General features: G+C 42.3%; 3 protein-coding genes across 3 annotated transcripts; 2 read left to right on the forward strand and 1 right to left on the reverse strand.

Moving 5' to 3' along the window:
* Positions 1–942: 942 nt before the first annotated feature.
* krt8 (keratin 8) lies at positions 943–6416 on the forward strand. Its single transcript, XM_079172322.1, has 8 exons — positions 943–1471; positions 3145–3353; positions 4014–4074; positions 4183–4278; positions 4444–4608; positions 4835–4960; positions 5088–5352; positions 5493–6416. The coding sequence occupies exons 1-8, from the start codon at positions 1046–1048 to the stop codon at positions 5804–5806; spliced, it is 1662 nt and encodes a 553-aa protein (XP_079028448.1). The 5' UTR covers positions 943–1045; the 3' UTR covers positions 5807–6416.
* A 25594-nt stretch (positions 6417–32010) lies between these two features.
* LOC306705534 (keratin, type II cytoskeletal 8-like) lies at positions 32011–37062 on the forward strand. The gene is made up of 9 exons (XM_079172310.1): positions 32011–32596; positions 34249–34457; positions 34568–34628; positions 34731–34826; positions 35003–35167; positions 35276–35401; positions 35514–35734; positions 35864–35916; positions 36056–37062. The coding sequence occupies exons 1-9, from the start codon at positions 32126–32128 to the stop codon at positions 36316–36318; spliced, it is 1665 nt and encodes a 554-aa protein (XP_079028436.1). The 5' UTR covers positions 32011–32125; the 3' UTR covers positions 36319–37062.
* A 754-nt stretch (positions 37063–37816) lies between these two features.
* LOC306710699 (mitogen-activated protein kinase 14A) lies at positions 37817–49081 on the reverse strand. The gene is made up of 12 exons (XM_079179350.1): positions 48858–49081; positions 47566–47695; positions 46222–46280; positions 45835–45946; positions 43783–43812; positions 42480–42527; positions 42124–42238; positions 41930–42001; positions 40568–40647; positions 40383–40461; positions 38980–39153; positions 37817–38845 (listed from the first exon to the last, which is right to left on the reverse strand). Exons 1-12 carry the CDS (start codon positions 48989–48991, stop codon positions 38784–38786), a joined length of 1095 nt encoding a protein of 364 aa, XP_079035476.1. The 5' UTR covers positions 48992–49081; the 3' UTR covers positions 37817–38783.
* Positions 49082–72089: the final 23008 nt, after the last annotated feature.

The raw sequence follows: 72089 nt of genomic DNA on the forward strand, positions 1-72089 counted from the left end.
TAGAGAGAATGCACGTTTTAAGACACTCCCACATTGGCTCCACTCATCAGAACCGGAGGTTGTCGCCTGGTAGGACCACTGACCAAGCAACAATATTTGACGAGTTGGAAGTGAGAACAGGCTGCAATTTGTTTTTACAAATTTTGTTAACAACAATTTGTGGCGTAACACTGTGTTAATTGCTACATAGTTTTTCAGTAAACAGCTGAGGGATGGAAAGGCAATGAATTTCTTAGCTCGCAGGCTAACTCTAACAATGTTCATACATACTAGTATATATATAATAGTCACGTCAGAAAAATATAATTGGAATGTGAGTCAGCATACTGCAGCCAAAATGTAGCAATTATAATACAAAATGAAATGTAAGATTAAATAGAATATGGTACAGTAGTAGTAGTGAACAGAAGAACAGTTATAGGAAAACCTGTAAAGTGAAAAATAATAAATTTGGAAATAGTTACATGATCTAGTGACTGAAACTAATAGAAGGATGGTGAAGGGAAAGAAAATGGTAGCAGAACAGATCATTGGTGATTGTTAAGGGATAATCAGAAGTATGTACCTTCCCACATACACACACAACATTTTTTTATACAGCTGCAGAATATAAATTATTTATATTTTCAAGAGACCTGTTGAATCAGCTGTTTTTGAGCAGTTTTTCCTGGACACACACACAAGCACAGAAGATCAAAGAAATACAACCACTCGATAATCCTCTCAGAAGACCAGGTTTTCTCTAAAAACAAAGAGAAGCCTGTATAGAGACCAGGTAATGGTTTTGAGTGACTGGACAATGTGTCATAGAAGTGTAATGTTACAGCCCTGCCTCCCTCTCTCACCCAGACTCGCAGGCCAATGGCAGCTCACCACAGTCCCCACCCACAGCCACAGGCTTTAAAACTCCTCGGTCGGTTTCTTCTCCTTTCTATCCACTCTGGTCTCTTTCACTCTGCCTGCCTGCCCTGCCTGTATTGCCAACCGAGCCATTTCGGTCTGACCTTCCCAGACTCATCCAGAAGAAATTCCTCCAGATTTCAGAATGACCAGTTACCAGAGCAGCTACAAAGTGAGGAGTTCCAGTGCCCCGCGGAACTTCAGCAGCAGCTCCTATTCCGGATCGGGTGGCATCAGCAGCCGCAGGAGCTACAATGTCAAGAGTTCCTATGGAGGAGGCAACAGGAGCTTCGGGGGCATCACCAGCTCCTCCGCCTATGGCCTGAACTCAAGCATGGGCGGCGGTGGCATGGGCGGCAGTGGCATGGGCTTCGGCGGTGGTGCAGCAAGCATGAGTATGGGTTACGGCGGCGGCATGGGTGCTCAGGCCCCTATCACCGCCGTGACAGTGAACAGGAGCCTTTTGGCCCCCCTGAACCTTGAGATTGACCCCAACATCCAAGTCGTTCGCACCCAGGAGAAGGAGCAGATCAAGACCCTCAACAACCGCTTCGCTTCCTTCATTGACAAGGTAAGATCTTGTAATCGAGGGCTGAAAGATGTTTGCGTTCTCTTCAGGACAGAAACTTATTTTAAGTGCGTGGAAAGCTCAGTCACGGTGTAGTCAGAAAAGTGGAATGTTTCTCTCCGGCTGCTGAGAAACTGTTATGCAATATTTGATATAGAGGTCAATATGTTTGCCACATGTCTTACAATGCTGATTTCCCCCACTATTTGCCAGCGCTAGATAAAGTTCGCTCTCGCCACCTCCCACAAAGGCAGAACAAAATTGTGGAAAATGTGCCGTCGCTCAAAGTTAAGGATAGGCTCTCTATCGTTTGGCTCAGGCTGCCCTTTTATAGTGATGAAAAACAGACTTGCAAAAAAGGAAAGACTGGGAAAGACAAATACAAAGAAGGAGAGAGAGAAAGCTAAGGGTGTGTCAGGGCAGAGCTCAGGGCTTGTGATACGAGTTACCTTGGGAATGATCCCTCCCTCCGCTGGGGTGTGGCTCTTTGTGCTTCCCTGATGGCCCCCACCCCTCCCAAACACACACACACTACACGCACACACACACACACACACACACACACACACACACACACACACACACACACACACACACACAGTCACTACTGAGTGCCATTGTTACCTTTAAAGACAAAACTTTCTTTCACAGTGATACATTTTAGTGTCCATTGGGAGTTTGTTGACTTTTAATCATTCAAATCAGCATGTTATACTCAGGGTGGTGTGTGAGTGTGCGTGTGTCCTCTGAGGCCTCGGCAGTGGGTTAATAATTAAAAAGGTTTCATGTTCTGGTCAACGTCAGCTGACTGGCTACGTATCAGCTCTCCCTCTCCCGTCGCAATGATTACAACAAGGAAGATAATGCGCGTTTTGCATGCTTCGACACAAAGCAGATAAACCTCCGCCCTTCTATCACCTGTTATCTTGCCGTGTTTACGCCGGTTCAAATTAAGAAGTTCTTGGTTGGATCCCACCTGTATCGTGCAATGTGTCAGATCAGGGTTCACAACCTTGCTTTTTTACTCTTTACAAATATGCAAACTTAATTTTCCCCCTCCTCCTCCTCTCATTACATCTCCCACACTTTCCCCCTCCATCTCCTCTCCACTCTCTGCTTCGATCATCACCTTAATAACACGGTTAAATATTTACCTTCCTGCATCTGCCTGCGGATACGACTTCGCTACCCCCCCTTCTCTCTCTGTATTGGCAGCGAACCTCGCTGTCTAAAAACAGGAAGACATGCGGGAGAACGGTTAACTGGCCCTGTTCCTCCATCAGCTGCTTTTTCCAAACCTCCCCCCACCTCCTGTCAGGATGCACGTAGGTCAGGCCTTCCTTTGAAAAAGCCCGTTCCAGTCTGAAGCCAACAGCAGCTTACAGCGCTACAAAGTTAGATAAGAACAACAATGACTGGAGACGGGGATTGGTAGGCATGGCGAGGTTGATCTGATGCTTGAGTATTTGGGTGGCGATGTTGTTTAGACACGGCAGAGCAGTTACATCATACCTTTTCATAATACTTCATAACTGATGACAAGGACTCCGTCTTTACACTCATTAACACCATAAACAAGCCTGTAAGAGACTGATTCTTTGTGAAGGCTTCTTGGATTGGTTGCTCACTCATAACTCATAATAAATACCCCCCTCCATTTTTTTTCCACGCATCAGGTCCGCTTCCTGGAGCAGCAGAACAAGATGCTGGAGACCAAGTGGAACCTGCTGCAGGGACAGACCACCACCCGCTCCAACATCGATGCCATGTTCGAGGCCTACATCTCCAACCTGCGCAGGCAACTCGACGGCCTGGGCAACGACAAGATGAAGCTGGAGGCCGACCTCCACAACATGCAGGGCCTGGTGGAGGACTTCAAGAACAAGTAAGTGTGCAGGGCTGCAATGATAGGCTTAAAAAACAAAGTGTTCGATGCAGAGTCTGACTCGTTCTGCCCCATAAAGAAGCACACTGTTTATGTAGGATTCACCTTTTTCATTTTGGTTGCACTGGACGATTTTCAAAATGAGGAGAATCTTCATTCATAAATAAAATACAGGTGGACTTGTTTTTTTGTGCTTTGAGACTAGCCTCGCAGCACACTTAGCTCGCCTGTTTTCGGACTACTCCCTACATCTGTCCATCATCTTGCATCATACACAAACTGTAGGGAATTACAGCACCGAGGAGGCATGTTCCAAACACCCATTGCAATACATTACATGTGACGGAAGGTAAAAATCATTTTACAGAGTTGACAGAGCTTTCCCTGCACATGTCTCTAACACAAACAGCTACGATAGTGCCATACATATTGGCCAGTTGTCCAGAGACAAATGAAGCGTATCAGCTGAATTCAGGGGACGTCAGTAACACCTCTTAGGCTTGGCCCTGAGGCAAATGTCCCAAAGGAGTTCAAGAGTTAGGGATGGACTACTGGCGCCTCCTAGTGTTGCATTGGTGTGTAAACTAAACAGGCGCATGAGATGAGTGTCTATGTGAACATTCAAAGTCTCACCATGAACTGTATTGTTTTCCCTCTCAGGTATGAAGATGAGATCAACAAGCGCACAGAGTGTGAGAATGACTTTGTCCTCATCAAGAAGGTAAGCATCAGCATTTACTCAACTTGCCTTTAAGTTGGCAAAATATAACCTCTCTCCTGAAGAGTTCTTTGTGATGTCCTATTCGAATACAACTTTTATCGGTTCCAGGATGTCGATGAGGCCTACATGAATAAGGTTGAGCTGGAGGCCAAGCTGGAGAGTCTGACAGATGAGATCAACTTCCTCAGGTCGATCTATGAGGAGGTACGACATACAAATTATCTCAGTGGTGTTGTTTGTTTACCTGATTTTCTCAGAATCTGTTTCGCATCTTTACTCGCCTCCCGTGCGGGCCCTTGAAGTGCACTTGCCGGATAGGTTTCCTGGATGAGGTGGGGTTTTCCAATCTCTCTCCTTGTATTTCTTCAGGAGCTGCATGAGCTCCAGGGACAGATTAAGGACACTTCAGTCATCGTGGAGATGGACAACAGCCGCAACCTGGACATGGACTCCATTGTGGCAGAAGTCAAGGCTCAGTATGAGGACATCGCCAACCGCAGCCGCGCCGAGGCGGAGACATGGTACAAAAGCAAGGTGATTGGGAGCTCCTTTTGAATTATTATTATGTCCGTGTTTCTGTCATTTCTTTATCTAGAGAGATACATACGGCGTGTGTTGCAAACCCTACTGGCCATGTGTATCGGTTCAATTTATACTGAAAGGAAGCTCAGTAGCATTCATCAGTTCATGAGTCAGAACATGCAGTGTTCTGATCGATAGGGTTTCCAGTTTGTAATGTCTGGTATTGTTTTTTGTTTAGTATGAGGAGATGCAGACATCCGCCAGCAGATACGGAGATGACCTCAGGTCCACCAAGACAGAGATCTCAGACCTCAATCGCATGATCCAGAGACTGACATCAGAGATTGATGCCATCAAGGGACAGGTATGGAAAAAAAGTATTTTGGCGCGATGGTACATGAGCCATCATATATAGTTTGTTATTGTCATTTAACAATCAGAAGAGTGGACAAATCCTTATTTTCTTTGACGGGGCATTTTTCTTCTCCCAGCGCGCCAACCTGGAGGCCCAAATCGCAGAGGCCGAGGAGCGCGGTGAGATGGCAGTGAAGGACGCCAAGGCCCGCATCAGGGACCTGGAAGACGCCCTGCAAAGAGCCAAGCAGGACATGGCCCGCCAGATCAGAGAGTACCAGGACCTGATGAATGTCAAGCTGGCTCTGGACATTGAGATCGCCACCTACAGGAAACTGCTGGAGGGAGAGGAGGACAGGCTGGCGACTGGCATCAAGTCCATCAACATCTCCCAACAGAGCTGTAAGTCATCGTCATCGTCCTTGCCCTCATTGACTGAAGTCGACTTCTAACCGACCAACTAACGATCTTCATTGATTGGATTTTGTTACATTTCTTTGTCAGCTTCCCACGTTTGACTGTTTTCTCCTGTCTCTCAACAGCAAGCTACAGTGGTTACCCCACGGACAACGTGAAGAGCAGCTACTCAAGTGGCTACTCCAGTGGTTTCAGCGGCGGGTACGGAGGCGGATATGGCGGGAGCAGCATGAGCGGCGGCTACAGCAGCGGCGGCGGCTACAGCAGCGGCGGCGGCTACAGCAGCGGCGGCGGTGGCAGCGGTGGCGGCTTCAGCAGCGGCAGCACCGGTGGCGGCAGCTACAGCACCACCCAGAGCAAGAAGAACGTTGTTATCAAGATGATCGAGACCAGGGACGGAAGAGTGGTGTCCGAGTCCTCTGAGGTCATTGAGGATTGAGCTGTCAGGTTTAGAGGTGTAGATACCTGTCTGCTATTATCTCCTCTGCCTCTCTGGTAGTTTTGTACTTACAAACCCCCCCCCCCCCCCCCCATACCCCCAACTATGAAGTAAAAACGCTTGCCAGCCACTCTCCTAAACATTTACATGAAGCAATAAATGATTCTAACACTACCAAAGATTTGAAAGGGACCAAAGAATTTATTTTGTATGTCTGATGTCCGATTGTCTGAACTAAAACAGAGTAATTTTGTCACAGAAAGTGAGATAGAAACTGGGCAAAATGCAACTAGGACAAAATATATATATATAAATATATAACACTCCCTTGAAATCTATGAAACAGCTATTCCATGCACAAAGGGCTGTTTCCTTCAACATGGTGTTGCATAGACAGTGGTGTTGTCAAAGGAATGTGAATGTGCTGAAACAGTGCTCAACCAGTGTCTTAAAAAATGGCCTGCTACAGTAGGTAGTGCATGTCTTCCCTGTGCGTGTCCTGTAGTTGAAACTGTTTGACCCCTTAGGAGGCTGCCCGCATCATACTGTTGTGCTGAGGTGCTGTTTTTGCTACCAAACCAAATAAAAAAATGTGTTTACTGAAGGAAAATTATGCGTTTGTTTTAATTTCTTGATGTCGATGACTCAAAGAGAAATATAGTTGTAGTATATTTGAATATATCTGAATCTGACCAGAATGAATCAAAGTACTAAAGCATTCCAGACTCTGTAATCAGGGAGAGTTCTGAGTAATTCTTTTAAATCCAAAGGAAAATTAGAAACTAACACTCTCTTGATTAATATGTTTGAAAATGTACATGTATCGAACACTAAACGCTTCAGTGCGTAGCATTTATTACTGGCAGAAAGGGACTAAAATATTATGAAGTATGTTTTTTTTTTAACACTGACAATAAGCCATTTATATCTAAATAGTCGGGCATGTTCCTACAGTAGCCCAGAACGAACAAACCAAACACTGGCTAGCGAGCCAGTCAGGCTTGCATTGACCACTGTATTTTTTCTACAGAAGTAAAAAGTTTCAGTCGGTTGCAATATTTAACCTTGCCACTAGATGCTGCGTAAAAATAAAAATGAACACCGTCAGTAACAGCATCATTAACTGATCCGGATTAAGGTGAGGGTTAGGATCTATCAAATCTTGTTTCTTTTGTGATCATGGTAAAAAACAATTCAATGAAATGACAATTCTCTGGCCATAGTGATCATTTCAATCAAAACATACAATACACCTTTAATAACCCTAGGCCTATTTTTAGCCCTGTGCTCGAAAATGTCCTACCCTTACGCAAAGGGGCTTATCTCGCTAACTACAAGGTCTATTTGAATCATTTAAATGGCATAATAACACAAATAAATGTGAGCGTTGTTAAGATGTGTACATATCATTGTATATGTTACTGGTAAATGCTGGACGAATGTTACACACAGCTCAAATTAAAAATGTTCAGGTTCGACTTTTTCTTTTTTACCTAAAAAGCACTTTTATTGATTTGAAAGGATGCAGAAGCTGGCCTAAACTCTCCCAAATCATATCACAACATGTCAGCAGTCCTTTTAAAAAAGGAATTGGCTTTGATAGAGTGAAGTATGCCTGAGAAATCAAGGTCAGCTGAGGTCAGCCAACGTCAATTCTGATTTTGGAAGTAGCACAAATAGCTGTTTTATTGGACTTTCATATACTATATAACTATATATTTCACTTCGTTTATCACTAATAGTGTTCAGTCTATCTAATACAGCAGTTTGGCATCATTTTGAGAGCTTTGGCTATATAAAAAACTGTAAAACATGGCTCATTTTCATCAGAATTTGAGTTTTACGTGATGTATTTGAACCTTACTAAAGCCTGTGATTGGCCGATTTGCGCATATGACATAAGATTTGAACTGGAAGAGTGTGAGGAGTGTATGATGCGATCTTCGAGTTGTTTGACAGAATTTTAAGCCAATAAAATAATCGAAAACCGTGATCCGCCCCCATGGGTCAAACCCATTGGCCAAAACTGAAATAGGTCAAATGCCTACCCTAAGTTAGATTGATCCCAATTTCTTCAGGAAACAGTTCAGAGCCGCCACAGGATGTTGATAGAACAGTAGGACCCGGGGAAATATGTCTTTGTTTACATCAAAACAGCACAAAGGTAAGGAGTTTATGAAATATTAGTGGTGAAGCGGTTTGTTGTTCTGGTGCTTGTTTGCTCACAGCTCTGTGGTGGTTTCACTTAGATAAATAGTGAAGATATCTTTGGATCCAGTGTGTTATTGGCGTGTTTTATGCTATTTCGGTTTTCCGTGTTAGCATTTAGCTTCTTCTTATTAGCGCCTACCGGAGTGTGTGGTCGGCTCAGCAATGGCGAAAAAAGAGTGATATTGTGGACATTCTTTTAGTTGTTTATTTGAGTTTGTGTAGAATTGTGTTTGGAGTGTGTACACTGGCTTGCAGGATAGTGTTGAACAGAATCTCTTCATTAATTTGGTATATAGCATGTATGAAGCATTAATAATATTTTTGTATGAAAAGTCCATTCTACGACATTTGGAACAGAGCCTCGGAACAGAACGGAGACCTTTTGGGCGTTCTCGGGTGCAAGAAGTTTACTCTACATAGTAACAGTGTGAGATGTGGTCACAGTGTACTTAAAGTAATTAAAAGACAGTTAAAGGGTACCAGAAACCTAAAATAGTGGGCAAATGAGGAGCTAAATCTGTGTTAATGATCAGAACCTGTTTGTTTATAGGTTCACACCAGGTTTAAACTGTGTTCTATCACGGAGAGGAAAAAAAGTCCTAATAAGGAACACTGCTATATACCTGGGTGTAGCCTTTGATGTTTTATTGACAGTTCATGGGTCTAATTAGCCAGTTAACAGCTCGTTGGGAGTGCCGACTTGTTGACCTCTGTATAGGGTCTACTTGAGTTCAAAAAGTCGGCACTCTCAATTTGTCTACGGTATAGACCTTCTTCACCTGACATTTACACTTACGAACAAGATTTAATGGATCACCGCCATTGCCGGAATTTTGTGAAGCAGAAACTATTGCGTTTGAATTGTAAAGTGGAAGCAATCCTGTTTTTATAACTTATTTTTGTAGATGTTTCACTGTTAAATCCCATTTAAACTTTATCATCTCTTAAAGTTATTAAGAGGATCATGTTAGCAAATTAGTCCAAGGAGCTAAGTTTTTAGGTTAGCTGACGGGGAGCAACATTAGCCTTCATTTGGAGTGGTGCAATTGTTCACTTTGATTATGACTTGAAGGGTAACTTTGATTAAGTTGTTCAAGCTGGATCCTATTTCCCAACGTTTTTGTGTCTAAGTAAATAATGCCGACAATTATTGAAATGGTAAAAGAAGTGAAAAGGACCCGATAGAGACATAAAACATTTGTTTTTACCTTTCACTCGATCAGGTCTGTTTGTTATTAACTGATTGGACTTTGCAGGAGACACATAATTATACATATATATATATATATTGGGAAAAACATGACTCTAAATGAAGTTTCCTGCATTTTAAATATATTGATTGGCATAGCCAGACAGCTTGAATGTTCGGACAGTTTGGAATGATAAAATGGCCAACAAGTCGTATTCTGGTCTAATGAGGAAATTACGACCGTAAATGTGTTTTTAACTTACTTGTTTGTGCGGAAAATTTCATTTTGAGGGGAACGCGTCTTTGCACGTGGCCGATCATTTTTTTGTGTTGGGTGTTTCCGTATATATAAACTGATAAATCATGATTATGCAATAGGGTGGTTGGATGTGACAGGCAGCTTGAGTGTATATCTATGAACAGCATCCAGGTTAAGATAATAAAACAATATTTCCCTTTTTTTTATCAATTGACCACCAGGGAGCAATGTCACACCACTAGAACTGAGTGTGTTACCCTGCAGGTCAGGACGAGCCCTCTCACAGGAGCCCGGCGAACACTCTTGGTGTGTGTAGCCAGCGCAGTAATAGTTTGAACATTTTGGGGGAAAATAAGGATCTATTTTGCAATGTTTTTGTAGGCAAATTTATTTTGCATATGTTAAGCATGCTGCAAAGACGGCTTGAAAATGTGAATGTAAAATGTTTTACATTACATTGACAAGAACTACCTGGGCAGTCATTTTGACCATTTCTCAATTTTGCAATGTAATAACTTTGTCTACACTAAATCCATGTAACATATATATATATATATATATATATATATATATATTTTATTGTATTGTGATGAAGTGATTGGAAAACAAGTACAGACAAGAACATGAACTCACAAACAGCTATGGGGATAATACAGATATCCTTATACTCATACATACATACCCATATAGAAGATGAGGGAAGCAAAAGAAGTAACAAATATATAGATAATAAGATGGCGTAAATAGAGTAAATAAATTAAACAAATACCAATTAAAGTACACATAAATATAAGATAAGTTAATAACCCAAATAAATAACTGAATTAAAAGAAATCTTTAAATGGCTATTTAGTGGCTCCCTTACTGGTCTGGTGCCTGCCCCCCATACATGATAATAGCCATATTTTATTCTAACATTGTTATTTTATTTAAATTACAAAAACACAAAAGAGTTATTTATTTCTACCTTTAATGGCCACAACGGTCATATACACCGCGTACATTATCATGTGTTTTCAGGTAATTAACGGCCGGTGGCAGAGGAGGGGGGACGTGGTACAAAAACATTCTTATGATCATGAAGCCCAATGTTCCTGTGCATTTCTCTGGTTCGTCAGTGAAGTGTATGAACCAAACTACATACTGGAGTCTCTGAACGGGTCAAACGCGGGTTGAATGCGCATCGGCAGGTCGCGTTCAACCCGGTGTGTGAACTGGCTGTGTTGTCACTGCGCTGCATCCTAATGGTGATCCGACCGTGGATCACATCTCTCGGCAGCGTCCAGGCGCCATCTCACTCCCTCTCCCTCTTCCTGCACTTCTCGTAGGCCTGCTCAGAGAACTGAACATGCTGGCATCCATTCCCTTCTTTCACACAAGGAGGCAGCATTGTGTTGTTTGTCTCACCGGCAGCCTACACAACAGGACCCTTTTTAAATCCTGTACCAGCAACCCTTCACATATTGGTGACTTGTCGCTGTTAACAGTTTTGAACATGAATGTTGTCAAATAGTTCTTATCAGAAAATGTTCAACATTTTGCAGGAAATGAGTCTCAGATGTCCATCCAAAGTCTGCATTTTGTACGGGCACAGGCAGGGCGAGGTACGAGAAGGGAGTGTCTTTGAACATGAACAGTAACTTGACATTGTCTTGATTTGACAGTGTTAGAAACCCTAATGCACTCGAGAGAAGATGCAACTACACAAAGATACAAAAGTCCAATTAAGTCAAATAAATGCTGCTTTTCTTTACACACCGAGTCAACCAGCATCTATTTAATGCACATCAAAAATACTTGAAGTGAGGATTCTAATGAGGAGGTGTGTGTGTGTGTCTTTTAGCTTCCTCTTCGTGTGTTCAAACGAAGATGGTTATGTAACTTGGCTGTCAAACATGTTCCATCTTTTACACGCAGGTAGACCTAAACCAACTGTGTGTGTGTGTGTGTGTTTTAAGATGGTTATGTAACTTGGCTGTCAAACAAGTTCCATCTTTTACACACAGGTAAACCAACTCTTTTATTTATTGACTTTGACATGGGGGGCACATGTGACAGGATAGCCCTAATCCTCTTCCATATTATTGGGCGTGTTGGTTTCTTGGACTGAATAAGAATATGTTTTAAGTCTGCTTTATACCCCTGTGTTGAATTGCCCACTTCCTCGTAATGTGACTTCGCGGCGCGGCCTTGCAGACCGCAACAACTGTGATTGGCCCGCTTTGGTGGTCGCTCTTGGGCATGAAGGTGACCGTCGCTTGTTTTCCGTCCGTGCTCCAAACACGGTTCAGTTCTAAAAGTGAATGCGGTATTTTTCTATAAAAGTGTAAAAGCAATCCTGCAGCAATGCATTTCATCTTAACTCTACAACATCTGTCTCTTTGCTGAAGAAAGATTATTTCCATGACACTTTCCTCCCCACCAATTCGTTTCATCTGAATGCCACAGTTCCTCTGAGTTGATTGGAGGTTTATTCAGACCACCTGTCGGCTCCAGATGAGAGCAGCTCGGTGCATTTCCCCTCCTGACCAGTCAGGGTGTGACAGTGCTCTTTCTTTTAGGGCTTAAGAGAGGTGTGGAACCGCACACCCGGGGCATTCTGGTCCTTCCTCGACTTAATGCAGACCTCATTGCAGCAGAATCAGCACGAAACTCTGCTCTTCAGGCCCCTTGAGAGGTCTTTGCTGTGTTAACCTTTTTCTGATTGAGTGTGAGGTTTGAAACTCAGCTGGAGTGAATATTAAAGAACACCTTTCCACTCGGTTTCCTGCATCAGAGCAGACATCCCTGCTATTCCTGCAAGAGTTTGTTACGATTAACTAACATGCAGGATTTATTTTGTTTCTTTTCATTGAAACCCCCTTTTGTACACATTTCCTTATTATCAAAGAGGCTTCTTATTATTAAGTGTTTTTATTGAGGAGGCGCTTGTGAGATTTGTTTCTTCAGGTAAATGTTTCTGTGTTAGGTGGTTGGGAACCAGTTCTCTGGCTTCTTCCCCGATCAGATGAAATCTGGGGAACCGTTACCGTCGCAACAGTAACCGTTGTCCAACATTCATTGGCTCCGACATCCAAATCTGTGCGTCCAGCATGATTGCAGTCGCCGTTGTTAGAAGCACCTGAACGAACTCAACACAGCGGCTTAGAAACCCCACACTGTCGCATGAAGCTCTAGTGTAAGTTCAGTCATGAAGACTCTACTGTTGCATACTTAGGCCTGTAGTTTAGCCAATCACGATGTCAGCTATTCCGATCAGCTGGTCACATGCATCCAATAGCACAGCTACATACCTACATGTCTGACCAATCATCTCGCTGCTGTCTTTAGATCAGTGGTTCTCAAACTGTGGGGCGAAGCGGTATTGCAGGTGGGGCGCGGGAGGAAATGCAGAATCTTTTTATTTCAAGAACTTTATTCATACTTGCGAAATTCCCCGTTTTGAATCAAAATATATCATCCACGTGAATCGTGTAGATCCATAGAATTGTTTTTTTGGGGGGGGGGGGGGGGGGGGGGGGGGGGGTGTCAGCCAGCGTTTCTCAGATTGGAGTGAGACGAGGAGAAAAGGTGATGACGTGATCTTCACAATAAAACATCTTTGATGTGACGTGTCGAGTCTTGGCCAATCAGCGTTAAGATGTCTACAGTGTCTTTCCCTCCGTTACAGTTTAAGTTACGTTATGTTCCGTTACAGTTCAGACTTGCTGGGTTAAGGATAACGTCCACTGCATGCGGAACTCTGTGGACTGTTAATGTTCATCATTATCGCGATTTAGGAGGAAAAAACGTAACGTGATGAAACATGCCCCCCCCCTCCCGTGTTCCGGTTCAGTTCACGCGGTCACTCGTTAACGTTAAACCCGAACACCGGCGGATCTGTTTGCAGGTTGTTGTTTTTAACTCAAAGTAGAATGAGGCGATTTCGTGGTGAATATAACTTGAAACATGAGGCCCAGATACTGATGAGATGATGAGGTCAAAGAGCTTCAGGAAGAGGACGCTGTTTGTGTAGCGCAGCTTGACGCAGGGCTGAAATGTGAAGGAGCTGGGCCTGGATAAAGGTGGAGCTGGGCCTGAATAAAGGTGGAGCTGGGCCTGGATAAAGGTGGAGCTGGGTCTAGAAAAAGGTGGAGCTGGGCCTGGATAAAGGTGGAGCTGGGTCTAGATAAAGGTGGAGCTGGGTCTGGATAAAGGTGGAGCTGGGTCTAGATAAAGGTGGAGCTGGGTCTAGATAAAGGTGGAGCTGGGCCTGAATAAAGGTGGAGCTGGGCCTGGATAAAGGTGGAGCTGGGTCTAGATAAAGGTGGAGCTGGGCCTGGATAAAGGTGGAGCTGGGTCTGGATAAAGGTGGAGCTGGGTCTGGATAAAGGTGGAGCTGGGTCTAGATAAAGGTGGAGCTGGGTCTAGATAAAGGTGGAGCTGGGCCTGAATAAAGGTGGAGCTGGGTCTGGATAAAGGTGGAGCTGGGTCTAGATAAAGGTGGAGCTGGGCCTGGATAAAGGTGGAGCTGGGTCTAGATAAAGGTGGAGCTGGGTCTGGATAAAGGTGGAGCTGGGCCTGGGTAAAGGTGGAGCTGGGTCTAGATAAAGGTGGAGCTGGGTCTAGATAAAGGTGGAGCTGGGCCTGGGTAAAGGTGGAGCTGGGTCTGGATAAAGGTGGAGCTGGGCCTGGGTAAAGGTGGAGCTGGGTCTAGATAAAGGTGGAGCTGGGTCTGGATAAAGGTGGAGCTGGGTCTAGATAAAGGTGGAGCTGGGCCTGGGTAAAGGTGGAGCTGGGCCTGGGTAAAGGTGGAGCTGGGCCTGGATAAAGGTGGAGCTGGGCCTGGGTAAAGGTGGAGTTGGGCCTGGGTAAAGGTGGAGCTGGGCCTGGATAAAGGTGGAGCTGGGCCTGGGTAAAGGTGGAGCTGGGCCTGGATAAAGGTGGAGCTGGGCCTGGGTAAAGGTGGAGCTGGGTCTAGATAAAGGTGGAGCTGGGCCTGGATAAAGGTGGAGCTGGGTCTAGATAAAGGTGGAGCTGGGCCTGGGTAAAGGTGGAGCTGGGCCTGGATAAAGGTGGAGCTGGGTCTAGATAAAGGTGGAGCTGGGTCTAGATAAAGGTGGAGCTGGGCCTGAATAAAGGTGGAGCTGGGCCTGGATAAAGGTGGAGCTGGGTCTAGATAAAGGTGGAGCTGGGCCTGGATAAAGGTGGAGCTGGGTCTAGATAAAGGTGGAGCTGGGTCTGGATAAAGGTGGAGCTGGGTCTAGATAAAGGTGGAGCTGGGTCTAGATAAAGGTGGAGCTGGGCCTGAATAAAGGTGGAGCTGGGCCTGGATAAAGGTGGAGCTGGGTCTAGATAAAGGTGGAGCTGGGCCTGGATAAAGGTGGAGCTGGGTCTGGATAAAGGTGGAGCTGGGTCTGGATAAAGGTGGAGCTGGGTCTAGATAAAGGTGGAGCTGGGTCTAGATAAAGGTGGAGCTGGGCCTGAATAAAGGTGGAGCTGGGCCTGGGTAAAGGTGGAGCTGGGTCTAGATAAAGGTGGAGCTGGGCCTGGGTAAAGGTGGAGCTGGGTCTAGATAAAGGTGGAGCTGGGCCTGGGTAAAGGTGGAGCTGGGTCTAGATAAAGGTGGAGCTGGGCCTGGGTAAAGGTGGAGCTGGGTCTAGATAAAGGTGGAGCTGGGCCTGGGTAAAGGTGGAGCTGGGTCTAGATAAAGGTGGAGCTGGGCCTGGGTAAAGGTGGAGCTGGGCCTGGATAAAGGTGGAGCTGGGTCTAGATAAAGGTGGAGCTGGGCCTGGATAAAGGTGGAGCTGGGTCTGGGTAAAGGTGGAGCTGGGCCTGGATAAAGGTGGAGCTGGGCCTGGGTAAAGGTGGAGCTGGGCCTGGGTAAAGGTGGAGCTGGGCCTGGATAAAGGTGGAGGTCTAAACAGACGTGAGTACAGCTTCTTGCTGTCACAGTGTTTTAAACACATTGATGAGACAGGGTATGCTGAATGCAGCCTCTGCTCCAAGGAGATGAAGTACAGCAACAAGGGCTCACTGTCCTCTCATCACACTGTTCACTGTGATGACCACAGCCAGAGGACCAACAGTCCCACGTGCAGTTAAATCACAGCTGTTATTTTACTCTTGGTAAGCTACCTTAGCCAGAGTAGATTATCATTTTAATTTAACTAATTTAACTGGATTGAATGCATATTAATTGCAAATAGAAGATTGGCCACAATCCTAACAGCTGTACAGTAACAGTAGAAGTTAATATGAAGACATACAGTAATGAAAACTAATCACTTTATTTGTACAGGCGATGGTTCTCACTACTCTTGCTGTCTTTGTTTTTATATGACTAAAACTTTTAAAGGTTAATAATAATAGAGCTGAAATACTGATTAATAACTGAATAATAAATTAGTTTTTTGCTGAAAGTAAATGTTTTATCACTTATTTTTCTAGTTCACCAGAATGCTACATTTTAAAGCTCATATTTAAAATAAAATTCTCCTGGTATGTGTGAGCATGGCTCATACATATCTGCACTCATGTTGTTTAGTTTTTCACAAGTTGTATGTTATTGTTATTATCTTGAAAATATATTCAGTGCAAAACAGGTTAATTGCAGCCACAATAAGCTATTTTCTGCCAAATATTAGTTATTTTTTGCACAGATAGAACTTCATTTGCATCGCTCTAACAAAGTGATTGCACATTGTATTTGTTTTTGTCTGATGGAGCAATCTGGTTTACTTGAAAGTGATTGCAATTTTCTTTATTCTATTATTTGAAAAAGCACAGATGGAGGAGTCACAAAATGTTGTTATTTCAATAAAAGTTCAACGTGGACCATTTTGTTACAATTTTTGTTGGGGCGGTGGGGCATGAACATTTTTCTTCCTCCAAAGTGGGGCGTGACAGAAGAAGTTTGAGAACCACTGCTTTAGATAATATTCTCTCTCTGCCTTTCATGCTGCTGTTACTTGCTCCCCTCCACCTCCCCATCGCCTCCCTTCACAGATTCACCAGCGTCCTCAGTCTATCCGATCTCAGCAGAATCATCAGCCTCCACCGGACTCTGTGTGTGTGTGTGGGGGGGGGGGGGGGGGGGGGGATTTATCTTGCTGCTGCTGAGGGCCGACTCCCCTCCAATACTAATCTGCCTGTAGAGTCAAAGAGCCAATGACTAGACAACTAGATGCCTCTGTGTTTTCTTTACTAATACATTCATAGCGGTCAGTTTTGACCAGGAACACGAACGAACACATGCTATTTTGTGGCACAATTAAAACATTTGAAATGGTTTCAAAACAATTTGACACAGCATAGCAAAGGCAATTTCAAAACGTTTAATGTTGACAAAAGTAACAACAACTTTTTAAGTTACTACAAGTAACATTTAGAGTCCAGAGTCCCTTTTAGAAAACCCCTCATTTTACTACAGCAGGGTTTAAGCCTGCTATGCGCAGTCCTGGTTCTGGTTCTCCCGTGCCTCCCTTCCCCTCAGCGGGCCCAGCAATACAGCCTGGGTCTCCAGCAGCGAGGCGAAGCTCTGCTCCTAGAGGAGGAGTTCCAACTGCAGGTCTAAGGCAGCAGCAAAGCTGGATCTTGGTCTGTCTGACCCAAGCTGTGGAACCTGCATGTTTTCATCTGATTTCACCAGAAACCGATCTGGTGGCACCGATGACAACCATTAAGAATCACTATGAAGAAATAGACAACGTTCTCGCTGAATTCATGCAGGTCATATACTAAACAAGCAGGACAGATGGGTTGATAAGTTTCACAGTAAAACACAACCTTTCATGCTTGACTGGTATGTTCTGTCAAAGCTACTCTTACACTCTACTGATTTTTAATGGCACAAGCATTTCCCACATATTTTGACAGTGCAGGGTATTAGTGTTTTCATTCACAGAAACTGGGACAGCAGCCAAGATGCCACACCATAATGCTTGTGTGTATTAAAAGCAAATGGAAGATAAAGAAGCAGGTGTCACTCACTTCGCGCTCTGTTATGACAGTCGACGACAGGTGTTTTTTTTTACGCGTCATCTGACTGTTCCGTCAAAAACAGTTCAACAAGTGTTCAACTTTCTCTCGTCTGTGTCGTATGAGGATTCGGTTTGTCCTTTAACAGTGGTGGAAGAAGCCCTCAGATCCTTTACATTCGCAAAGGTACTAATAGTAAAGAGTTAAAACGCTCATGTGGTAGCTGACGCTGCAGGAGAGGAGCTGCAGGCGGATGCACCAGCTGAACCAGTTGAACCAGTTGAACCATTTGGGGCTTAAATGGACCCGATCCAGAAGCTCTTCTTGGACTACATACGCGAGTACTCGTACAAAAAGCCAGGCTACTGGAGGGCTAGTAGATGCAAGTTCTGATTATGAAAAAGCCTCGGCAGAGGAGGTACACCCTATGGTGGTGGAGACCTTGCATCTTTTCCAGTCCTGCATTCAATATCCCACCTCAAGAAAGACGCAGCAATCAGCAGATTGTTTACTGTTGGCATTATCTCATTGGATCATTGTTACTCATGCATAAGTAGAGTAAAAGACGTTCAATCCTGCATCATGACTAATGTCTGTGGCCCTGTCTGAGTTGACAGGTCTTACTACTGGTTGGTCTCTTGGTCTTGGTCATCTAATGGAGGAGGGTGGAAACAAGGCCCCCTAACTGGTTATTTCAACCCATAATAATGTATCATATTTTATAGATATGTTTAGAATGCAAAATCCGGATCTGTAAAGTAATTAAGAGGGTAGCTGTCAGATCAATTTAATAGAGTGAAAATGTACTCTATTGCCCTCTAAATGTAATGGAGTAGAAGTATAAAGTCGCATCAAAATGCGTGAGTAAAAATACAAGAAGCTCAAAACTAGCTACTACGGGAAACTTTAACTTTGTGTTGGTTTTGGCGGTCCCTGTGGACAAAAGCGTTCGTGTTTCCAGACTCCCTTTAGAAAACCTCTCATTTTTCTGCAACAGGGTCTGACAGTCTGCCCCACTCAGTCCTGGTTCTAGATCTCCTGTGCCTCCTGGGCCTCCAGCAGCGCGGTGACGGTGTCGGCTCCCAGCGGAGCAGTGAGGAGAAGCTCTGCTCCTGAATGAACCTCCCGCCGGAGCTTAAACTACGGGTCGAAGGCTGTCAGCGAAGCCGGATCTGGGTCTGTCAGCGGTTCGGCTGGACACTGCTGGAGGCCCCGCTGGAGAGGTTTCTGGTGAACCTGAACGATTTCACCAGAATCAGACCCGACAAGCATTATATATAACTACATAGAAAAAGCCAATGGTCTCGTTTATTCATGAAGGTCATATAGAGGCATCAGTATTATATTGAGTCTGTTTCATAATCAGGTAAAAGTTCCTAACAGTAACTTTAAGTACAGCTTTTGACTAATTGACTTTCTACCACTGGCCTGCAGGTACTTGTAGTGCGCACTACACTTGTACAATTAGCTCTATGCTTATTACATATACACATTTATAAACTTAATCACGACAGCTGAAATTCTCCTCGAGGTGATTTTACATAATAATCTCTCCAGGAGCCTACATTTTGTGTGAAACTAGATGAAAAATTTCCAATGAGAAGCTTTAAGAGAACCAAAGGGACTCCTCGGGCATGTGGGGGCACAGGACAGAAACCATCTCAGCACTTTCATTGTCATCTCAACAACTGACTCACCCAACAGTTATTACAGCCTGCATATGTTTCTGATCATTGCCTGTAGGCAAGGCTTGTTTTTTTTTTGTTTTTTTTTACAGAAAGCAGGTTCAGGCAAGGCATCGGCATAACTCGCCAAGTATGAAACCAGTCCGATTTGACTACAGTTCACACAAAAAAGGAAGGTAGCTCTTAATAAGAGTTCCAGGCGGATTAATTCTTGTCAGAGCCTGTCTTCATGCAGAGGCTCTTGCAGTGCACGGCAATAGCAGTGACTTGAAGAACACACAAATCCATCTTTAACAGTCTTCTGTAGTTTTCTAATCAAATTGGGAACAAATAATGCAAAATAGCCTGAGAGTGAAGTGTTTGTGCATGTTTGCGTGGGCGTGAGTGTGTGCATGGTTATGGGAGAAGGGTGTGGAGGCATAAATCAGAAATAAGAGAGGGTGATTCCAAACCACTGGAACATGTCGTAAAGTGCAGCAGATCAAACAGGTTGTGTGAGAGGAAAGCTACAACAGGACACCCAAAGCGTCACTGTCACAGTGGGACTCTCATACACCCATAAAAAAAAAAAAAAAAAAAGCAACTCGCTGTGTGATCTCAAATATATAATAAGTGGCCTCCAACTGATTTGATTTCACTCTAAGGGCTAAAGGTTAACTTGCATGGCAAAGCCAAAGCCGCTCGCCAGATATAAACGTTTTTTTCTGCAAACCTCGGGATATGTTGAAATGTTACGGAGCCGTGGAAGGGACGTGAAAGGGGGGAGGTTAAAACAAAAACGAAATATATACCTTCGCGAGATCTCACAAAAGATGTCAGGTTAAAAAAAAATATATTTTTTAATTAAAAAAAGTGACTGTACTTCTGGTTTAGTTCGGCATCATGGAAACAACGGAATGCACACACCCTTGGGAGGGGTTACTTTCAGATTGGCATCAGATGTAAAGACATTAAATCAGTGCAACTAAATACTCTCTGTAAAACGTGCTGCAACGACGGATTAATGCTTAAAATATATATTAAATTAAATATAAATTGAATACGGTGGTTACGTAGTCAAAGGGCCTAAATCTGTGCTTGCCTTCATTATAACATGTTGCTACTACAGTATAACCATAGAGACCTCCACACACGTCAGACTGGTCGGTTATAACTTGATATTCTGCTTTTTAATGAAGGCGACGTCTTTTCAAACTTTCTCATTTTTTTAAATCCATCAAACACATTGCGGTGCCAACTCTGTTGTGCAACATGAATTATTAAACTATGTGACCAATGTACAAGCCAAGAAACTTTAGAGTTATTGCTAAAAATGGCATTGATCCAATATGATCATATGAGGGGTTTAACCAAATACATTTCTTTATTTCTTATTTTATAATAATAACTCATCCATCTGTCTTTTGTGCAGATTTGAGGTGGTGTGTGTTCCTGTTGTGACGCTCTGAACCATCGAGACATGAGCTGAAGCTTTCCTGCCGTTATCTCGTTCAACTTGGCTCAGCTGTTTCAGGGCTATGAGACCACTGATGTGACTGACTTGGACAATATTTACTAATCATAACACCCACTGATCTAAAATCTCCTTCACCCAGCACTTAAGGTACATATTTTGTTTATTTATTTTTTTACTGTTCATTTTCTTTAACGCCTAAATAACGTTTCATGAATACAATTCATATCAGCCTCATATCACGCTTGCAGAAAAGCACATTGGCGTTGTGAAAACGATTGGGTGGGTTTAGGCAACAAAGCTATGGTTAAGGATTCAAAAAAGAATAAATAGGAAAAAAGAACATAACAACTGCAGCAACACAACTGCCGAAAAATAAACAAAAACCTCTCTTAGCGAACTTCCTTTTATAACATTGCGTAAGAAAACGCTACGTAAAAAACAACCTTGTGTAAAAAGCGTAAAATGAACATTTACATTTGTTTTCACGCAGGACATGAACAGCAATCTCCTGGTCGCTCAATAAACTATGTAACTTGCTTTGACTGAATGGAAAAAAATACCACATTTACGTATCCATAGTTTGCACGTTCAATGCAAATACTTTTAAAGGACCAGTGACACAATGGGATGCATTGAAAGAGCAAGTCTTGTTAAAGTGCCTTGCAGCTTTAGGAAAGGTGTAGTCTCTGAAGTGAAAAGCTCTGCGGTTCCCACACCTGTATCTCCTGGTTGATGGGAGTCGACGGAATAAAGAAAACACTGGATTTCGTTCAGACCCTTCAACTCACAGCTCTGTGAAAGAAAATCAGGGCCTTATGACTAATTCCAAACCGTGTCAGCTGCCAAAACAATGAATGGCTGATGAGCTTTGTTGACTATGAGGCATTAGTGTTGTTGGCTTCACATGAAAAGGAATTGGAAGAAGGAGGAGGCCTGCTCTGCATCCTTTATAAGATCAACAACCAGTATCAACCGCCCTACCGTTGTTCATTACATCATCCCTGACGGTTAAACCCGCCACATTGATAACATCTGGAAATTTACACAGCATAACAGAGATTGAGGGATCTAGAGCCGTGTTAATTATGTAAAACAGAACTATGGTGATACCCATTACATTTCAGAAATCGAATGCAGAAATTGTCTTCATGTTAATACTCAAGTAAGGACCTTTCATGGTGATATCTGTTGGTTATTTTACCATATTCCCCTATAGTGTCTTCAAAATGTATGTCCTTTTATAATACATATCATTAAAGACCTGTTTTTTTTCTCAATCTGAGCCAGAAATCTCCACTTCAGTAGAACTTACATACATCAAAGTTTCCACTGTCATTCCTATCTATATTTTGAAGAATTTTTAATCCTAAAAACATGGCAATTTTTTTCTTTTATGGCTGTTGACAGTATTATTTATGGAGTGATACAAAGAGACATCCAAAATCCCCTCAGTAAAAGAAATTGACTTTAACCTGTCAACAAAATGAAACAAGAATTTTGAAACTGGCTTTATCCATTGTTCAGATGTCTGCTCTGGAAATGTATGCTAATTGGCAGATATTTAATGAGATAATACCTTATTTGCATACTTACACATAACATTGCAGAAACCTTGTAATACATAAAATAATTGTAGAATTGAAACTGGGGAAGTTTCATGGCGATATTTATTAGTTAAAACTTTTACCCAAATAACATGTAACGTCTCACCTTAAATTAAAGTTACCAAAGACAAGAAATTAGGTGATCATTTAGATTGACTGACTGAATTGTTTTGTTGTTGTTTAAAATATTTCTTTCATCATAAACCTGATAGTGTTAACCTTCAGTATAATTGCTAGCCAACAGGAAACGGCTGCTCTTTTCGTGCAAGTGACTCCTGTGGCCTGCAGTTAATTGTTGGCTATGTGTAGTTAAACCTCCTGGCCTTTTATGGAATGTGTTGAAAGCTGGAATGAGAGTGAAAACTGAACTGTGCCCTTTGCAGATAAGCGTAGAGGTGTGGTTTTACCTTGAGGTGGTTTGGCATTTTGTTCTGACAGAGCTGTCCTATATGTCGCCCAAGGCTTACGATGATGAACAGTAAAGGCCAAAGTAAAAGAGGATGGGCTGAGATGTTTGTCAAGTTGCATTGCAGTCCCTGCTGCACATACTGTATACTTACCCCTTGCACAGATTTGGTTTTTCAGTCAAAAAGTGTAATTGTGCAATGCAATAGTTACTATGTAAGTTATCAATACACAGTGAAATGTACTAACTTTTGGGTGAGTATTGTTATTGGAAGCCCTGTATTGAGGATTAATGATGTGAGACAAACTTTATCCCCTTTTATGACAATTCAGGTTTGAGAATGCAAAAAGTAAATATGTCCATGATTCAGATGTAAGTGGGAAAGCTTGTTTACCAGGACAATTCCCACTGAGGTGAAAAAAAGAATGAAACGGATATTCCAAATATTATTTTTTTAAACTTGTCGCCAAGATACAAAATGAGCAGGACATTTTCACAAAGTAAAAATCAAACAAACACCAGACTTTCACCCAGGTGGCCGCTGTACATGTCCCTTGTGAAACTAAAAGTCAACGTTGACTTGTTTTACTTTACTTATCAAACTTAGTCACTTAAATCGTCATGTGAGTCGTTAGTGAAGTTAACGTCAGCCACAATCTTTCCCGACACTTAACTTAATGGTTTTGTTGCCTAAACCTAACTTCCTGTGAATTTGGAAGTTTGTTTTGAAAAGACATGTAATCAGTGTATATTTACACGCCATAAACACATCCAAAACTGTCACAGATTGAAGCTACACCCACCAAGCGTTGATATTTGTTGTGTTGAAAAAACGTCCGTATAGGACGTATGTGCAAGCAGCTTTTTTACAACCCATACTTGCGTTTATTGTTAGGTGGTGATCTCTTGTGGGCGTAGTAATTATGGCTGGATGCATGGGCGGGTCAAACAAACACAGGACTGTGTGAAACCAGAAGTCAACGTTGACTTATTTTACTTAAGTTAACTTACATGACGTACTTCACTTGCACTTCATGCTAACTTAAAAACAAGCTGTGATATATGCAGGAAATCGGCCTGAAGTAGTCGTATAAGACATTTCATGCAAACTTGCCAAAAACAAAATTAAACTTACCAAGCTATCTGCCCGAGTTGAGGCGAGGTACAGCAGTTTGTGTACTGCTAGTTACATTAGCCGTTAGCAGTTAGCCAAACACACTGTCCAAAACAATAAAAGTGAGCCGTTTGAGTTAAAGCAATAAACCATTGATAAAAGCCACGCAAGTGTTACAGAATTATTACTTACTGGCCCTATTTTTGGGGCACCAAAAAGGTAATGCAGCTTGCTGCAGCAGAATGCGAAATTTGCCATTGACAGACACAGAGGTGCACACTCACGTACACAATCGATTGCATGATTCTCCTGGAGATAATAATAAAAAGAAATGTGTAGGTAATTTGTATTTTTGCTGTTTAAGTTCCACAATTGTACAGTAGCAGGGATATCAGTATACTTTACTTAAAGTGTCACAATAAAGCCAGGGTGATCTTTGTATTTGAAGTTGCACACAACCCGCATAACACCGCATTTGTACTTCTAAGATTGGCATCCCAGATTTCAAGAAAGTGAAACAAATTTGTCGCCAGCCACATCCAACCACATTCATCCAAAATGGACTATATACATACTTTACCTTCTGAGACTGTCACATAAATTGACTTCAGCATTTTCAGGGAGTGACACAGTGACAGCTTGGAATTAAAGCAATAAACCATTGTGACACACTGATAAAAGTCACCCAAGAGTAGAGAACACTGAAAATTGTTACGTACTGATACTGACACATTACTGAAATGATTTGTTCAATGTGTGATTTGCAGACCATCACAGTGAACGTACTGTAGATCTACTGTCATGGGTGAGGCACAGCCTATGGGTTAGCCTGCTGGAGCCGTTTGGTTGTGCAGGTGCCAATGATGAGAAAAGTTATTTATACAACAGCTGAACTGTGGCAAGTTGCCTCCTGTTCTGAGAGCGAGAAGGTACACAGAGAATGAGTCCTTCTCCAATTCATCCCTGGGGTACATTCAAATGACTAGTTTGATGGATAATCTTCATTTGTGTGTGTGTGTGTGCGTTTATTTTAAATCCCATGCAGAGTCAGGACATATGCAGTATGATTTATGATGTGGAACATACTTGTTATATGCCTGAGGTGGTTCTACTTATGTAAGCTTATAAATCTTGGTGCTGACCTATCCAGCAAGTTTGCAGCATGAGTTTGTTAGTGTATGGGTCCATACCATAAATCTGTTGTTTCTGCATCTTTCCATGCCACCTACAATCAGAGATGCATTAAATTAGCAATCTTAGACATTCTTTGACTTGGCTTTTTATTTAGATTGTGTTATTGGTTCTCATCATTCCCATGCTGCGGTGTTGCTGCACTTCATTTCCAAGAGGTCACTACATGTAAATGAATCAGTGTGCCCAGTACCATAGTATTCTATGGACCAACCCGTTCTCACTTCCTGTATTGTCAAATCCCGACGCACAAGGCACCTTTGGTGTAATGAGCGTAAACTGTACATTTTTGATGATGATGGAAGATTATTTTGAAAAGACACTATGCATGTTATGAGTGCGAAAGACACCATGTATGTAATGAGAGCAAACTAATTTTTCTGAGAACACAAAAGCTTATTCTGAAAAGACACTGCATGAAAATTGAGTAAACTGTAAGTTTCCTGTAAACACACATGTTTATTTTGAAACGACACTATGCATGTAATGAGAGATACATGTAAGTTACCTGAGAACATGGAAGTTTATTTTGAAAATGTAATGAGTGCATAATACACTATGCATGTAGTGAGAGCAAACTAAGTTTCCTGAGAACATCAAAGTTTATTTTGAAAAGACACTATGCATGAAATTAAGCAAACTGTACGTTTCCTGTGAACAGGGTAGTTTATTTTGAAAAGACACTGCATGTAATCAGAGCAAACTGCATGTTTTTTGTGAACACTGAAGTTTATAGTGAAAAGAAACTACACATGTAACGAGAGCAAACTGTAAGTTTCCTGTGAACACCAATGTTTATTTTGAAAAGACACTTTGCAAGTAATAAGTGAAATCTGACACCACACATGCTAGAGGGGTACCTAAAGCATCATAGTTGGAAGCATAGGGCCACTGATCAAGTGCTGCCATTTGATGAGTTGGGAGTGAGAATGTGTTACAAGGATTCCTGCTAGTTGCTACTACTGGTTTACTGGCCTTGAAATGTGATGCAGGCTGAATATACATAGTGCACAAAGCATTACTTATGTTGATTTTGGTAACCCTTGTGTCTTGTAACAACAAAATGCCAGGCATCTTAGCAATTGGCACGATGTCAAAGCCTCATGGGAGCTGTAGTTGTTGAAGCATTTATTTTTCTTGGTTAAAATTGAGAAGTTTTCAACTCTTACTAATCAGTCAAGGTGGATGGTATCACCTGAAATCAATATCACAATTATTTGTCACATTCACAGAACTTATTTTCAGGTCATTATACTGATCAAGGTTGCAGTTATCAACCGCTTATATGAATCTAAAAGCTTGGGCCAGAATCATTGCTATACAAATGCTGTTTAAATAATTTGCTTAAAGTAATTAAGTATTCATTCTTACAGTGTTCATTTTGGGTCTTTTCATACATTCCAACAAATGGAATTTTTTATTTTTTTTAAATACAAATAAATCAATTCTTGTTTTGTTTTTACTTTACTCCTATGATACTTTGCCCCGTGGTAACCAGTCTAACACACTATACCTTTTCAGTGATGGAGAGTCAAGGTGAAGTCGGCTCCATTTTACATCTCTTGGGACAATCAAAGTATTAGATTTTAGTAACACTATTAAAGCATCTGTTATTTCAATCCATCAGCCGGATGTTTGAGTGTATGGAGTGAAAACATTTCAACAAATCTGCTCTAACCTTTCAGAAAAGAATGGGGTCTTGTTACACTGCTTTACTGGTCCAGGGATGAGTTGTAGGTGACTCTAGAGTCAACCAGCGCCACTGCACTCACACATAGTCAGTATACAGACATGTTACAGGGGAGTGACTGCAGCTGTGCTTGCAGATGTCATGTGCTTACATTATTATTTTGTCGACCTACCCGTCTACATTCAGGACGCAGGTATTGTTACCAGGGTGTGGTTCTTCTTTCCCAGCTCTCAGAAACAGTCACTGCTTTGATGCGTGAGCACACGCACAGAGCTACCCTGTTTTTTCTTGTCAATGAAGGCAGCAAAGAAATATGCAAGGACCTTGTTCCACGCTGCAATCTTCAAGTTGAAGCTTTGCCCTACCTGCGCCAGTTTGTCCTCTGGCTATCTCTGGCTGGGTGTGGTTGCAAAAGATTAGAACTGCAGAAAGGTGTATCCTAATGAATGGCACATTGTCAGAATGCTTCTTGCGCCGCATTCGTGGCCTGAAGAAGAAGAGGCAGCAAGGTCATGGGTTACAGATGCTGCTACTCTTATTTGATGGGTCTGCAGCGCTGCACTCTGCACGTTGATTTTTGAAATAAAACAACTGTGAAGTTAAAGTGTTGAACCTAATTTTTAGGGTAATTGCACCCAGGAGCTGTTTTATACCTAGTCCCCCTAGCAATGCAAATACATTGGACACATTTAGATCAAATAGGGTGATTATATTTATAGTTAGGTCACAATTAGGTTCTGTGTAGTCAATGATAGTCTTACAACCCATATGCTTGGGCAGATACTTGGTCTCTTCCCCGGTGATGCTCTCTACCAGACCTATACTGCACGCACTTTCACTTTTTGCTCGTTTCTAGGAATTTTTTCTTTACTTCGGAAATTCAGCAAGTGAAATGTATGTTCAGTTGTGTTCAGATGAGTCGATAAACATGGACAATGTCCGGTGATTAAAATTGTATTAAAAGCGCTGTGAGTCTTACACGTGAGGCAACGTTGCTGCGTTCATGGTAGTTAACCTTCCTAATTCTTCTGAAGGTGTGGCAACCATCATAATCTTCCCTTTATACGGTGGAGAGAATTCCCCTCTGGCTTGTTGGACTCGATCCATTAACACTCCCTTGTAGTGGCTTTTGTAGAGCAAGGTTATTTCATAAGCTTTATCTGTGCGTGTGTGTGTGTGTGTGTGTGTGTGTGTGAAAGAGGGAGTAGTAGAACTGAGGGCAGTAGCCAGCACCACACCTTAATCATAGAATGTAACTGTAGCACTGACTCTCAAGGGCTCAGCTTCTAAACGTGGAGGAAGAATCCCTTCACTTTACTTACACAGTCTGTCCAGATCAAATCGGGGACGGAGAGCTCAAGCACATTCATCTTAGAAATTTGCATTTGTGTTGCTAGACTATGGTGGTTCAGAGAATGACCAAATACAAAGTTGATGTAAAATCCACTTTTAAATAACAATTTCACATGCGTTGCCGTTTTCGGACTAAAATATGTGTAATCAGTGTTACAACTGGTCGTACTCATAGGCAACTGCTGTAAACCATGTTTATTGCATAGAGGAGACAAACTGACCTTTATAACATTTCCCCTACAGAAATGGTACAATTTCTTGCCAATCATAGCGTAGCATCGGCTAGTCAATTGGCCCCATATGTGATAGCATTTTATAAGTAGAAGATTCATTGGAGATGAAACAAAATTCGGCTTTGTCACAAATTAGGTAATCTACAATACTAGATGTTATCAAAATATTTGTTTAGATGTTCTGTTTTATCAGCCATTCACAGTCAGCTGATCTGTCAGCTGTGAACTGAAGCTGGTCGCGCCCACACAATTACATTATCAATGCACACCAACGAAGCCTTAGCGCACTGCACAACCAGTTGATAAGAACTATAGTGGTACAAACTGGCAATTGCCCAAATTATTTTTACAAAAAGAATAGCTATATTGCAAGGTCTAATAAACTGCAGGTGATTCTGGCATCAAAAAACGAAACAGTCAACATAATATCTACAAGATCAAATGCAACATCCATGTCACTCCAGCAGGCCTCACTACTTAGCAGCAGATTATTCAGGTGTCCCGTCTCCTTAGGACTTCACCTTCTTTTCATGTTTCTCCACACAGGTAAGGGTTGATTGTTGTTGGCCCGTATTAATGCACCTCCCATTCCTCTGTTTTGGCAATAGGTAGTTGCTTGAAGATATTCAACTGAGTATCGTACAATGAGCTTTGGCTTACATTAACAAGCCCTGGTGCACTTGTAATTGAATATAACTCTAAATAAACCCAACACAACAATACGAGAGCAACTTTTCTTTGTAAAACAAAGTAAGACGTGACATTGTGTTCTGCAAAGTGTATCTCAATGGGCTTGACTCGTCGACTTGACCACTGAGGTGTGGCACATTGTGTCAAGTCAGACGCCAGATACAGTGTCAGTTTCAAATTACAACCCTCTATGACACAAGCACTGTACCAATTGGCATGAAGAGCAAGTATTGCATGTCAGAAACAACTCATCTTTGTTTAATTACACTGTGTTCTCAACAGTTCCCCTTGCCAAGTTTCAGTAGAGTAAACTCCCATCTCAAGGCTGGTTCTCACAGAGAAAAGGAGCTTGTGAACATTCCACCACATGCGCTGACTAGCAAGCCTGAAATGTCACCTGTCATATCATGTGAGATCAAATACAATCCTGTAGCAGATTTGTGGGTGCTACTGCCTGAACGGAAAGGTTAACAAGCTTTCATTCCATAATCCAATGTCTTTTCGTGGTATGCATTGGTGATGCGTATTGTGATGGCTGCTGAGTTTTTCTGCAAAGGTTAAAAATGTAATTGTTGAGGCCCTCATTTTAACACATCAATTATTGTTTTTGCAGCAGGGATATGTTCATCATAGGGCTATTGTGTATGCAGACCAAACATTTATATCGCTTTATATTGTTTACACTTCTACATCAAATCCTATGTGCTTGAAGTTGTGGACAAATGAATCTTCAGAGTAAAGGCCGTTGTACACCAATTCCATTTTTTACATTTATGTTTTGTAAATCCTTCATCAGATACAAATGGTTATGCACAGAAACAGAGTTCAACGCGCTTTATCATCCTTTTTGTTCGCAATACGAAACAAAATGGAGTTGCGAAGCAATGAGGATGGATCGTCACAAACTAAAGTGGTGGGAGTCAATGGCCCCTTCCCCACTTTGTTTGGCGATCAGTTCTGACTATCTATCTGGAGTTGAGGTGAGTTGCGGAAAAAGGCATAAAATAAAACCTGTTCCGAGAATTTTAATAACGGATGAAAGTTTTGGTGTCGGTGTGTACGCGGTATTGACACGTGAGGTCATATTTATTCTTAACCATGCGGCAAATTTGGACAAAAAATACAGCCTTGATATTATGTCATCACTGTCCTGCAAAATTTTTTAAAAATGTCATAGATTTAGAATGTTAGATTACCATCATCTGTCACTACCATGTATCCGTTTGGGCCTAGTTCCCCTTCCCCTTTGGATTTGAAAGCATGAGTGGATCTCATTACCGTTTGTACAGCAGTGGGACATATGGGACGTAGGTCATGGATGGAAAGTAGATGGCTGTGTCGCACAATCAGTTCACAGTTTGGATAGATTCTTGTGTATGAAATAAACCAGGTTCACCTGGTTGGTCTCACTGATTATTGAGGCCAACCAGGTCTCAACAAATGCAAGGCAACACTCTTTCCCCAAACACAATAAAGGGGTTTAGTTTCCCAGCCTTAACCATACTTTAACTGTGCCTTAGTTGATGTACCTATTATGCGGGAAACAACTGCAGATGCACCAGCAAACAATGTTAGATCTGAACATATTTTCTGATCTTGCGTAATGCAAAGATGGATGAAGAATGTATGTGAATGTAAATCTTACACGAGAGAATGTTGGAAGTGAGAGTGAAGTACTGGCATTTTCTTTTGGGGTGTGACTCACTTGTGCCCTTCAGCTCATTTGGATGCTGCTACAGTACAGTACAGAGGCCGGTAAGCCAACACCTACATCAGAGTTGTTGAGATGGGTTTCAACAGGTAGCAACCATTCCAATTCTGTCAGAGCAATAAATCTCATTTACTTTTAACTCCTGATGTTCTGTTGGCTGCAAGCTGGCAGTAACGCAAACCAAGATCCAAGTTGAAAATGACATTTAAAAAAATGAAATCTTTTAAAAAGGTGCAATTAATGTTCATAAAGTGTAACTAAGTTTTTAAAAAAAAAAGTAGTGACGCTAACTGAACTTTGGTGACTAGCAAACTGTTGAAAGACATGCCATGAGTATTGTGTACAGTGCCCTCAAGCAACTACAAACTGCAGGCATGAACACATAAATAACAGGGTGGTGGAATTCAATATATAACTCTGACATTTGAAAGTCTTCACATATTAATCTTAAGATCCCTTTATTTTTTTCCTTCACCTCAGTTTGAAGACATTTTTCGTGCTCTGTATGAGCTCTACTCGATGTGCATCTATTGAGTCCCCTGCAGGGAACCTCCTGCAAAACCAGTTTCCTCTGAAGGGTTAATAAGATGTTCACTCTCTTCATGTTAATACTAAATCTAAAACAACTTTTACTTTTGGTGCTATTGTTTGAGGCAGTGAAAGTGAACCCCCAACCACAAAAAAATCAACACCACATCTTGAATTGAATTCAGCTTTATTTTTATAGTCCAACGTGTCATCATGTTGTCACTCTAACTCCATAAAAAGTCCCAGATTATATTCATCAAACATGCTTTGATACCCCATATGATCTGTTCTCTGCTACAGATATTCCAAACTCCGTGAAGAATTCTGTCAATGTAATGTTTTCCTGCTTCTTGACATATGTATATGACGTAATGCAACTCATTTTGAGTATGGAACAATGTGTAGGAATCTATGGACTAATGCATTGAGACAGTGTGTTTACATGCATTCATTCAAACATATGCTTTGACAACAGCTGGTCACATGTTCCACAACTTCAGTGAGATTTTACCAATAGCAACTTCATTGATAGAACCTTCATATTTATTGACCTTGCAAGATGTGGAGAAGCAAAAACTGGTGGATCAGTGAGTATACAGTTCCCAAACCTTGCAGGACACTCCAAGCAAAACTAGTAAAAATGTCTTTGCAAACAAGTCTTCATCCCCAACTCAACCATGCCTCTGCTGCCATTCCTCTGCGAGCAACTATAGGTGTTGTCGAGCCCCGATCGCCTTACAGGGGTGGCACTGTTACCTGTCTGACAGGCTGAGCTGCTCCAAGCCAATCCACCTGCCTAGAAGTGCCCCTTCCAGGATACAGGTAATTGGAGGAGGGTTGAGGGGCGGGTGCAGAGAAGGTGGAGCTCACTGGGACCTCCTCCACAGTTGAAGGCAGATAAAAATCCATCACGGACAGGGAGAAGATACTTAGAGGGACTTGACTCTCCTCTTCGTGTGCTCCATCGCTCTGCCAAATCTCTCTTTCTGCACCCCTTTTTCTCTGTGAATCTTTCCCTTTCAGAGGAAGTAAAACCAGCCATGTCGAGAAATAGTGGAATGTCCTTGAGGACTAGCTACAGCAGCAGCGGCGGCGGCGGTGGTGGTGGTAGTACTGGTGGTAATATTGGCCGATCATATTCCTCAAGATCGATGATTTCCACCAATTCAGCAAGGGCATCAACCGGCATGTCAATGAGTGGTGGTGGCGGCAGCGGTTATCGTAGTGGTGGAGGAGGTGGTTATGCTGGTGGAAGTGCCTACGGTTTTGGGGGTGGAAATGCTGGTGGTGGAGGCAGTTTCTTAGGCATGGGTTATGGTGGTGGTGGTGGTGGTGCTTTTGGCGGTAGTGGTGGAGGTGGCGCAGGCATGCACATCACATCCGTCTCGTGCAACAGTCAACTGCTGGCCCCAATGAATGTTGACATCGACCCCAACATCCATACCGTCCGAACCCAAGAGAAAGAGCAGATCAAGACTCTCAACAACCGCTTCGCCAGCTTCATTGACAAGGTGAGCTGCCCTTTGTACGCCGTTCCAAAAGAACGCTGAAAAGCTGCATTTACATTGACCATGAAATGTCATATATATGTTTTGAATGTGACAACTGTAATTTGGTTGAACAACAGATGTTGATTATCTGATGCACTGTACAGTGCCCACAGTAGAGTTAATTGGTTTGTCTTGTATAGCTGCAACAGACAGTCTTCAAGGGGCCACCTGGGCTCATTAAATATTACACAGCAACTGATCCAAACCTGAATAACGTGCACATCATTTAATAAGTCATCCAAAACTGACCTCTCATCTTCTCAAGGCAATACTGTGCATCAGCTAGCGTCTGCACTGCCGCTGAAAGCAGACCTGTTCTCCTTTTTACTTATCTTTGATCGTAATTGGCCCCTTGCCAGCTGTCTCTGTGTAGAGTGAGTGGACGGAAACACTAGAGTGGTCGTATCCAGTGACTGGTGGTTCTCAGCATGAGGTAAAGAAGGCATCAGGTTATCTCAACAGTGCTGCAGGAAGTGGGCCGCATCTATGCACTGCATAATACAAAAGTCTCTGCATGAACTTTTGTCATTTATTTCAAATGATGAGGGATGATTTTTTTATTTATTTGACCAATCGATAATTTTATGAATAAATGAGAGCTTGTCTCGGTCAGGAAGGACAAACAAGTTAACTACACCCTGCAAGAGAAAATGCTCCATTAAGCTTTTTTTGCAGTGTGTTCATGCCACACCTCATTGGTGGTCACACGGGTGATCTGATCCCATCACGCTCATTCAAAGTAGAATTCTGACTATTTGATGCTTCAAAACATAGTGCAATTAAACAATAAAACGAGCAGTAGTCGCAAGAAAGAAAGAGTGTTCGTGGAACGTTTTCATTTTCTATGAAATGGAGTCATCACACAAATGGTATATGTGATGTTGATGTGACAGTTAATGGCTTCAGGTATGTAGCATTAATTACTGAGGGCAGAGGCAGGCAAGTTCACTCAGTGAAAGTATGCATCCTGGAGGCGAGGGAGCGGTACGTTGGGGCTTTAAGGGGAGTGGCTAGGCTCAGGTGTGGCACTGCCTTTGAAAAGGAAAAGAAAAAAGTTTACAGGCACACATACACACCCAAAGTGGAGGGATGGGCTCTACAATCTCCGGGGTTTTAAAACCGGATGGAAGGGCACATTTTCCGTGTCTCCTCTGAAACGTGTTTTTCAGGATGTCGTCAGATTTTCTCAAATAATGATCTCATTAGTACAAGTGCCAGTCCAACAAGAGCGACTGCACAGCGGATTACGTCTGGAGCATCCCCGCCCCGAGGGGCATTTTAATATGGCAGCTGCCAGCACTGGTGCATACAAGAGCCTTTTGTGTGGGTAAGTCACACACAGGTGTGGCTCAATGGATCACCTGAGGAAAGTAAAACAAAGACGACAAACATCTTTTATTGCCTCACAGTGAGCGTGCCTAATCATGAAGAAAAGCGACTTCTTTTTTTTATTTGCAGTTTGATGAAAGTGATGAAGTGAAAACAGGCGTTGCTAAGCACAGAAATATATCGATGTGGAACATGTAATCTGATTATTGTGGTTTTGCCATCAAAGCGTTACTTTCCGCCAAAGTGAGAGTGGATCTAAACATGAAACGATTTCCCCATTTCAGGTCCGCTACCTGGAGCAGCAGAACAAGATGCTGGAGACCAAGTGGAGCCTGCTGCAGGAGCAGACCACCTCCCGCTCCAACATTGACGCCATGTTCGAGGCCTACATCGCCAACCTGCGCAGGCAGCTGGATGGACTCGGCAGTGAGAAGATGAAGCTGGAGGGAGAGCTGAGGAACATGCAGGGCATGGTGGAGGACTTCAAAAACAAGTGAGTTAACACCTGCACCAGATCTTCGAAAAGCAACAGCCGAACTGCAGCGGTTGATGCCCGCAGTCTCTTTTTCCATCAGCTAACTTTTTCCATTGTTTTTGTGTCAGATATGAAGATGAAATCAACAAGCGTGCCAGCGTGGAGAATGAGTTTGTTCTCCTCAAGAAGGTGAGAGTTGAGCTCCACCATGTCATTAACTGCCGTGGAATAAGTTATTGCCTCCTCTGACCAGTCACCAATACCGACCGCTTCCTTGTCCTCTGCTTGCAGGATGTAGATGGTGCCTACATGAACAAGGTTGAGCTGGAGGCCAAGGTTGACTCCCTTCAGGATGAGATTAACTTCCTCAGAGCTGTCTACGAGGCGGTAAGAAAAATTAGCCACACCACAGTCCTATTATGTTTCTTTGCTCTTAATTATTTTTTAGAAGCCATTGAATGGCACAGGCGGGCACAGATACAGAAGAGAAATAGATATCGTGCTGCCTTTACTCTCTAACCTTCTAATTCCATTTTTTTAAGTGACATATATCTTTTGTGCAGGAACTGCGTGAGCTCCAGGGACAGATCAAGGACACCTCAGTCATCGTGGAGATGGACAACGGCCCCAGTCTGGACATGGACTCCATTGTGGCTGATGTCAAGGCTCAGTATGAGGCCATCGCCTTATCCAACCGTGCCGACACTGAACGTTGGTATCAGCAGAAGGTAGGTAGAGAGAGAAAGTAACCTCAACAACAACTCCAGTATGAACCACATCCTGCTAGATAAGTCTGTAGAGTCTCTAATAACAACATATATATGTTTTTTTTTCAGTACCAGGAGATGGAGATGAATGCAGGCCAGGCCGGAGATGACCTCCGCAGCTCCAAGAGTGAGATAGCTGAGATCAACCGCATGATTAGCCGCCTCCAGAATGAGATTGAGTCAGTCAAGGGACAGGTTAGCTAAAAGCTACATACATTTATATGTTATTTAAAAAAAACAAATGGTGACAATGTAGAATGGTTTTTGGATGACAAATATCGCTTCTACTAACTTTTAAACCTCGCAGCGCGCCAATCTGGAGGCCCAGATTGCTGAGGCCGAGGAGCGCGGTGAGCTGGCCGTGAAGGACGCCAAGGCCCGCATCAGGGACCTGGAAGAAGCCCTGCAGAGAGCCAAACAGGACATGACCCGCCAAGTCCGCGAGTACCAGGACCTGATGAACATCAAGCTGGCTCTGGACATTGAGATCGCCACCTACAGGAAACTGCTGGAAGGAGAGGAGGACAGGTAAAACCTTAGCTGCTTGGGACTCACATGGCGTCTAGTCTTCTGAAACATTAAGAGACTGCATTGCATCACATTGGGCAGGCAGCAACATCAGCAGCTAATATGGATCCTTTGTGTATCTCTTTGCAGAATCACCAGTGGCGGTGCATCTGCAACCATCCACATACAGAGCTCTAGCTCCGGTATGTATCAACATATATCTTTACAATTCACGTCATTTGTAAGCCAGTGCATGAAAATGTAAAAGTAGAAATGAGAAAGCTATCAGTTTGGCTGACATTCCTGCCATCTCATCTGAAAATGTTTTATTCTCATCATCAGGTGGAAGCGCATATGGTGGCGGCGGCGGCGGCGGCGGCGGCGGCGGTTATGGCGTGAGCGGCGGCGGTTATAGCATGGGCAACAGCAGCGGCGGCGGTGGCGGTTATGGCATGGGCAAAAGCAGCGGCGGCAGCAGCTATAACGTGAGCATGAGCGGCGGCGGCGGCGGCAGTGGTTATGGCAGCAATATGGGAGGAGGTGGCAGCACCAGCGGCATCATCAAAACGAGCAGCACCAGGACCTCATCGACCCGCCGTTATTAAAAACAGCAGCCATCTTTCTCTCCATTCTTCGTCTTCTACCCTCATTTTCTTCTCCTCCTCATGTTACCCTCTCCCTGACAACCACTCATAAAAGCCTCCAAATATCCCCATCACCTCACTCCCTGGAGACACGGCAGCCTCAGAAACATCCACATTTGACCATTATCAGCAGGCAGATCCATGTAATGGAACATCTTTTTTTTTTACTGGGTTGATACCCCCTCTGGCGCCACACATTTACAGAGAGTCAAGTCGAGGCAGAGTAATTAGTGGACCAGAGCAGCAGAAACGTGAGTCAGCATGGCTGTCTTTTGGTTGCTGGATCTGCTGTCATGCAGACAAGAGAATACTTGTAGTGCCATGACAGAGAATCCTCAAAAGGCAACAATACTTGCACACAAAATGTCAACAGCAGTTCTTACATTTGCACAGACGGAGGTCAGGATGTTTATGTTCTTGCATTTATGAAGCACACATAGCATAACTCCTCTTTTCTGCAAAGTCTCTTCAGTTGTCTTACATCTGTCATTTAGTTGTGTATTTTGATATCACATAAGCAGCCACATATAACACTCTCATATTTGTTTGTTTGGGATCCTCTTTTCCTTCTCCTGTTCTGAGAGAAAATACTTTCATTTCCACTCTGAATGAAAAAGAAACTTGGATTAGCCTGACTGGGAGAACCAGATTTATTGTGAAATGTGTAACACCAAAACGTCTGGAATAAATCTTCTTTCATAATCATGTTGGCAGTTTGGTTTCCTCTTTTTGATTTTTGGTGTACTCAATACAAATAATTTGGGTTTATGACAACGGTTGGCCAAGCACTGGCATCAGATTCAGCTTTATTACCAAGTATGTGTAAAATTACAAGGACTTAGACACTGCGTCTGTGTTGCTCTCAATGTACATACATTACAGTCATTCAGCAGACGCTTTTATCCAAAGCGACTCACAATAAGTATATTCAACATAGGCATTCAAGAGAACTACTAGTACATACACAGAAATATAAAAACTGCTAAAAAACAAAGATAACAAAGCTGAGCAAGAGTTAACATAAACATGTATCCATTAATGACAAGTAGTGAAAGAAGAGAAGAAACATAAATGGATACAAAAGTCTCTTTTTTTATATATACATATGTATTAAACAACAAACAATGGCGACATCCATATATTTAACACACTTAATAGGTTTTCTCTTCGCTTGTTTGCACTGTGGTTGTATATGCCTGATGCATTTAAGTCTTATATTTCTCATTCCTTATTTATTATTTACCGATATTCTCCACGTATATTGATTATGTATTGTAAAATTATGAACATGATTTACATTTTGCATTGTCCTTTGTTGGCATTTGATGTGGTTCTTTTGCTTCTATTTTCCTAATATGTATTTGTGCTCCTTCGTAAGAGCAGCTGTGACATAGCAGTTTTAGATTTTGGATTTTCTTGTCCAGAACACCGTCCAAACACATCCCCCGTCCTCCACACAGAATCTTTGCTATGATATAGTGCTGCCCTCTAGTGGTGATTCCGTTATGTTTTTAACCTCCATCCTTCTACCATTCATTTGTAACATCACAATCAACAGCAACAAGTTATTTTCTACAATGTTTTATTTTGAAAACAATTGAGGGCATGTTCCAGCAGTAAAGATCATGATCGACAAATAAAATCCCACATGTAATTGCCGTCCACACCCACAAAGTGAGACCCGCACAATAACTGTCCTCGTAAAGTAAGATACAATTTAACTGAGGAGATTTTCATTATAAGCCAGGGTGGTCTTTCTATTTTTCTTTCTACACACACACACATTTGGGAGTGTATGTCCTTGTGTATCTCAGCCCACATCTTTGGTAATTCACTTGTCCCAACTGATATTTTCACACACATTTGTTTTTTACCATCTACTTTGCAGAAGTCAATCAAACACTTTGTAGAAAGCGAAAGTTTATCCTTGACCTTGGAAATTGAAGTTCTATGAAATAATCTCACCGTTAGGTCCGTTTCATACTTTTTTCATAGCCTTGAACCTCATCTCACTATCGCTAGATGGATCAAACATCTAACATTTCACAGAAATAAAGAAATGCGTAATGTTCTCCACATGAGATGCCAGAGAAGTAAATGGACCTTGATCTAAGAAGTCAATACATTTGGCACAAGACAGCATTTAATAATTCAGTGGAACAGTGTTTTTGATAAACTTCAACATGCAGGCCAACTGCTACTGCTGTCTGAATATCACAGAATAAAAACAAGCTTAATGAGAGCCTAACCTCTGTTTCATACTGTCCTGTACAGGCCACCGTACCAAGTACACCAACCCTATGACATTTATTTTAATCACGATGCAATATCAGATGCGTCAAAATGATTTTGATGTTGTTTTGTGTTCATTTTTTCTGACAGTGTTGTTGTTGGCCTTTAGAGAGGCGCCGGCCCATCACAGCGTCCTACATGGCTGTCTTACTGGGGTTGTCAGGGTCGAAGGTCATGATCTCCATGTGGATAAGACCTGATTGGAAAAAAAAACTAAGTAAGCAGTAGTTTACATTTCCCATAAAAGCACTAAAACGTAGATTTATTTTGAGAAAGCACAGAGTCTCCTGAGATTTCCCTTTTAAAATACAAGGCATGGCAAAAACGTACTCTTCCACTCCCCGACGGCGAGCTCCAGGTTCTCGAAGGAGTCGTCGTAAGGCTCAGAGTCTGGCTCGCTCTCCGGGTCATGATATTCAGCCAGGAAAGGGTGAGACAGTCCCTGCTTCACTGTCAGCCTTGTCTCTGGGTCGAGCAGTAACATCCCCTCCAGAATGCCTACAGCTGGAAGCATCAAGATAGAAAACAATATTATACAGAAAATATTAATTTTTTTCAACCGTTACTTAGCCAAAAATCTGAGGATCCCAGCTTTTTGACTCAAAAGTAATTTTTTAGTTCAATCCTTTCTCTCACTAGAGTCATTAAAGGTCCACTGTGTAGGATGTATTGCCATCTAGGGGCGAGGATGCAGGATTGCAACCGAATGAGAACCCCTGCTCTCACCCCGCGGAAGCGCTACCCGCCTCCTTCCGGTGACCACGGTGAATGGTAAATGGACTTGATAGCTCCTTTCTAGTCTTCCGACCACTCAAAGTGCGGTACACTACATGACAACATTCCCCCACACAGTCATAAACTAATGCTCACTACCTCACACACGGGAGCAAGTTAGGGTTCGGTATCTTGCCCAATGACACTTCGAACCCCCGATCTTCCGATTAGCGGACAACCCGCTCTATCTCTGATCCACAACCACTCACTATGCAAACCACACTGTTCACACAGCAGCAATTTCTGCGTCTAGTCTTTATTTTTTTTCCTCATGGTGTGAGGGAATCTGGCAAGAAGACACGCTGATAATAACTATAAACAATATATATTGTATATTATATAAATGTTCTGACAAATAGGTGTTTTCAGGTAAGGTAAAAACACTAAAGGCTCTCCCTAGAGCCAGTGTTCGGTTTGTCCTTTCTGGGCTACTGTAGAAACGTGGTGGTGCGACATGGCTTCTTCTAAGGTAATGACAACACAAGGGTTCTTAGTTTTAGGTGATTATGAAAACATAGTTATGAATATTATCTTCAATTTCTGCTAATAGATCCTCTTAATTTTTACATAACGGACCTTTAAATGTCCTTATTGTTATGAATCTATGACAAAGTAAACTAGAATTTGCAACTACAATAAAGTTGCAGTTTGCATCCACGTCTGTCCAAAGTGTCATCACTTTGTCATTGTATCTCCTTAGACATTTGTACATAGACAATTGTAAAAATATACTTGTGAATTAATGGGTTATGGTCAAAAAGAAATTCAGCTCAAGGCATTCATGAAATATCATGAGAATGGAAAGGACGCGAGGTCAGTGACCTTTGCCTTTCCAAATCAAATCTGTCCGTCCTTCAGTCCAAGTGGACGTTTGTGCCAAATTTGTGGTATATTTCAATGAAAAAAAAAAAAAAATGAACTTCAGTTTGAAGTTGACAAGCAGAGGCAGTTCGGCGCACCTTTTTCTTCCATGGACGCAAACACTTCCTTGAAGTTTTTCTTCTTCTGCGGAGGAAGACCCAGCACGTACGACTGCGCCTGGAAAATAATTCAGTCCAAAGCACGAGCTTTAAATAACAGAACAGAACATGACACAAATAGGGAGGAGAGGCAAAATAAAACGAGGCATGTAGACAACACTTACGTCCTTACTCTGCATCTTCTGTACCAGGGAGGAGTCTGGCGTTCCTGTCAGACGGAGGATCTTTTTCAGCTGGTCAATACCTGAACAGGCTGGTTCAGGAAGCCTCATAAATATATTAAAAATCATATTGTTGGTGGACAGTAAGGATGGAAAGGCTCATATTGAATACAACTATAATAAAATATCTAGTTAATAAAATATGTAATTTAAGGGATACTTTGGCCATCCAGTACTGTACTTCAACAAAGGTGGGGGACATTTTAAAAACTAAAATTAGGAGTTGCCCCCTGCTGGTCAGTAGAGAGAATGCAGGTTGAAAGACACTTCCACATTGGCTTCGCGCGGCAGAACCGGAGATTGCCGCCTGGTGAGGTATAAGTTCATCCTTGAATCCAGGTGTTTGTGCAAAATTTAAATAAATTCTCCCCAAGGTGTTCCTGAGATAATGCGAGAATAGACAGGACAGACGTAATGCATGGACAACCGGCAGAATGAAAATAGAGGGCAGAATTGAAGGACCGAGGGCCAGGATATCCTGACTTTTTTACTCCATAGTATGGGCCAAGCTCCAAGATCGACCAATAGCATAATTTACCGGAACCTTTCCTGGAAAAATCCTCATTTTTTTAAACTTCACATCTCCGTTTAATAAAAATCCCATCAACTGGTTTGGAGCAAAATAAACTCCGTAAACAGTGTAGTAGAAGAAGTAGAGGTCGCGAACTTCAGGATTTTGTTCCAGTCGAGCAAGTTTGAATTGTTCTTTCATGACAGCTTAGTATCGTCCAAGTGTCATGCTGTCCGGAGACGAAGACAAGCGTTCACGAGCAGAAGACTTCGAGCAGAAACAGCTGATCAGTCAGATTTAAATTATCAGTTTCAACCCCCCCTCAAAAAATCCATCCAATAAATATTTGAAAGAAATAACCTAGTGTCACTGATGTTTGTGATTGTGTGACTGTTTGTGAAACTTTGGAAATAGCGCACAAAACAAAAACCCATTTTACCGTGTTTCCATCAACGGGATTGGAGTTGAATGTGCACTACGTCACTGCAAGGGTGTTTCCATAATCCATTGATCGTATCAGCTCCTTTTCGACAAAGGCAAAAAACACTTCAATCAAGTGTAAAAACATTTTTTTTCACAATTGAAATCTAAAGTGCTACTAAAAATATGCGAATGAAAATATGGCTCAAGTAGTATTTCGCATGACCTTTATATGTAAAATCCCAACAATGCTACACCTGTTTTAAAAAATGTCCTATATTTTTTTTGGGGGGGGCGGTATGACCTTTACTGGCTACTATAATTGAGCATACACAGCTTTATTATAACACCGCCAGCTGAATGTGTGAGGATACTGTCGTGTCCCGGGAAAAGCACCTGGCCAGTAATCATCTCAGCCAGGATGCAGGCGGCTGACCAGACGTCCACTGTGAGGGGAGAGAATTTTAATCATAAAAAATGTAATACTTTGTCGTAGCATACTGCAATATTCCGTTATATTTTCAACAAACTGAAAACGACTTGCATGAAAGCGAGGTCACATTATTACCTGTTTGGCTGTAGTGCATCCAGTTGAATATGACCTCTGGTGCTCTGTACCAGCGCGTCACAACATAACCGGTCATTTCACTCTCCGTCTGTCTTGCCAGGCCAAAATCCAGAATCTGGGAACAGTTACAGTTTAGATTTCCATTTCTGTTGCATTTGATGTATCTCAGTTCAAGTGTATTGCAAGCCATGGATAGAAGATTAAAAAGTCTAAATAATCTTACATTTGTAGTCGAAATTCATCATTATCTTGACCTTAGGTGTCTTGTACGCACCATTTTTTTTTTTAGCTTTCAGTCTTTATTTTTATTCTTTTCTTTTTTTTTTCTACCGTAAACGCTTTTACCTTAAACTTACCTTTAATTCACAGTTCTCATCCACAGCAAGGTTACCAGGCTTCAGATCCTAAAGTCCAACCACAAACTTAAAATGCTTAATAACACAAAACCTAAATACACACTGAAATTAAAGAAAGTTAAAGCAATAGTTTGACATTTTGGGAAATACGCTCATTTGCTTTTTTAGCTGAGAGTTAGATGAAAACACTGAAAACGCTCATTTGCATGTTAAATGTGTTATACTAGTTAGCAGTCGGTTAACTTAGCTTAGCATACAGAGTGAATACAAGGGGGTAAACAGTTAGGTAACCAAACTCACTCCAGAAGTCCTGTCCAGCCAACTAAGAACACACATCATGCAGCTATATGAGACATGTTTGGAGTTACTGGGAGACACATTTCTCCAGCAACCCAAGCTAGCAGGTCCCAGACCAGTTTCTCCACTGCAGACTTTAATTTCATATTAAACCTCCATCCAAGTCCCAGAAAGACAGCAAATGAGCCAACCCCTAAAATAAGACAGCATTAGTGTCATAATTAATGTCATGACATCGTTTCAAAATGTAATCCCTTACTCTACTCTTTCAAAGACCACATTGCTTAATCATGGGAAATCTGTACAAAATGATACAATTGTGAAAAGCCAAGTTGTGGTTTTTGTGGGGCGTTATGGGTAGGATGGAGGGGTGGAGTGATTCCAGGAAGTTCCTAACTGTTCCCCCAAAAGGTGTGCTAAGCTAAACCAACTCCTTATAAATACTGTATGTATTTCAACTGGAAGGTTCACTGAGTAGAATTCGTCGGTTGTAGATTGTAAACACAACATTCACAGTTAGCCCCTCCTCCCCGGCTCAACAAGGGAGCTAGCAGCTATCGACCTGAAATGGCACCTTTCACTTGAACGCCTTTTTAAGCTACGGAGACCAAAACGGCAATTTTGTACCAGGCACTATGTTTATTAAGTTTGGCATTTTAACATTGCGGTCTCAACACATTGCCTCAAGTGGCAATTTGAGGAACTGCGATTTTTGGCACTTGAGTGTTGGCTTTTCTTTCTCAGCACACTTTCAGCCGCTTGGCAGATACAGACACCACCACACACTTAGTAAGTCATAAGTAATGATTGAGAGTGATTTTTACGAGGCTATACATTGTTTTTTGGAGGAAAATCCTACTCATTGTGCCTTTAACTCTTGGCAAGAAAGCAAATGGACATGATGTTAAATGTCAAAATGTCGAACTATTCCTTTAAGTGTACAATTTAAAAAACACACATTAATTATGAGTGGCAGTGTTTGAAAAAAAATGTAAATGGAACCAACCCGATGAACGATCCCTGCAGAATGAATATACTGCAAAGAAGAAAAACAGATTTAAGCACACGATATAAAATAGCACAAATGGACATACTGCACACGCACAAAGTGTAGCAGAGCGGACCCACATGGATAATGGCCCTCTAAATGGCCCGGTGTGGACTTACGCATCACCAAGTGGATCGTGAGGGCTGTGTTTTGTGTATTTTCCAGCCCTCAGAGCAAATCCAGACTGCTCTCACGGCACAGAAGAGCGCTTAAACACACACGCGCGGATAAGAAGAGGAAAACACCTCGGGATCAAAGAAGTTTGAAGCTTAATTTGAAGACAAAAGGGGCTTTTTACGAGAAGTTAGTCTTTCTTTCCAGTTTCCAACGTGCTTTCTCTTTCGGTAGTTACACATTGACTCGCGTTGAGTGGAAGGGCATAATTGAGGGTAAAGCAGTCAGTCAGTAAACTGAAAATGATTTACTTGATATGCCAGTAACACAGCTGACCTTCTGTATTTCAATGAATTCCTTCTGGAGTTGACAGGCTGCGACCTGCAGCACACACTGGGGTGGTTTGCAGCAACATGTGAGGTCTGGGACCCTGGCCTGGCCTAAAAATATTGATTTGGACCTCGCAGGTTGAGAGGTTTTTCTTCTTGATGGGGCGTTCACTGTCATGTGGATGTTGTACTATAGGCTGTCCTGGTGAAGAGGGAGCTCCGGGTTCTGGGATTATACTTTAGATGAGGGGGTCATCTATGATTATGGACTATGGGTTGTTACCAAAATAAATGACCAACGCCTATGTAAGTGTTCAAAATGAGTTTGGTTTGCAGGCTGTCTGGTCTCTACTTTTTGAAAAGATTGAAATAAGGAGCTAGCTATATCAGACAGAATAATGGGATGGAACTTTTAATTCACAGAACTGCTGTCACTGCTTATATACCAGCCGACACTTTACAGTACACACACTTCAACTGTCCATGGTCTTTTGTCCACAACTGATATTTCATGTTTTCAGTGGATACACATCTATTTACACTTTAACTGCTTTCAGCTGATACTGCCAGCTCCAGGGTTTCGCCCGAAAAGTTGTTTGGCGTCGTGGCAAAGTATCTTTTCTGACAGGGGCCAGGGAAGGAATGATGGCTGCCTTAAGATAGGTCCCTATAATTGATGTGATGACAGAATCTCAAAAAATGTAGAATAGTAAAACTAGAGCACAGAATCCATTAGACGTATCAGTTGCCGACATTTTGGCTAGCGAGCTAAGGTTGATGGGCAACGTTGGCTTGTGATAAGTTGAATGAGGGTAAAGATCATCAGACCTGCTGTTTTCCTTCACCCATTTGCCAGAACATTTTTTTTAGTGTTGTTCATTTCGGAACGAAAAAAAACTTTCCTTACAACATGTTTCATATCACCCTCCAATCACATTTGCAGAAACGCACAATGACATGTGTCAGTTTGAAACGATTGATTAGGTTTAGTTGACAAAACTAGGTTAGAAAAAAACATTATGGTTTCTGTTAAATAACAGCGTACCAACGTAATGTAACAACCGCCCTTAGCAGACTTCCTCACAGGACCAGCGGTCTCCTGGGTGAAAGTCCTGAGTTTGTTTGAGACATATGCCTCCACTCCCACTTTTTATATTATTAACACACTGGCAGAAACCCTAAGCTCAAATTTTGATGTCAGTCCGTTCTTCTCAGTGCTTGAACTTCTTTTGAATTTTCAACTCCTATAAACACTTTCACTGCAACTGACCACTTTAGCGCTTAAACTTCAATTCACACTTCAACTATATTCAGTGCTCAGACTTAAACTGAAACTTATAAACAGCTTATTCCAGCACCCTTATTTTAACTTCCACTTCAAATTCTGTTACTGTGACTTCACTTTAACTGTGTCACAACTTCCACTTCAAGTCATTTCAACATTTCAACTATGTCTTAGGCGTTTTGCTGCGAGCAAGCCTATGTTTTTGCTTTACTGTCTATAGTCTGTAGTAATTACAGGAAATGAATGTTTAACAATCAAGTAAATGAATAAATATACACTTACCTTGAGTCCTCTCAGCAGCTGGTAGAACAGGTATGTGATGATGCGATCAGTTAATCTCCGCTTCTTCATAATGTGGCCCAGATCCTGGGCTACTAATGGCATTACCATATAACTGGAGAGAGAGAGTTGAGGAGAGAGAGGGAAGGAAAGCATTGAAAGACAAAATTAACAAATAGGTAAGGGGACATAAAGTGGGCCTAAATACTGTCTATGACAACAGTACATCGCCATGGTGAAGAAATGCACAAACCAACCAAAACAAACGTGAATAAGCTTGCTCTCACACATCCTTGCTTGAACTTTTCAAACATGCGCACACATGCACACGGGGTTCTCAACAAGCTGCGACAGCGAGCAGAAGAATGTGCTTCCCGAATCCCAACTCACAAGGTTTGGAATTTCTCCACCGTGGGGTCCGGTGTGAAGACGTCAAGGAGGCAAATCACCTTTAAGAAAAAAACCCAGTGATACCATATGTCTGTTATTACACAAATCTATAGTAACGCTTGCACACATTAGTCAAGAGTTCCCATCCAGCGCAGAGTTAGTAACATTGCACAACCCTGGAGTAACAGCTGGTGTAAATGTCATGTTTACAGTGCTGATGTTTTCGTGGCTCCTGCAACTCTGTTTCTACAGTATCACAGTCATTGCTATGTTTCTGTCATGTATTATCCAGAGATTGCTTGTAGAGAATTCATGCATCCGGGCACTGATGTCATTGTCCTTCAAATTACAGTTTAAGAAGTTTGGGCTCATGCAGGCAACAGTTCTGAAAAGTGAAGCCGATGCTGAAGTGCCTAAAACTTGAATTCTCTCTAATGGCCATCAGGGGGCGACACCTCTGGTTGTATAGAAGTCTATGAGAAAATGACTCTACTTCTCTCTTGATGTATTACCTCAGTAAACATTGTAAACATGAGTTTATGGTTTCAATCTCTACTTTCAAGTCTTCTTCAACACAGCATGATGTTCATTTAGTAAATGATGGTCCATTTAGAGTCAAATAGACCATAAAGCAGGGGATGATTTAGGGCGGGGCTACCTGGTGATTGACAGGTCGCTAACTTTAACCCTTCCACAGTGTGTTTTCAGATAACGAAAGTTAATTCCGGATCACCTGAAAATGCCTTTTTCCGTGTTTGGTTGTACTTGCGCTCCACCCTCTCGTGTCAATTCTGGTTCCAAAAAACCAAGATGGCGACGGCAAGAATGCCGAACTTGTTGTATACAATCAATGTAGTGTTGCTAAAAAGTTAGCTTCTCTATCTATTCTAAAAACAAACTAAAAAACTAAAACTGATTACGCATGATACAAAATGAATCCAAATTCTCCATTTGACAAACAAAACACAAAACTTATAAAATGAACTCATTGAAATTGGTGCCTTCCAAAGAGTATCCCAGTAAAAGGAGGTTATGTAAGAGTGCATAAAGTTCCTCAAAGGTTTTCACCGAAAACACTGAATCATGAGGGTTCCAACAATACACAACACTCCCAGCTTGTCAGGGGGCATTAATGAGATTAAGGGCTCTTGTTGAATGGTCAACAAAGTTTACTTATCCCCCCTGGTTGAATAAGGACTGAACAAATACAATAAGATAACAACTCCTTGTCTCAACAAAAAGAGTAAACTTTGGCCGGCTATTGTACTGGATTGTATCACATCAATTAAATTCTCATGGTGTTGTGTCCACCCACTAATTTAAGAAGAAACTCGAAGTTCCTACATTTTCATGCTGTATGTGGCGGAGCAGCCTGAGTTCCCTGTAGGCCCGCTTGGTGTGGATGAGGGACTGGAACGGACGATACAGCTTCTTGATGGCCACCTTCTCCTTGGTCTTCTGGTCCATGGCAGAACTAAGAGAACACAGTGTAAAGGGCATGACACACATAGTGATTCATAATCCAGGGCTCCGAATAATAACCATCGGCATAGAGTATTTTTTTGTCCATTTGTAAAATATTATGAATTGTTTCGTCTATAAAATGTCGGAAAATGCCCTTCACAAACTCCCAGCGACCTTAAGATATTCAATTTAGAATCATGTAAACAGAAAATGAATCTGCATAAAATCTGCACTTTTTCTTGCTAAATGACACAAATGATTAATCTGTTATCAAAATGTGTGCAATCATTCTCACTTCTCTGGCGGCTCCATTGATTGACTGGTCATTTCAGCTCCACTGTAGAAATTAGTTCCCTTTCTATTTGTTTCCCATCAAGACATTTGAAGTTTTCGTTGTGGTTTATGGGGTGAAATAAAACACATCTTGGATGTGCTCTGGTACATGTCATTTGAAAAATGATTTGTGCTCCTTATATCTCTACATAGTAATATCTGAAATAAAACGGGCTGATGTCCCCTCTGTTATCTGGTAGCCCCCCTCCCTTAAAGTCAGTGATAAGATCTCCTCTGTCAGTGGCTTATCATTAGATAGAATGTCTGAGGTATCCTGGATTCCTGGCTGGGTGTCTCCGCTTCGGTGGAGGAGATTCCTGTCGTATCGGAGGACCTGTATTGACTTGCTGACTTGCCTCGGGCAGACAATAGTGCTTCTGTTAGCAGACGTCAGAGTAATATGGGACTCTCGGACTGTCTGGGAGCGGAATGCAGACTTGAGGCTTAAATAGCCGACATGTAGAAAACCACTTGTGATGCCAAGTATTGAAACACTGATAGTGGACAACAAAAAGGCAAGGCCACACAGCATGTGTTACCAGTGTTCCTGCTGTAATAATGACTTATGTGTGGAGGTGGGTCACTGCAACTTTAGATGCCTTATGTGTTGTATTATGTAAAGTAAAACATTTTAATGTCCATATGGGGGATAGTTATACCTATAGGATGGAATTCACTGTGAGTAACATTATTATTATATCCAGTATGTTATGACTTCAGTCATGGATGTTTATTAGACCAAAGGATTCAAGTACCTTGCACATTTCTGCCCACAAAAAAAGACTTTCTTTCCTAGTTCCAATAGCCGAAGTCATGCCCCCCCCCCCCCCCAAACTCACCACACTGTCCCGTAAGCTCCGGAGCCGATCGGCCGCAGCGCCGTGTACCTCTCCGGGACGTCCCACGTCGTTTTCTGGACCTCCAGTCTGAGGAAACCCGGTCTGACGGGGGAATCCTTCAAGGGAGACTCCATGGCGCTGGCTCGTTTCCCAGGGTATGGGGTTTTCAAGTCATAGAAAACGTTCTATTTGTAAGAGCTTTGGGAGTTTCAACCTGGCAGGTGAGAGGGCTCGCGGTGTAAAAAAATAAATAAAAAGGTAAGAAGGTAAGCGCTCGGAAACGCCCCCTGTTCCTTCACTGCCCTGCCCACTCGGGTCGTCACATGGGCGAGCTGTCATTCCCTCACTGAGGACAGTAAAATGTATCTGCCGTCCGAAACATGCCGACAGATGTGCTGTGGTAAATAAACTCGAAGCCATTCAAATAGGGTATAAATAACACGAATATATAGCGTGGCGCAAACACATCGCGTGCGGGAATTACAGTAATTCTGCAAAAAGTGCAATATTGATGAGTGAGGAAAACAATTATTTTATTTTATGTTTTGATGGTTACTGATTGAATCACCGGACTGGCTCATGGAAGAATAACACGGTTCTAAGCAGACTGCATGTTAATTATTTGATTTGTTCAAATAACTGTGTCATTTTAAATATCTAGTAAAACGTAAAGTGTCATGAATCCAAATATACTTACTTGTTTTGCATTTTCATAAGCAACTGCCATGAAATTATGAGAAGTAAAATATCAAATGTTATTATTTTATAATATTATAATAATATATTCAACACACTGTATGGACTCTATAATAAACTACTTTTTGCCAGCCAACTGTTTTTGTCAAAATGATCGATGGATATAAGACTTTATCAGGTTCACATGTACAATTTAACGACTGTCATTCTACTGTTTATGATGTTCATATTTTATGTTGAGGTTGTTGGGAATGTGTAAATACAATTATATGCTTATTTACGGTTGCGTACATTATATCCTGAGGTGTTTTCCCCGAACCAGAACAGTTGTGTTGGGTTGCATTATATTGTACCAGTGTACCGAATAAAGTGGCTTCAAGTGATCTGTTATGTTTTCATATAGGATCCTTTTGGGTGAACCAAACCGACCACAGACCAGCAGAGGGCAGACACACGTCATTCTGGTGGGCTAGTCAAGGAGGGGAGTCCCGACTCTGAAGTCATTGTTCATTTTCATCTCGGAGGATTTCAAAACCATGATTTAAATCATACAAATGATATATAGTATATTTCAGCTGTTTGCCACGACTGAACCAAATGACTATGAATCTAAACAAAGAGGTGTTATCAGAACATACAGTGTGCTGTATAGAATTAAAAATATACAATATGATCTGCAGAACTTGACTGGTATGGTCAAACAAACAGCACCATCTATACTGGGGGTGGGGAATGAGAAATACTGTTACTGTCAGCGTGCACACATCCACATTACTATGTGTTGTTTGGCGGAAAAGCACTCTACAGTGTGAACAGGATCACTGAACCAACACATCATATTATATTTCAAATGAGTTTTAATTACGTTCATGTTTCCACAATCAATCCAGAGTGCCATTGGCAGACTGGGGCTTACTGTCTGAACCAGTCTCACCGCGCAAAGCTGAAGTGTCAAGCCGGCAGAGGCATGGCGACACTTCTGAGTAGCATTTTCAAAATAAAACTTTTATGGTGTAGTCCGGTACAGTGAGGATACACATTGGTGAAGACACAAACTGAGAGGACTTACTTTAAAGCCAGAAGTATTGCAGAACTCAAACTTTTTTGTTGTAGGCTAATTTACATCTGTTTGAGTTGTTGTTATCAGGGAACGATATGATGTGTACCCAGATTGGTTTACTTCACTAAAAGTAGCAATACTACAATGTAGAAATACCCTATTAGAATGTATTCAACATTTTATTAGTGAAAGGTATTTTAAAGTAAAAAAGAAAAGAACAAAAAGGAACGTACTTATGTATTGGAAGGATCACTTAATGTTGCACTGATGTTGCAGCTGGTGAAGGTGGGGCTAATTTTAATCCATACTAATATTTAACAATTTATTAAAGGGACAGTGTGTAGCATTTAAGGAGACATATTGGCAGCGATGGAATTCAATATTGATAAGTAGGTTGTGTTTTCTTCAGTGTATAATCACCAGAAAATAAGAATTGTTGTATTTTCGTAAGAATGACTGGTCTGTGGTCGCCATTGTGAAGCCTCGAAGTTTGGCATTTTGCCCGCGATTTATTTACCTCTCAGTTGCGCTTTATGTCAGCCCTTAATTATATATACTTGTCATTTTACACATTTTCCTTTTCGGGCTTTATTTTGAAGGCGACTCAATGACAATTCCTGTCCCACCCTTTCTGACTCCGTGTATCTTGTCTCCGCTGTCCGCTGCCTGTCTGACTGTTGTTAAAGCCTTTCAGATGCGGAGACCTGCCCGTCCTGAGCGCGAGCTGCGGTCGAACAACCGACTCTGGTTCTGACACACACACGCGCACGCACACACACAGTTTGTGGACTCGGAGTTTGTTTCTACTTCTACAGCGGTGACTTCACATAACGCATCTTTTTTGAGGGAATAACCAAACAGCGTGTCGTGAAGTAACAAGCTGCACTTCAGGTACTTCGTGCTCGTTGGCTAGCGTGGATGCGAGGCTCGGTTCCACTCAACGCCATGGACGGCTGATTCACACGTCTCCACTGACCCAACAGGTACGTCCAATGCCATCATTCGTTCAAATGGAGAACAAAAAAAACGAGAGTATTTTTGGTTCGCGGTAAAAAACAAAAACTCTTCAAATCATCAGTCTGACTTGTTGAAGACAATAACTTAATATCGGCTGGCTCGGCTCGCCGCTGGCTAGTATGCTGCAGGTTGTTACATTCAGAAGTCCCATTGTCATCATGAAGTGTTTGATTAGTCTCAAAATGGAGGGTGCAGAAAGTGTGAAAGCACTTGTTTTTGTTTTTTACACCCAAACACCAGACGAGCACACACTCCGACTGGACTGTTCAATACAATGGGTATACATAGCTTTGGACTGTGGTGAGCACTGGGCTTCACGCCACACACGCGCACACACACCATGCACACACTCTTTTGTCAGCTGATGTAGGAATGTGTGTTAGCCAAATGCCAAATGCCTTGTTCACCTGCTAGCATTCTGCTGGACACACGCACGCACGCACGCAGCTGCCTGTTTATTGCTTCACTTAGAAAACACAGAGGATGTGCTTTGACAATGTTCATTGAACTTGACACGAGTTCAGCGGCTTTTTAGATGCGCGATTAGTTTTCTGGAATTTCATGTCATTGGTGGGTTATGGTGATGATGATGATGATGATGATGATGATGATGATGATGATGGAGGAGTTGGGGCTCTTCGGTCACTCGTTTTACGTTTGCAAAGCATCGCAGCCGGTCACCTGTAGACTTTGCCGATGAGTGGGTGCATGCTGGGTTTTATTTCGGAAAAGACGGCGGCTTAGAACCAACGCCTCTTCGAATATCAACTCCCCTCCCCTTGTCGTGAAGCAGTCGCTGTTTCAGTGAAGGAGGTTTATGAGGCACATTTCATACACAACCTTTTGTTAAGATTCTTGCGGTTGTCTTAGTTAAACCTCATTCCACTCTTTTCTCTGCTTTTTGTGGATTTTTGTGCTCGGGGTCCCGGCATCCAGACGTCTTTGAATGACTGGCCATCTGCTTGCTACGGGTCTGCTCCAGACACACGGTATCACGTTACCCCCACTTGACTGCGTGTGTGTGTGTGCGTGCGTGCGTGCGTGTGTGTGTGTGTGTGTGTGTGTGTGTGTGTGTGTGTGTGGGGGGGGGGGGGGGGGGGGATAAGTGTTATGGCGTTATCAGAGACGACTGTGTGTGGAGAAGTTCGATTGTTCGCTGACGAACACAACTGAGCACATGAATAAATAATATTATTAATTATAATTATAATAATTATAATATTGTTTGTTAACTAAGTAAAATGCATCGCGCCTTTACCAATTAACTTACTTTCTTTATCCAATCACAGCAGCCACGTGACGTTAGTCACCCGTTCACTGTCCAGGACATTACTTTACTAGACGTCATCATCCTTCACTAGATAATTTAACGCGCTACAGTGCCGCTAACGTGAAAACTAACATGCTTTAGTTTTTTTTTATCAGGTTTATAATTCTGTATTTGTAATTCTGTCATTGTAACTAAGTTATGCCGTGAAGCCGTGGTGTGTTTCTGAGATGGTGAGCGCACCTTGAACGTCTCATATTGTTACAGTCGTAATAGGAGGAGACCATAAAGCAACATATACAGGACTGTCTCAGAAAATTAGAATATTGTGATAATCCCCATACGTGTGATTTAGTTTACTGAACCAAGCTGAGTGTTTTTCAAGGCTCAGGAAACCCTTGCAGGTGTTTCGAGTTAATTAGACGATTCAAGTGATTAGTTGAATACCCTACTAGTATACTTTTTCATGGTATTCTAATATTTAGAGATAGGATATTTGAGTTTTCTTAAGCTGTAAGCCATAATCAGCAATATTAAAAGAATAAAAGGCTTGCAATATTTCAGTTGATTTGTAATGAATCCAGAATGCATGACATTTTTGTTTTTTTAATTGCATTACACAAAATAAAGAACTTTATCACAATATTCTAATTTTCTGAGACAGTCCTGTATAAGTATCTCCATCTTCAAGCGTCTCGTCTTCGTCGATGGCCACAATAGGGTGCTGCGGGGATGACGGGTTTTTAGGGCCAACCCCCAGAAGTTAGCATCGCCGTTAGCTGCTTGTTAGCAGAGGGGCATTTAATGACTTAAACAAAACAAATTGCATACAAAACGTTCAAATCCCTTCCTTCCTTCCTGCTGCACTCTATGGAAATACGTTTTGGACTTAATTGTGTTGCCCATGACATTTTGTACATTTCTTTTTTTCTCTCTCCTTTTTGATAATGTCAAAGAAACTAAACAAAAGTGCTCAAAATAAGGTAAGCTCTACAGATATCAGGCCGATACGGAGTACCGATCTGATACCAGTCCAACACCCGGTCCAGCTGTTTGAGTCAGTATCAGATCAATGTTACACTTGCATGCAGTACACACACACACATCCACTGGCTCAGCCATCTCATTACAATAAGCATTCAGAAAATTGAATAATGTGTTGAAGCAAAAGAAAAGATATTTCAAGATAATGCATTCAATTTAGATTTATTTCAAAAGCAATACAAATTTGATTTACTTTACCAATTGATTGAAAGTTAAATGAAAGTGAGTTCATACCCTCCATGTAATCATTGAACTAACAGTATTATCTATCTATTCTGGACACGTTTGTGACTTGTCTGATAGACATCGGTCACTTTCAGGGGCTCCACATAACCGGAGATCCAAAAACAATACAGCAGGACTCTTGCCATTTCTGCACGCGGCGCTTTTGAAATCAAACTGTGTGGGGGTGATTATTCTCATTAGGGTGGCCCGCAGGAAGTGGTTAGGCTTACCATCCGGACCTCAAACCTCTCAGACACACACACACACACACACACACACACACACACACACACACACACACACACACACACACACACACACACACACACACACACACACACACACACACACACACACACACACACACACACACACACACAGAGGGTGAATGGGTCGCTGGCCACTTCAGCTGCAGCTGGCCATTGAAAAGCCGCTTCTCTGCAGCTGAAAATGACTCTTCTCTAGCCCCGTTCGCCCTGAAGAAGCGATGCTGCTGGGTGCGTGTGCAGCAAGGATGGAGTGTAATGATTCGTAGGTGTCAAGTGTCGGGAACACACCGTGGGTTAAGTAGTTTCTTTCTTTCAACGGTGTGAGAATGAGAATCAAACGGAGAGGAGTGCTGTTAAAAGCATACGCCGAGCTGTAGTAGGATGTCAGATATATCTTTAGTGCTTTTGTCGTACAGGCATGTCAGTCTGCCGGGTGGTGCGTTCAGAATGATTGAGTTTCCGATTAGCTCTTTAACTTGTCAATGAATGATTATATGTTGGTGACTTGTTTTGGCGAGACCGGTATGATTTCATTGTAAATATTAGCTTAACCCTCACGACCGGCAGGAGAACATCTTGATTGAGCTGATGGAGTGTAAAGAGCCATGTTGATCTTAGGTGTGTGTGTGTGTGAGAGAGAGAATGCGTACATGCCAGATTTTGATGATCAAAGTATTTATGGTGTTCCCCATGTTGGTCACTGTGACAGCTGGTGGTCCCTCATGGTACATTCTTCTATGTGTGTGTGTGTGTGTTAGTTAGTGCTGTAACGGGGTGTGGGAGGAGAGATTCCACAGAGAACACTTGCTGAGGCAGCACTGGAGCCACAGGCCTCCCTGAGAAGATAAGGCAGAAGCCCAAACCCATGTTTTCCTCTCCTCTGTGTACCATCATTGTGACTTGAAGCCACTTCTTGATATTTTATTTTTTTCCTCGACAAACATAGTGGAAGTTCTTCGCCAATGGTTGCCCCTGGTTCAGGTATGGTCGCTGTCGGCTGGGTAGATTGGATCGCAGGCCTCAAACAGCCCTCGAGGGAGTTTGGCTGACGGGCAGATTGGCAGCTTAGTAAATGCTTCTGTTCATCAGCAGCAAGCGTCGATCCACTGTACTTAAATGGAAATCCCCCTCCGTCTTCTCCTCCTATTAACCACATACCAGAAGAAGAACAGGAGGAGAACAGACATGTAACTGTTTTCCGTGGTCAGTTTACAAGCACAAAGAAAAATTGAGGTTGTCATCAGTAGTTCTGGTGACAACACACGGTGGCTGGCTAGTTAGCTAGCTGACTAGCTTGTCCTTCTCCGGAGTGAGGCGGAGAAACACCACAAATCCCCGCTTCCATCCTAAATCTCCCCATCCAGCAGAATACAACAAAACAACCAAATAGAATTTACAAGGGAAATAACTACGAGTTGATCAATCTGATTTATTGATCCCAGCATGCCCTTGTGTAAATAGTGCGTTCTGCCTCTACATTTTGGTTGTCTTACACTTTGTTGTCACTTATGGGTATTGCAACATGTTTTCTTTGAGCAATATCAAACCCAAGATCAACCCTCACGAATGTAATCCTTTTTGAAAATCTGCCCTGCCATATTAAACCCAGAGGGTGTGGAAATCTCCATCCGGATCAATGTTTCATTTGTGTTGTTTCACAATGACTGACAAGTGTAGGTTCCATGCAGATGTTACAGTGATGCTGCTGCAATGGGAACTGAGCACTATACTACTGGCTATTCACATGAAAACCGGTCACGCACAGGTCAGGCTTTTGGGGACAGATTTTTGGTTCATGACAGTCCTGAGTTTGACTTTGATTACAAGGGGATCCCTTGAATTGGTAGTAAAAAAAACAATTATCACCGATGACCTTGCATTGGCTGATAGTGACCAGGCGCTGATTGATGGTGAATAGATCTGCTAACCAGATGACTAGGGCTGCAACTAACGAGTATTTTGATAATCAATGAATCTGTCGATCATTACTTTAACTCATTTGTTTTTAATCAGATAAATTATGTTCCTCGTGTTCTTGTACAATGCTCTTCTAACACATTTTTAATGCAGCCATGCACTGAGAAGAAAGGGGAATTATATATGTGTATATACTGTATGTCTGTTTTTTTACTTACATATTTTATCATCTATTGTCTTTTTATTGTTTATTTAGCCATTCTTTAAATGTGTTGCTTTTTTGTAGAGCTTTGATAAGTGCTTTATGACAAAGTTTATACTATATCTATTATTATTTTTATTTGATGAGATTTTGCTCAAGGCTGCACTAAAGATCGCCTTTTACTGATGGAATCAAATATACATAATATATCGTATAAAACATTCTAGACCATTTCACCGTGTTGCATTGCTTGGCAACAGTTTAGCTCCATGTTTACTTCCCGTCAGCTGATCCAGTGTCTCTCTGAGCTAATTTAAACTAGCCTATTAGTGTTTTGACGGGCTCTCGCACGATTATAGATTAATTTCAAAACAAACTTAACAGACGGAAAAACCTGACTGTTTCCTCGTCTTTTACGGTGTAGCAGTGCGTAAGCTTTATCCAACATTAGGTTTAGAATGGCGTTATCAGGGAGCCGGGCCCTGGCCGCCGGCTATGTCGATGCGCCACAAAACGGAAAGGAAACGGATGTTCCCATTCTGCTACTTCTGAGCCCTTGCTGCCCAGACTGTTGGACAGTTGCATATGTGGGGCCCAGTTGCCTTTTGCCAGAAACGGAAACCCTCTTCCTCCTAAGCTGTTGCCCCCTGGCACCCAGCCACAGGCCCCGGACAGTTGCCTTCTGACCCAGTGGAGCTATGCTAGCGATCCGACTTACTCACAGGTGGGGCATTCCCTTCCCTGAAGAAATGCCTCTGCATTTGTCTCCAGTTTTTTTTATTTTTTGGGGGTGTCTGTTGGTACAGACAGCTGTCATCAATGCTCCGAAATGTAATCCTGAAAATGATGACCCACCCCCAGTGACGTTTGATTTGTCTCATTGTTAGTTTTCAAGGCCGGTCATGAATTAATTACCTCCACTAACAAGCCCTGAGAACCACCCGTGCTCAATGAATGATCAATATCATTTGCAAACTTGTCAAGATAACATTCTGGGAATGGATTGATCAAAACGGACCAGACTCCACTGCTTTTACCGAGCTGTCAATCGAACTAATGGATTTGGGATTTATTCGTCTGTACGTACAGAAAGCTGGTCCAGAGGCGATCGCTAAGTCAGCTTTTCTTCTCTCATTGTCTGCTGGGGCTCATCCTCAGGTTTATCAGCAGTGGAGGGGGTTCTCACAATGTCAGATTAGATCCTGATAGAAAGTGGAAGGGTTTAAATCCCCTAAGGCTACTCAAGAAAAGGGGATCTTTTTCCTGCAGGCCCACATCTGTTTGGATACTCTTGATTAGCCCATTGATAATCTGCAAACCATGCAGTCTGTATTTACTTTGTCTGTGTTAAACAAACTGATGTTCTTGGAATTTTAGGACCCATGGGTATTTGGATTGTTTGTACAATTTGGATCATTGTAAAATGTAGTTTTGAATCTGTTTTTTGAAATTATTAGTATTACCCAATTCACTTTCTTCTTCTGCTGCATATTTGCTGATGATGTGACCTCAAAGATATTGGGTGTAGCGCCAATACTTCCAGTGCGGGACATCGCTTTCATTCCGTCGCCCGACCTTATTGAATTGATCTACTCTGCTTCGTTCTAACTCCTTTTTAAAGTTTCTAGTATTTAAGAGGATTCTAGCAGTGTTTACACTGTGGAATCAGCTCACTCAGTGCTTCAGATTTGTATGTGGCGATGTTGGTGGATGTCAAATCCTCTTAAGTCTCCCGCTGATTAATGAAAAGCTGAGGGAAAGAAATAAGGTTGTAGATTAAACCATAATACCTCCAGGGCCACCCAATATGAAGTCCCCTCCAGGGCAGAAAAAGCCGGCCACTGAAAGCGTCACAAGCAAACCCATATGTAGGAACGTTTTGTTATGTCAAAATCAATTCTTTGGGATACTGTTATCTACATTTGTCCACTGTCAAAATGTAGGATGCAAGAACCAACATAAAACGGTTCCCAAATACCAAACATGTAAGGTTTTATCAGCCATCAACAGAGTGTTGCACTTTATACCGATACTAGGAATCGCAATGTCACGTTGAAGGTACGTTGCACCGTTTTATTAGTACCTTTCAGTTTATAAATAAGAGCCATAGGGTATTTCGTATGAGTTGCGTGGATGTGAGACAGTGTGTGGTGTCTTTTTGTCTCTGGTTGACTTCTCTGAATTCATTATGATTTTGTGGGGTTTTGTTTCGGAAGCCTTTCCCCTTCTTCAGCTGCAGTACCACTCTCTGCCTGAACTGATGTGCTGGTGAGGGCGCTGTTTTACAAAAAAAGGTTTACTGTTTAATGTGATATCTGGTTACAAATACAGAAATAACTATCAAAGAAATCACATCAACTCAAGCATAGTGCACATCAGATTACTGCAAATCATGTACATTTTTTAATTAATACATTTAAAAAATTTAAATTAATTATGAAAAAAATAATTTTAAGTTCCATGTTCTGTCATCTAACGTTCCATTGCTTTTCCTAATGTTTTAGGTATTTGCCGTGGTATCGCTTCAGTATAGGTACGAGATATCACAAGTTTGGTATCGTGAAAACACTACAGAGTCTCAAAGAATATAAAACTGATATTGCTCCAATGCACTGATGCACGTTTAAAATGCTTGACTATGGTTCTCAGCGTATAGTCATTGTGGACTCTCCGGCTCTCTGGTTCCCTTAAAGGTCGGCATTGTGAAAACTGATCTGTGAATTTTGGTTGAACAGTATCGAGCAAAAGTTCACCATGAACTTGATGCAAACCATTTGTGCCCATTGGTACGTTGCCCCTGCAAGAGAATCCACCAATCGCACAATTCCATTGAAATTAATTGATTTGTATGCAAATATTTGCCTTCTTAAATGCTACAAACGTGACCAGGCCTTCGACATAATTTGTGATAAGATTAGTGGTTTTGCTAGAATATGTAAGTTTTGTCACTACATGATTGGCTGTTGGATTGGATATTGACCTCCAGTGATATTGACTTCTTGTTTATTGACCGTCATACTCAATTCTCTAAAGATCGCTGCACAAACCCTGCAGTGGAGGACTTAAACCATGAAGGTATACTTGTTATTCTATCAGTGCCCTCCTCTTCTCCATAGTCTACTGGAAGTAATTGGCCCTATTTCTGCTTGTTGTTGTGAATAGAAACATCTGTACCATACATGCATATGGATGCTTTTTTATATCTGCAAGATCTTGAATTGAGTGCTGTAGAATCTGTCGCCATCTAAAATGATGTGAAAGGACTAGTCCACTCTGTCGTGCTGATTGTTGAGTATAAATGTCGGTATTCCACTTACTGTTAACCAGCCAACGGGAAATGCCAATCTCATTCCATTCGCGAAAAGGTCTGTATCGAACCCGAAAAGTGGCTTTAAACTACCCTTCCCTCTGGGAACTGACAGATAGATGCTTTTTTTCCTGCCAAACTATTCCAAAGCCTTTAGTGAGTGGCTGCTCACTCACTGCTTTATTAGATGAGGAGAGGAGAGGAGAGGGATATTGTTCCGCGTTCAGCGGTATCATTTAGTAAAGGGCCTTGGAGCGTAGCAGGGAAATGATTCCGTGTGTGTTCGCTCCAAATGCAGCAGCTGCAGCGGAAAGAGGAGGAAATCATTTGGAGGGTTTGTTTGACCACGGCAGTTGAGAAGTCTGCCTCGTTTTCTGTGATCCAGTTGGCAGCGAGCCACAGTAAAAACATGCGTGCTTATTAACGTAAAGCCAAGATTGTTGACATGAGTAACCTAGAAGCCCCCTGTGGAAATTGTTTTTCTATACTGGATTTATGTGCAGCACAAAACCAACAAGCCATTCAGACTTTACTTAGAACTGTCTCTGGAATTGATTAGTGACGATATTTATGTCTAGTGCTGTTCACCGATCTTTTCTTTTTTTATTGTGGATAAACTAAACAATAGGGTGGCTCACTCCACAAGTACAAAGAGTAATTCATTTGCACAGGAAATCAATACAGTTAACGGAAACAGATAAGCTACGTATTCAAGAAACCGCCATGCAAACACATCTGAGCGAACCCCTTCAATTATTAATTAAAATGACTGATTATTGCAGAAGGTACATCACATGAAATGAACATTCGCAGGATAGCAGACTTGGTAACACAAACAAAAGCTTGACCGAGTCAAAGTCACTCGAAGACCTTTGAAATCGGCCGGTCAAGGGCACGGAATCAAAAATGTCAAATTCTACAGTGTGTGGCTACTTTATCCACATGTATATTTCAGCACTGATGAATAGCATCTGGTTTTTAAATGTTTTTTTTTATCACAGATCAGCCATCAGTGATGCAACGATGGTTTTTCATTAATTACACCCCTTGTACACCAAATCAGCTCTGGTTCTTGAACCGGTTTCGTCCAGGTTCTGGAACCAGCCTGCGTCTCCACCAGATATTTAGCTGAACCATTGTGATGAGAGATGCACCGATGACTGGATTTTTCAGTCCCCATACCAATACCTGGGCTTTGGGTAAACCGCCTTCCAACCTGGTACCAGTGTTTGATTGGTAAGCTGTATGCCTCACTGTGTGGAAGTGAATGGGATCGTCCTTTGATGTGTAAGGCAACCTGACTTAAACATGCATTTCCTACCTTTGCAAAACAAAGATGCACATATTCACTGAATTGTTATTTATTATAAAATAATAAATCATGCACCAAGCAGCTTTGTACACAACAAATTGCTCAAAATTCTGTTACATTTTGTATGGCAGGGGTCGTAACCTTTTGCGATAAAAAGTGCCGTTTTTAAATGTTCTTGTTAATTAGTGTGTCATATCAACATTAAGGTTAACATTAGGTTGAATTACGACGTATCGACGTATCAAAAATTTGCAACAGATCTGGACTTTACTAGATGGCTGCCATCCTTATGAAAACATCCACATCAGAATCATTAATCTGACCACCAATCTTGTTCATCAGCAATAAACGAAACAAGTACTAGCCAATCAGAGGCAGAGTAGGGCGGGTCTTAGGAAAAAAATCTATCAAACTATGGTAAATAACGGGCTCATTTAATTGCGGACGAAAGGGCACTTCAACATTTCTGAAAAACTCTGTTCCACACTTATTGCTAGTGTGCCATTGGTGCCTAAGGTGTAGAGCAGGGGTGGCCAACCCGCGGCTCCCGAGCCGCATGCGGCTCTTTGCCCGGTTTCATGCGTATATGTTTGTATTTGTGTTTTTTTAATGTGCGTGTTCGCTTCGCTTGAGTTAAATACGGTATTTTCGTCAAACGCGCATGTGCGGCCACAGATTACGTTCCTCGTCGACCCATTTAACGCCGAGACGGACTGTTTGAAAGCCCCGCTAGTCACAGATGAGGATGCGGCTGAGTTAGAGATGATCGATCTTTGTGAGGAGGACCAACTCAAACCTGCTTTAAGGGACGGGACCATTGAGTTCTGGAAAAGTGTGCCAATGAAAAAATACCCCAATGTCAAACGGGCTGCGCTTAATATACTGTCAATGTTTGGGTCAACATACGTCTGCGAGTCTGTGTTTTCTACCCTGAAACACGTGAAATCAAAGCATCGATCTGTTCTGACTGACACCCATGTGAAAGAATTGCTTCGAGTGGCAACAACGGAATACAAGCCAGATTTGAAGAGGATTGTTCAAGGCAAGGAATGCCAGAAGTCCCACTAAGTAACATGCATAGTAAAATAAAAACACTATTGTAAATTTGTAGCGTATCCCTCCGAATGATGGTTCGACACTTAACTGATGATTGTGTAATTTATTGATTAATCAAACAAACAACAAACAACTTAAGAGCTTGTGCCTCTTCGGGGGGGTACTCATCCCGTACCGTTAGTATCTATTTCCAACCGTCTTTCTCCCGTCCGTTACTCTCTGTCCCACCGTCTTTCTCTCCGTCCGTTACTCTCTGTCCCACCGTCTTTCTCTCCGTCCGTTACTCTCTGTCCGTTACTCTCTCTCCAACCGTCTTTCTCTCCGTCCGTTACTCTCTGTCCGTTACTCTCTCTCCAACCGTCTTTCTCTCTGTCCGTTACTCTCTGTCCGTTACTCTCTCTCCTTGCGCACACAAAACCACTTCCGTCTATTACTCTCAGAGCTGCTTTCAAAATAAAAGCATTTCGTTTTAAAAACAATAAAGACATAAACTCAGAAAAACAGGCAAAACATGCAACGAAAAACAACAGATTGCTTGCCACACATGAATTTGGTTATTTACAAAATTATTATATTTTTGTTTGTGGACTCGGTTGAACTGAGAGTTTGTCTGTGTGAGACAGTGCACACAATGTTCATTGTTGAAAATGACTGGCCTGTGGTCTTAGGAGTCAATTTCTGTCATTATCATGTTGGTGTGTGACATTTACAATAAATCTGGCTGAGCAAAGGTATGTGTGTGTGTGAGGAAGGGATAGGGTGATGTTCATGTGTGCCCATGTGTATGATGTGGCTCTTTGCAGTAACAGTAAAAAATGTGGCTCTTGGTCTCTGACTGGTTGGCCACCCCTGGTGTAGAGGATAAAAACAAAGAATATAGTCGAATAGATGGGCCCCATTGTCAGCAATACCCTATCCAGCTATTTGTGTCAGTATTGGGCAGATATCCGTGCATCCCCTGGTTGTAATCAAGGACATGTTGTCAATGGGTTGAGTTTTACTATTCGCAAAGGAAGTGAACAGTGGCAGCAAGATGGCTGATTAACTGGTTCTCTGATATTTTTTGGGCTCCAGTTGGGAACCAACTTTTCAGCTTCCGAACCAATTTAATTGTGGTCATAAAAAGCTCAGAACTTTCTAAAAATTGGGTACCCATTCCATGTTGGTGGTAAAGCGGTATGAGCAGGTGGTTTAGATCTTGAGTTAACGCGTTGGTACCGATCAACAGCTCCTTCACCTTCTCATGAAATACATCTTATTTCCTGTTTGAAGAAAAGTAATGCTCAGTGCTTTGTGTAGACTTGTTTCCAGATCCAGCAGTCTGGGGCACGGAGTGCAGTGTGTGTGGGTGGAGGAGGGGGGTGTAGATTTTCACAGTGGCTGCAGGACAGCTGACCACACAGTGAGAGAACAGGAGGAAATGACACAAACACAGTAACCAGATCTTTATAGTCCTTCTGAGTGTGTGCGACAGCTTTCCATTTCTGTCTTATTTTGTCAATCGTATGGAGTCATTCAGTTTCACATTCGGTCAAATGCAATTCTATGTTATTCCACTGCTGCGGCAGAATAACACGGATTGCTTCCCCGTATGAAGGAAATGCAACCGATTTCAGGAAGCATCAGGAATACACTTGTCACATTGTTTTCACTTCTTTTTCCCCGAGTTTCAGATTCAATAGCAGACTACAACCATATTCCATGTAAAGACATTTCACATGTCACAGATTTATAGCCTGGCTGACTTCACCTTTCCTTAAACGATAATGGTCAAGAAGATTATATTATTTTTACCCCAAATCTCTTCATTATTTGGTTTTTCCTGTTTGCTCCAAGTCTTGATTCATCAAACCATCTGAAACGGACAGACGTCTCGTAAATTTCTTGTTATTTCTTATTTTGGCTTCCAAACATAATGAAAACCAGGTTTAAAATAAAATAATGAACGCACCGCACTCTGTTTTGGATTGATACTCGGTGCGCTTTTCAGCCCCGCTCTGAGGATCAGGAAATATACCACGCTCATCTACAGCTCTCTATTTACAGTAGCACGCTAAATTGCTCTTCGTTGGTATGAACATCTTGTTACTTTTGGACAGAGCTATAGAGACATTTACTTTACTGAACTTTACTACATAGACAGATGGTAGCTGCTCACCGTGCGTCCTTCTCCAGGTGGTGCACCCTCCCTTCTGTTGTTTTGGGTTACCATACCTCCCACCAGGTCCAGCCCACAAGCTATGCAGCGTGCTTGTTATTGTAATGTCATACCTTCAGTGGTTGAACGCAATATGAGAAGCACACCAGAAGTTGTTGTTATTCTGTGTGTGTGTGTGTGTGTGCGTGTGCGTGTGCGTGTGCGTGTGTGTGGGCGCTCCAGGCCTTCAGTGGTCTCCATCAGTTCAACAGTAGTCAGATCAAGTCTGCTTGTCCAGCTGTTGAATCGCCCCCCTACCAGGCTCTCACACACACACACACACACACACACACACACACACTTTTGCACTGGCTTTCATTCCTGATCGAAACAAACAGGAATTTTAACCCTTGAGGAACCTAAATCTTAAGCCAAATTTTGATTTTGTTTTTCAGGATTGAGACTTTACACAAATGTCCTCACTTTGAATATCTAATTGTTTTTCACAAAGCAGGTCATCCTATAGCTCCTCCACACACACACACACACACACACACACACACACACACACACACACACACACACACACACACACCGTGGCCTTCAGGCTTTGTGTCCCATCTAAATGGACCTTCCTCTCCCCCATCGTCCCCACAGAGGCATGTCCAGATAGGCCATGTCCGTCTGCCCCTCTCCCCTCCCTCTGTCCCTCCCTCCTGTCGTTCTTTGCATCTTTTTTCTTTTTCCCGGGGTCCCACAGTTTGACCGCAGTTGCCCTCAACACATGCATTTCTACAGCGCCCAGCCAATCAATGCGGACTCGCGTGGCCCCCCGGTGTCAGATGTTGGCCCCGCTAATTGAAACCAACAACAATCCGCGGCGAGGCCAGAATGACCATTTTTTTCCGTGCTGATGTGTGTCGCCGTGATGGATGAATGAGGAGCACGGAGGATCCGTCTCATTCACAGCGGTCATCGGGCTATTGTTGAGTTGTATTGTTGTTGTTTTTTGTGAGATTAGTGTGAAAGATTGCACCGCAATCACGTCAGCTGTTACGACAGCAAGATGACTGTTGCTTGAGAGTTACGTCTGACAAATTTGATAAAAGTAATATTAGTATCTTAGGACAAGGGTAGTGGCCAGCCATTCCTACAAAAAAATGTCTTTTACATAATATATATTTAGATGCATGTAATTGAGGAGTGGTTTGCGGTTGTTATTTTTCTCTTCGTTTCAATTTGCTTTCATTGTCTGTTGATTAACCAAGTGTAAAAAGAAGAGAATGAAAAGAATGTTTCAGTATATAATAAAAGTAGCTGTTAAGCTGTCCAAAGAGGAACCATAGAATTCACACGATCATCTCGCCGTGACACGCCGTTATCATTCGTGTCTATATGAAGCACTTGGAGACATGACACGAGAGAACTCTCTCGCTAAATGGACTTTCAACACGCGTCGGTTGCACCGCATCGGGCAGCTGCACTTGCGAGCGAAACTGTTGACAAAAGGGGATGCAAATTGGGCGACAAAAAGAAGAAGCTCTGAGCCCTTTAGCTTCTCTCTGTGCGACCAAGCAGGTGACAACAGCACAGCGCATCTGTTGCTCTGCTCAACGTGGAAGAAAGGGAAAAAAGAAAAAAGCGCAGTGCACTCTTTACAGAGTGGAGAGTAAATTATGTACCCGGACAGTAACGTCTGTTAGTGTCTCCAGAAAAAAAGCACTCACACACTTTGATTCTGATCTTGAATGAGAAGAATAAATATTGTCCGCTTGAGCAATAAGAAAAAAGAGAGGGGGGGGGGTCTTTCAAAGCTACTGTAATTAATCCCAAACATCAGTCCGATTATTCTCATTAATAATGCATTTCTGAGCAGCAGTCCTGACATTGGGGAGTGGATTCAAGTCTTTTATTCAAAGATTCAGTAACAATGCCAGGCAACCCTCGGAGCCAATCTGCTTCACCCCCCAAAAGCCAGCAACCCCCCAAAAGAATTCACGTTTCACATTCCGCCATGTTGTAAGGTTTGAAGCAATAAGGAGAACGGGTTTGCATGGCAATTCAAATATATTCAGAGGTCAATTCATGCCAGTCCATTATCTTGTCTTCATACCAAAGTAGAGACAAATAAAAGCTTAAATTCTACAAAATTGCTACTACCCATTCCACTAGCCAATCGCCCCGTACGCAGAACTACTTCCTGGTCCAGTTTGCCGGCCCGATGTGCTGTCTTTGGTACGGACATCTTCGTAACATCAATGGAAGAGAAACAAAGTGTGGACATAGGTCTGGCTATGTGACGTGTCCTACTGCCTTCTTGAATAACTTTACCTAGAAAAGGTTCAGACTGTTCCATTCTGACCAGTAAGAAGCTTTGCAGTATAGGGCCTTCAAAGTACTTCCTTTGTAGTACTCCTTTGTAAAGAAAAATACTCCATCACAATTACAAGTCCTGCTTTCTAAATATTAAATACAATTATTATCAAAAAAGTATTACAATTAAAAGTACTGGTTCTACAGAAAATTGGCCCCAGAGACTGTTGTATTATTATTCTATATTACATTAAATTGTTAATACTAAGTGTACAGTGTGTAAGCATTTTACTGTTGTAGCTGTGGAGGTGGGGTTCAGGCCCTCTTCAAAGGTTGGAAATCTGTATTCATATTTCATATTTTGTGCATTTTTCTTTTGGTGAAATATTGGAGAACTGGACATTTTTAGGCCAAGAACAGTAAACAGCGTTTAAAGGGAAATAATGTAAACTAGCAACATCTGACAAGGGGCCCAAAATAGACACTAATTAAAAAATAAATAATAATAAACTTTATTTCTATAGCATTTTTCTTAACAATGTTACAAAGGGCTTCATAAAATAAAAACAAACAAGGCAGATATAATGAGATAAGACAAAAGGTTATGAGCACAGAGGAGGCAGAGACAATAACATGAGACAATCACGTAATTAGGTATAAAAAACCAAAGCTATTATCAACCATTTCCAACCATCTTAAAACGAGATTTAAAGTAAGTTACAGAGACAAAAACCTCTAAAATAGACAGTACAAATAATTACATTTTGTCTGTGTGTGTGTGTGTGTGTGTGTGTGTGTGTGTACTATTGTGTTCCAGTCCGTGTGGATCGGTCATAGATTGTGTTTGTCTCTGGTCTGAGCACAGCCTACACCATGTGGGCAGGCCGCTGCAGCAGTGGTTTGGCTTTGATCAGGATGTTTGCTTCCACACTCTTATGCACTCTTCTGTTCTTTCTCTTTGGTCAATATTGATGTTTTTTTTCTCTAACCATTTCTGTTCCATCTCTTGTTCACTTACCCTCTCTCTCTTTTTCTTTCTCATTGACACACACACACACACACACACACACACACACACACACACACACACACACACACACACACACATACACACACACACACACACACACACACACACACACACACACACACACACACACACACACACACACACACACACACACACACACTCCTTTGTATTTCCTGCCCCCTCAGTCCCTGTTTTTTTCACCAACCTCTCCCTCAGTTAAACCCTCTGGTTTGATCAATCATTGATGATCCCAGGTGTCCTGAAACCTCGGGGGGAATCCCAATTGGCTACATCCCCACACCCACTCCACACACACCTTCTGCCCCCCTCCCCCCCTCACGGCCCCTCCTTGCTTTTTAAGATCAGAGTAAAACCGTACTCCCCAATCTCTCGATCGACTCCTTATCTCGCTCTCTCCCCTCTCTCCCCACTGCACACAGGAGAGCCGGCTTCAATTAAAGAAGCAGTGGGGTTTCCTAAGCCATTAGCCGTATTAGTGTTGGGTCCGTGCCCATGCCCCTTCTCGAACAAAGACCTCTCAATGCTTCCTGAAGCCGTTTGGTTGGCATTTGTCTAGATGTACGGATTTATATCCCCACACCCCCTTGAAGACGCAGTCGGCGGTGGCAGCATGGCCGTCTTATGCTTGATTTCATGTGGCTGGTCTTCCAGGTGGAGTTCACCACACTGAATAGTACCAGAGGTGTGGACTCGAGTCCCAAAGTTTATGACTTTAGACTTGATTTGACAAAATCCCAAAGAAAAACCTCTTTGACTTTAACACCAATGGCTTTGACTTCTTCCTTTTCACTATCTAAAATCTCCTCCAAGTCTGCATTTGACTTGCCTGTGAAGGACTCTTTGTTTTGTTGTGTGTTGTTTTACATTAAACCTTTTAATACACTTTCTCACATTAAACTGGTGGTACGGACTTAAAAGTGTACGGCACACTGATTCATGCATCCATATGGGGGATTGACATTTAAAAAAAAATCCCAAATAGTAACTTGATGAAATGATGAAACTCAGGCTTGCACCCCAAGAACATATAGGGAATCTGTTACACCACGAATCAATTCATTTCCTGAATCAACTAACATTAGCGCTATTGAACCCCAGCAAGTCAACACCAAATTACCCATATCCATTACATTTATTTAAATGTATTAAAATTGCATCATATTTGGTGAAGAGCACATAATGACTTGTTTAGGTCTCAAAATTCATGGTTTAGGACTTGACTTGGGACTTGCCTGTCGTGACTTGGGACTTGACTTGGGATTTGTCAGTCTTGACTTGGGACTTGTCTCAGGACTTGAGTGCAAAGACTTGCTTGTCACTCCCAAAACAATGATTTGGTCCCACCTCTGAATATTACTACAGCTGATGCCCACAATACAACGATGCCATTGTTGATTATTGATTGGAAAAAAAGATGACTATTCAAGGAAAAGAGTGAATTTGTGTGATTAATGACATGTAGACTCCTCTCCATTCCTCCCTGAGAGTTCTATCACATGCTTAACCTTTGGCAATGACTCCTTTGTCCCCAGATCACAATCACACACCTCAGACCTTCAACACAGCCGGGCTGCCCTCATCAATCATCTTTGATTTTCTGCCAGAGATTCAGATACTGGGCTAATGTCTGTGAATAGGGACACTGTGTGTGTGTGTGTGTGTGTGTGTGTGTGTGTGTGTGTGTGTGTGTGTGTGTGTGTGTGTGTGTGTGTGTGTGTGTGTGTGTGTGTGTGTGTGTGTGTGTGTGTGTGTGTGTGTGTGTGTGTGTGTGTGTGTGTGTGTGTGTGTATTGCACGTACGTCCGACTCTTATGTGCGTGTTGCTGAGTAAGATGGAGAGAGCACAGTCTATTAAGCATTTGACAATTGAAGACCTCCCACTCTAAAAGACCTGCTCTGATTGTCCTCTCTCCCAATCCCAGGAAGCCGTAGGGTGGGGGGGTGGAGGGGACAAAGGCGTGTCTCCGGGGGAGGCGTCCATTTTCTTTCTAATGAAGCTGTCCGTCACACGGCTTGTTGACAGAAGGCCAGAATATGACTCCCACCTGCCCACACTCCAGAGCCACCAGTTTGGCTGCTAAATGAGCTGAGCTCATTTTGAGCAACTAGGAAATAATCAAAATGTTATGATTGGAACAGTCTTCATTTAGCTCATCGGATGGGCTTTATATTAATTTGGGATGTCTTGACATAATCAAAACATAATCATTTTCATCATCACTAGAGGCCTGCTTGTAACTCGGCTCCAGGGATGGAAATGTTGGTTGGTCAGTCTGTTTGGCACCAGACTGAAATATCTCAACAACTGTGAGATGGATTGTCATGAAATGTTGTACAACCATTCATTCAGAATCTGGAAAAAAGCTTTTCAGCAGTATTGCTTAAAATATTACTTGTCAAAATAGTTGACTCATCAGTAGCTTAATCATTACAGCACAGCAGTTGATACCAACAACGTTTCTTTCCTTCCTCAACCATGGTGGAAATCACCAATAGTGCTGCTTTATACATGGAAGTCTTTTCTTGGTTCATAGCATCACCCTGAGGCGCAAACCGCTCAGTGAATTTCATTGCCAGAGCTACTTGATGCTTGATTTTGTCTCTGTTGTAGAGCTCTACAACACATCATTTTTCTCCATTTCTGTTTCAACAATGTCAGACATTCAGAGAATCTCAATATCTATCAAATACGCTTTTGCAACACAGCGTCACGCAAATACGTAAAACTCCGGCACAAAGTTGCGTCTTTGCGTTGACTTGGTGTAGATCGTGGACATGGAAATAACATGTTACCAAATACCAAATCATACCAGCGACCTCAAAAGATCAAAGACCTCCAGTGCCTAGTACAGCTTCAGAGAAACTCTTATTTGACTCCGTTTCATGTCTTTTGATAGTGTGCTTTCTGGATCTGATTTCTGTTAATTGGTGACACAATAACTTGTATGTTGTATTTTTATAAATCACTAATATTTCTCTGAGGAGTTGTATCTTTCTAAATGTTGTTTTCTAAATACAGCATTCCTCTCAGCTTGTGACGCGTTCCTCGACCAACACAGCTCAATAAATGACATAGATTTCTCTCTACTTAGATACTGGTCCTGTGACAACATGAAAGCATCATCATTTTAAAGCTGTTTAACCAGCCCTTTCTTATGTAAGGCCCACACTGGGACCAGGAAGTACCCGCCAGTAGCTACCCAATGAGCAAAAAGCCTGTAGGACGGTAGAGTGTGATCCGGAATGAAATGTGAATTAGGAACGCCTGTCACTGGTCCCTTTTAAGGGATTCAGTGGGATTATGTCTGCATGGGTGCCCTGGCTGCAGATGAAACGCGTCTGGGATGAAAGTAGGCACTCTTTGCATGCATGCAAAGCCGAGTGGACCAGCCCCGCCAGTGTCATATTAAGGCCAAGTATTGTTTTGTTGGTTCTGTTGTGGTCGAGCAGTCAGGTAGACCTCGAAAAAACCAAGGGGCAGAAACAACAACGGCTGGCGAGCACAGAAGGTGCTTTTTGAAATGTCTCGGCCACGAATAGATACTAAATCAACTACATCGTTTAGAGCCACCATCATGTTTGATATTCATCATAATGGACTTGCAATTAGAAAGTTATTTCGGGGCTGAACCACACACACACACACACACACACAAAGACCTGAAAGGCTGCAGGCGCCCACACTGATATTTGATTTTTCACCAGACAGACGGAACAGTCAGTGTGTAGCAGAACTGACCCAACAACAGCTCTTTCATCAGGCTGCCAATAGAGTAGCAAGTTCAGGTCACCACTCCCAACTGACTGCAAGCCCCAGCTGACATTACCTCTCAATGCATAGTGCTAATAAGGAAATAAGACGGGAGAAGATTACAATTGGAACAGCTAGAGTTTATTTATCTACAAGCTGCAGCTTATTTGTTTCAACAGACCAAACACCTTTGCTGATAATGAAACGTACATGACCGAGTGATACAGGCTATTAGATGCTTTATCATTACCGCGCAGCAGAGTTGGTGGTAATTGTTAGGTACAGCATGGTGGCTTAGTTCAAGTGCAAAGGAAGACAAAAGAAAACAAGCTAACAGACACTCCACATCGTATGCTGTCACTGAGCTAGAGCAGTACATGGTGACATAGTGGGACCCAGTGTTACGTGCAGCCTAGGTTAGCTAACTGCCTCTTTGTTAGCCTAGCTTTCTAACTTAACAGTCTGATGGCTCCCCCGAAATCTTTATTGCTGTCTTAAATCATAAAGTGTACGCAACCAATGCTATGTGGGCTTTACGAAAAAGGGAAAAACGTATGACGTTACGTTTGATGTATTTTCCCATTCAAACATACTCCAGTCAGTAGAACG

Source organism: Pholis gunnellus (assembly GCF_910591455.1).
Source record: "Pholis gunnellus genome assembly, chromosome: 2".
NCBI classification, from domain to species: Eukaryota; Metazoa; Chordata; class Actinopteri; order Perciformes; family Pholidae; genus Pholis; species Pholis gunnellus.

What these genes read in the sequence shown, in the direction of transcription:
- krt8 (XM_079172322.1), top strand. Translation starts at nt 1,046, where the DNA reads ATGACCAGTTACCAGAGCAGCTACAAAGTGAGGAGTTCCAGTGCCCCG. An exon ending in TCGCTTCCTTCATTGACAAG is followed by an intron (nt 1,472 to 3,144) that starts GTAAGATCTTGT and finishes TCCACGCATCAG; the next exon opens with GTCCGCTTCCTGGAGCAGCA. An exon ending in TCAGGTCGATCTATGAGGAG is followed by an intron (nt 4,279 to 4,443) that starts GTACGACATACA and finishes GTATTTCTTCAG; the next exon opens with GAGCTGCATGAGCTCCAGGG.
- LOC306705534 (XM_079172310.1), top strand. Translation starts at nt 32,126, where the DNA reads ATGTCGAGAAATAGTGGAATGTCCTTGAGGACTAGCTACAGCAGCAGC. An exon ending in TCGCCAGCTTCATTGACAAG is followed by an intron (nt 32,597 to 34,248) that starts GTGAGCTGCCCT and finishes TCCCCATTTCAG; the next exon opens with GTCCGCTACCTGGAGCAGCA. An exon ending in GTGGAGGACTTCAAAAACAA is followed by an intron (nt 34,458 to 34,567) that starts GTGAGTTAACAC and finishes TTTTTGTGTCAG; the next exon opens with ATATGAAGATGAAATCAACA.
- LOC306710699 (XM_079179350.1), bottom strand. Translation starts at nt 48,991, where the DNA reads ATGGAGTCTCCCTTGAAGGATTCCCCCGTCAGACCGGGTTTCCTCAGA. An exon ending in AGAAGATGCAGAGTAAGGAC is followed by an intron (nt 40,462 to 40,567) that starts GTAAGTGTTGTC and finishes ATTATTTTCCAG; the next exon opens with GCGCAGTCGTACGTGCTGGG. An exon ending in CGCCGTCGGGGAGTGGAAGA is followed by an intron (nt 38,846 to 38,979) that starts GTACGTTTTTGC and finishes TTTTCCAATCAG; the next exon opens with GTCTTATCCACATGGAGATC.